The following is a 51,213-nucleotide window of genomic DNA, read 5'->3' as shown; positions in this document are numbered from 1 at the left end:
GTCATCGACACAACCATCTTCTCATGGAGTAGAGGACACACGATGGGATGTTAAAACGACGCCTGTAACACTCCTATATCCGACTTGATCGTCAAGTCAAGATATCAGAATGCCACATTTGTTGTCGAAGCAACGACAGTCAAATTCGTTTCATTTTGAATACTTATTTAATCACCTTGATCAATTTAAGCTTTTGATATGCCTTAGTATCATTTTCGAGTCTTATACGAGTTTATTGCAGCCTTTAAAATAGTCTAAAGAGGAATAGGGACTAGAGTGAAAGGCTCAAAATTTAGGGGTGACATCACGACATCAGAGGGCTCCTCGTTAAGACTTCACAAACTTATTTACGTCGTCGCGATGTAGTTCTTCCGTCATCGCGTCAAGAATTCTATTTCCCATGTTTGACCATATTTTAAGTTCTTAACATCCAAGCCTCTTTTCAAAGCTCAAAATTCAATCAATTCAACTCATTTCACATAGCAAATCATTCAGATTTAAGTATTTATGGTTTCAAATCCACATAATATAACATGTTATTCAATCAGAAATAGCAATGCTTATAAAATTGACACAATTATCAAAGTTTTACAAATAAATCCACTAGAAGATTCACACATACAAATACAATTTATTTTTTTACATACCATTACTAATGTCAATATATATATATCTATTAATTTATTAATTAGGGCTTCATCAAATCATTTTATGAGAATCACTTACTTAGTACCTCAACAAAGCATTTGAATTTATTTTATGTATTTTCAAGTCCATTATTTGCAACAATTCCTTAGTATTATCACTCTTTTATTAATTTACCTCCTTCCCCTCTCCATTCCACAACCTTAATATATTTTTATATAAATAAATATTTTCCTCTTAACATATCATGCCTATATGTGACATTAATTAATGTTTTTTTCTTCTAATTACACAATACTCTTATCAAAGTTGTCCATTTGAGTGTTAGTCACTAAATTATTTATATCTAGGCCTATAGGATTTGAAATTAGGAGCCATTTTTTTATTCTTAAAACTAGACTCGATGAAATTTTTACCATAAAAATTTCATAATTTTTACTTATTCCAATTAATACAGTTAATTCTTTAAATGTTTTCCTATTTTGCTGCTAGGCAACTCTGACCCTTCTTCATTAAAAACTAAATTTCTTTTAGTACAAATGTTGTATTATGTTATTGTTTGTTTCCCTTGAAAATAGACTCATTAAGCTTTTAAGAATGTAAAGTTAATAACCTAAATATTTTTTACAATTTATAGTGATTTTTAAAATTTAGAACAGGGGAACCCAAAATCAATCTAACATTGTCTCACAAAAATTCATATATCTCATAATATGAAATTCTTTTACCTACACCGTTTCTTCTATGTAAAACTAGACTCAATAGGATTTAATTTCATACTTTAATTAACCTCTAATTCAATTTATATGATTTTTTGGTGAATTTTCAAAGTCAGACTACTATTGTTGTCCAAAACTATTTTAGTGCAAAATGTTGATAAACAAGTTTATAATACCCTCTTTTCCTTTCTCTACAATATTTCCCATCACTTCCTTTTATTTCCCTTTACTAACATATTAAAAACATAAAACCTTATATAATAAAACTCTACCTTAACATCATTTTCATGCTTTTTCAATAATATCAAACTTAAAAATATATTGAAATCGTGATGTTCTTACCTTGTCCTATTGATTTCAAATTTTAACTTGATTTTCTCTCTCCTCCAACTTCTAGTTTCTTGAATCCAAGGTGATTTTATTGATCTCCATAGTCTTTTTATCACTTTTCTCTCTTGGTGGTTATGAGAATTCCTTAAAATTTTAAGTGAAAATGGTGAATTTTTTGTGGAAAGACCAAATTGTAAAGAAAGCAAAGTTTTCTTCTTCTCTCCCCCTCACTCACATTGGAGTGATGGATTACTTCAAATTCCATAGTCTCCTATTTTTTTTCCATCATCTTTTTCTCCTTTTATACTAGTTATTTATAATAAAATATTAGTAAAATAGCTCATTAAAATATTAATAAAGTAATATTTATCTAATTAAATAATTATAACATATCATCAAAATATCTCCAACATCATCATTGCCTTCTATAGTTCTCTCTCTTTCTAATTGACCATTTTTCCGTTTAGGATCTTTTAAAATTTCATCCTTGAATCGTCACTTAATTTGGTAAAATTGTACTTTAGTCCCTTATACTTTTCTACTTATTCAATTTGGTCCTTATTCATCCATTTTTCTTAATTTCTAGATCCTTCTACCTTAAAAATGTTTGCACTATTGGACTTTCACTTCAACTTTTCCATATTTATACTTATGCTACAAAACTTTTCGCATATTTACAATTTAGTCAATTCCTTAATTTAATACATTATGTCTTGCTTCTTGATTTAACTTTCTTTTGATATCTTGCAACTCTCATTTTCTTTAATCTTATACCTTTTTTCGCTAAAATTTTATCTCATATTATTTACTACAAAGAGGGTTTTAAAGATCTTACAGCGTCGCACTCAAGCACAATAGAAGACAGTAGAGATGAAGATGAAGCCAATGGTGGAGATAAATATGTAAACAAGGGTGGAGATGAAGATGAGTACAATAGTCGAGGTAAAGACAAAGAAGATAAGGATGATGATCATGATTAAGAGGAGGAGTAGGCACCACAACTTGTATACAAAAATCCTATGCGAAATTGTCAGCCACCACCTTATGGCACACATTCGGCTTGACGACGCCAATAATGTATTTTTCATTTATTTTTTTGTGACATAAATATAAATGATATCAATAAAAAATGATCATTTTTTTTGTTCCTCTTGCTACTTATATTTGTCTTTGTTAAATTTTAATGTAGATTATACATAGTTTTTTATATATAATATTTGATATGAAATATGTAACTTTGGATAAGTACCTTTATCAAACTAGCGATTAATTAAGGTACATAGAATAAATAGTAAAAAATGGTAAAAGTTCAATTGCTAGAGAAATTGTAATTCATACTTGAAGTAGCGCATAAAGTAGTAATTTTTCCACTATATGAATGTTAGCAAACAGTGACAAATACAAATGAAATACGAAAAAATGAACATATTTTGTACAAAATAAGAAGCATTATAAGCAATTTTATATCACAAAAAAGAAAAAAAATGTTACTGACGTTGATGCCTCAATGTATCCCTCAATATGGAACATGTTGTGTTCGTATGCCTTGACTTTCTACAGTATTTGCATAACTTCTGTTGGTTGTCCCTCTCCCGAATATTCATATTGGTGAGTATCTGAGTGAAAGTCGGATAACCTTTCGAGACGCGACGTAAGTTCATGTTCGAGGCCAACTCAAATGGGTCCACATACTCTCATCTGGGATGGGTGGGAATACAGATCTTCATACATTGTGCATGCGTTCCAATTTGTACACATCGTTAATATAATGAGTGTACTCAATTCGTACATTCATATATGTGACAATTCCATGTGCGTATGGGAATCGAAGTGCTTGAAATCTCTCACAATCGCAAATCTTTTTTGGTTGATCAACAAGGTATGATGCCCCTGACATGTCTTGTTCAGGCCTCGCGTGCTCTATGACCTAAAATATCAGGTTTGGACGCAAGTGACACACTATATACATGATGTTCACTTTCTCAACATTTCGTCTAATTTCTTTCATGACATCCTCGCACTAAATGAAATCGCCAGCTATTTGTCCAACATACGTCACAGCCCGTTTTGGAAATAAGGCAGCCAGGCAAAAGTATGTTTGCTTGACAACCAAGGTTATCAACAAATGGCACGTCCCTTTCAGTATGAAATTGATGTATTCAGCTAGGTTCGTCATCATGTGCTCATATCATAGATGTTGTCATAGATTATGTCTATGTTCGAATGGTATGTTGGCGAAGTAACCCGCAATGGCACTATTGATGGCACAAAAATTTTCTAACATTTCATGGATATGATGTTGGATGAGCTTATACCTTGTTGAGAAAATTATACCCATGAATGCAAAAAATGAATGAAATATGGTTTAGCATGATTGTGGAAATAGTGAAAGGTAAGTACCCATGTTGATGCATTGGTCTTGCTCACTTTTCAAAGGTCATTTTGTGTGGTAGTGGAGCCGACATTTTGTATACATGAACTATGGTATGTGATATCCCAAAGGCTATCACGTCGTTCAATAGTGATCAAGATTTCGCGTCCCCTTTCAAATATGACACAAATGTCAGCTTGCGAGCAAACGCGATAGCGCAATTGGAAAATGATACCGGTAGAATCCTTCAATTACCATTCTAGAAAACGACCATAAACAACATATTGTCACTTTAAAAAAATGACAGATCTTAAAAGGTGAGTAAAATATGTATATAAACTGTTTGGCACATTGTGGTAGTATAATCCGCCACCTTATTGGCTTGATGGTGAGTTAAAGTTTTGATGCATACTAGTGTTAAAGTATCCACCCATTAGCAGTGTCTAAGGACTTAGTTACATGGTATCTTTAAGTGTGGAAATAGTACACTTGAGAAAGAGTAAGCCTAGAGTTTTGACTGAGCACTAAGAGCCTATCAAGTGTACGAGAAAGTTGTAAGATATTTGATTGTCTTTAAGACCACGCCATATGTGAATCACTACCAAGGTATAGTACATTCGATTTACACAAGCATTGTTCTAGTTGGTTTTGTAATGGGATTAGTTAGGAGTCAAGTGGATTGATTAGACCCTATTTATGACTAGTTAAGTAGTAACGAATATCTTTGCTGGATTTTTTTTACCTTTCCTTGGATTTTTACGGGAAATTAGGAAGATTTGAGTTAGGTAAGTATCATCATTTGTCAAAATTCACAATAGGGGTTAGAGTGTTTATATCTAGTAAAAGAGAAGACATTTCAAATGACTTTACTTTCTATTTTACGTTTTGGTTATTCTTCTAACTTAAATGTTCTCTTCTTCTTCGTTAAGATGGGGCTAAGAACTCGTTTAATCAATGGATGATTCAACCTTTTGGTAAGTTTTATAGCTCTGTATACTATGATTGTTGGTGAGTAAGGATATTGAAAGGTGTAAGAATAGTAGAGTATGAGTGAAAAGCCTTACATAGGGGTCGTACATAGTTGAAACGTTAGTAAACTATCTATTAATGGTGATTATAATGGAAATTTTATGATCTTGTACACAGTTGTTACTGCTGGATTTAGAATGAAAATAGAAAAAAAAGCTCTAGGTCAAGCTAAAGGTAAGTCTCTGGTGAGTTTCTAAACCCAACTTCTGCAGAATATATTTTGATGATTCTTTGTACAGTTGATGTTCATATAAATGCACATATCTTCTTCAGAAGTTGTTGTATGTATATACGGTTGTGTATGTCCTTCGTGAAGCATTTGTATGTATGTATTGAAGTGTACGATGCGTTTTATTAATATGATAATGTGTGGTAAGCATGCATGGGAAATTATGTGTCAGGAAGTATGATTTTGTTAATATTATGAGTGAAATCTGTGTAGATACGTCCATTATGTTATTTGAGTGATGCAAGACCAAATATGGTTGGAGATAATGGGGTTCGGGTAGAGTGTTGGGAAAAATATGTGATATGATAATGGACTGCACGGTGGTGATTAATGGCGTCCGACAGGACAGTAAACTTGAGATAGGGCCAGCGTGGTAGATATATGTAAAGACCATGGTCATGGCACATTTTGGGAATTGCGGATAAGTCGCATTTGTCTATTAAGGTTTCTATGTGTCCCAAGGGCAATGATGGGAAAACCTTAGACGATGCTGAGTTTAAGCAAATTCATATCGTTAAACATGATAGTTTATAGGTGCCTTCGTGGCAATTTACTTGGGAATCCTTTGTGGCAATTTACCTGTAAAGCCTATGTGGCGTAATGTCTGGAAATTCTATTAGGCAAATTTTGTAACACCTAAGTGGCGAATTGTTGTGGAGAGACCTAGGTATGCCTTTGAGATATTTTTTGAAAGAATCCTCGATAGTGTACTTAATTGATGAATCTTCCATATTAACTTGTCAAAAAGAGAGCTTGGCATATATGTAATTATGGGTGGTGTAAATGTCTACCAAATTTGGAAGTTTTCCTATTTTGTATTGAAGCTATCTGCATTTCGATTGGGTGATCTAAAATATTACCTTCATCGACCGAGTTCGTTGTCTAGATCGACGTGAAGTTATGGCGTGACTAGTATTCCGACAGACGTCAGAGCCGGTATATAAATCCATCGAGAGTAGTGTTTGTACGTATATTATTCTAAGAAATGTATCCAATTTCTATCTTCAAGAAATTGTGAAATGAGATTTGCTATAAGGTGGGAAGTTTGGAATCCGCTAATCAAGTGGAACGTGCACAAGGTGGTTGAATTGGAGGTTGGCATATAATTATCTGCTAGAAATTAGAAATGTAACCTCTAAAATTTGAAAGGAAGTTTAGAATTCTTAAGTCAAGGAGTTCAACATCATCGTTTAAAGTTAAAATTGGCTTAGACTTATTAAGTTCCATTGAACTTATGAATGTTTATTTGTAATAAAAGTTCTTGAGTTGAACTAGTTCGCTAGAAGGGACTAAGCCAAGAATGCACCAAGATGGTTGATTGTAGTGCAATGTTATGCATACGGAGGGACATTTTTTGAAATATGTTTTCAAATGGTGAATAGTAATATATGCCACGAATATGTTTATTTTATCAAAGATTTAAGTTGTAATGTTTTATACTACATTTGAGAGTTTGTTATAAATGATAAATATTTCATTCAAATCGTTTGACTTAGAAAATATTTTTAAATAAATAAAAAAGTACATCTAGTATTGTTTTCGTCGGCTAAAATTTTTTGTTAAGCATGTAAGTTTTATGATATCCTACATTCGAATCTGGTAAATCGGGTTGGGTATAGGGCGTTACACGTATAGTTAGGTGCCATTAATTTGTACCAAAGGCTTGCAGTGCTAAAAAGCTTTCCTGCATTGATCGAAGGTCCAAAACAATCAATAGAATACTCTTTTCCCAAAGGTCAGATGATCGTTGAAGTACGTTGGGTGTGTTTCTAGACCAGTTATGGAACCTAGTACGTACGGATCCAGTACTTGACACCATTGTCACAAATAATTGTATGACCTATCCTAACTGTGATGCAACTCATCTATGGCATTTTGTTTTGTGACTCATGCTTTGTATTATGATGACGTGTAATTGTACTAGTTACAGATGTTAGTAATTAACATCGGGACAAGAATCTTGAGACTTGTTTTCACCATAGGTAGAATTATGTCAAATATCAAGTCAGATTCTGGCTTACATGTTCAAAGTATGAGTTAGACTTATGTTATTAGAGAAAATGAAGACCTCGATTAGGTCACATTATGTCAAAAAATCAGGTGATCACATCGTGCACCTACTGCGATACAAGTATGTGGACAAAAATACTTCTTTATCGTCCACAAGTTTGACTTATTCTGAATAGATGTCATGATTTTCCATTTGCACCTCCTGTAACGCGTTGTGCACTTTCCCTCGAATTTCTCCGGACGAGATCTTGTGTCGTGATAGTTCATGCTATAACAACCCATTTTCTGTTATGTAAAAAATAGTGGCTTTGGGACCACAATTCTGACAAGTAAATTATTATTTTATTATTATTTTAGTGTCTACAAAATTATATTTAGGTTGTATTAAAATTTCTTTAAGAAAATTTGATGTTTAAATAGTTAATTAGGTGAAAAGAACTAAATCGAAAAAAATGTAAAGTTGAGTTCTATTAGATAAATGAGTCAAATGGTTATGAAACCTTAAATTAAAGGAATTGAATGGTAAATAAGCCATTTAATGAATTAGTTGATGTGTATGGCATGGTTTTCTTGAAATTTTGTTAGTTTTTAAAGGTTAAAATGGTAATTAGATAAATTAAACTTAAACTAAATGAAACAAAAATTGCTTCATCTTTTTCATTTAACACCACCATTGAATTTTGAATAAGGAAACACCATTTTTAGGGTTTGGAGCATTTGTTTAAACTTGTTGCTTGCATGGTATGTGATCTCAACCCCACTTTTAATGATTTTTATATTTTTGAGTCCATTTTAGCTTAATTTAACTACCCTAGGAGTTAATTTGTAAATTGTTAAAGGTTGAGGGTTATGTCATGAATACTTTTGAATGAATTTTTATGTTGAATGATAGATTATGAATATTTTTTGAAAAATAAACAAGTTTTGTTAAGTGATTTTTTGATAAATTTTGGAATTAGGGACTAATTTGTTAAAGGTATAAATTCTAGGATTTTATTGTGAAATTATGGTAAAAATGAGTTGTTTCAAGGTCCCTTGAATCTTTGATTAACATGGATTTAGATTAAAATATTTAGATTTTAAGTTATAAGCTTAAGAACTAAATTGTGAAAAGTTAAAATGTTAGAGGCAAATTGGTAATTTTGTATAAATATGAAATGTGGATTAAATTGAATAATAGAAGTATTTAATTGATTGAAATTGCCTATTTAGATCAAGATAAACCACGTTCAGTCTTAAATTGAGGAAAAGCTAAAACTTCGGATTAGTTCGATCTAACTGCTACTGTAACACCCCTAACCCATATATATCGCCAGAACAGGGTTACGGAGTATTACTAGAATATACAAAACAAATACAGACATTTCATATTATTTAACATACATGTCAGAAATTATTCTTAAAGTCCCTTATTTGAGCCCTCGAGGCCCAAAACATACATTAGAAACAAGTCAGGACTAAATCGGGTACTCAAAGAATTTTTCACAAAATCTCAAAATTTTTCCAAGGTGCAGGCGACATACGCCCGTATGGACAGGTCGTGTGGGCATTCGAAATAGGGCACACGGCCGTGTTCCAGCCCGTGTCCGTACCCATGTAACTCTCTAACTTGGATCACACGGACGGCCAAGCCATGTGTTCGTGTGCCAGGCCATGTGAAAAATCCTGAGCATTCTGTTTTAAAATTTAAAGAAGCAGAGGACATATGGCCAAAACACACGCCCGTGTGGTAGGCCGTCTGTCACACACGGCTGAGACACACGCCCGTGTCTCTACCCGTGTGGACGAAATAAGGTCATTTTCAAACCATATTTTTCACCCATTTGGTCTTCCACCTATACCAACATTTTAAGATATTCAAAAGCCAATCCAAGACATTAAAATCAAGCTAAAGTCAAGTCTTATGCATGATATATCACTTCATAAATCCATATATCCAAACTTACCTATTTGACCAAAAATAGTTATAGACATACATATAATGTTTACTATCAATTAGCCATACTAAATACTCATATCAAACATGACTTTATCTCATATATATACATCAAAACACATTCATCAAAAGCTATTCCAATGGCTAATTACAACCAAAACATTTATATGCCAACATTGGCTATCTAAACCTATATATGCCATTATAACCAAAATTAATTTACTATTTATACCGAAATAAATGATGGATAGTGTGAGTGATCTCCGCCAAGCTTCTAACCCAACGAGCATCCGAATTATTATAAAATAGGAAAAATAATACAGAGTAAGAATATTATTCTTAGTAAGTTCATATAGTGGGAAATTAACTTACCACTCATTTACATTTAAGGTAAGCATACAAATACATCCAAAGCAATTTGGCAATTTGCCTAAACACATATAACCTCAAGAAAGATGTTAGTAATGTACTTCATGTGAATATCAAGAAACATGGATGAACTCATCATGTAATAAATTTCCATGTGTTTTCAGGTGTATACAGGTAGTATCTCACTCAAAATTCATCTTACCTTATATCAGAACTTTGTCCGTTGAACCATTTGAAATATCGATGGATACATGGTAAAACACATGAAGTGTACGAATCTGTTATCTGTTAATTCATATTTGTAACACCCCTTACCCGTATCCGATACTGGGACAAGGTACAAGTCATTACCGGACCTAAACATACACATACATGCAAAAATCGGGCCATAAAATTTCTTTTAATTCAAACTTTTCAAACACATGTATGTCGTCACTTAATTGGGTCTACGAAGCCTAAAACATATATCGGGATTAATTTGGGACTAAACTAAGAGCTCTGAGAAGATTCGGGAAAACTTTGGAAATTTTCCCAAGAAATAGGGTCACATGCCTGTATGGACATAGGGATACGCCCGTGTGTCTTTGACACACCCGTGTCCTCAGGACGTGTAACTTTTTGTTTATGACGTCAGCATGCAAATCGAACCACATAGCTGGGCCACACGCCCTTGTCTCTAAGCTGTGTTCCTCGCACGGTTGAGACACACGACTGTGTCTCAGTCCGTGTGGCTAACACTTAGGCTATTTTCCAAGCCATATTTCTCACCCATTTATTCATTTATTTTCACCAACATTTTAATACATTTATGAATCAATTTAAGGTATTCAACTAAGCCTTATAATTATCATCGTTTGTTCATTTCGTAGCCATACTAATTATGATAAAATCATAATAATTTGAATCTCCAACTTACTAAATACAAGCCATACCAATGGCTAGTTACAGTTATACCATTCATAAGCCAACATTGACCAATCAATTAATATATATCAGCCATATCTCTGTAATTTAAATATATTTTCATAACAACTTATCTTGATTTCATACTATTTCATATTTGAGCTTAAATAACCAAAGTATTCGAAATATCATCTTTATTCAAATAGTACATATGAGATACATAATTCCATAATTATGAATGAACACATTTATCAAACATATTCCATATTCATATATCAATGTCTCATGTCTCCATATATCAATAACTATCATTTTCATGAATTTTGAGTTCAATTTCATAATTATTTGTCTCGTGTTCAGTTTATTCCATGTTGGAACTTTATTCATTAAATCATTTAAAAAATCAATACATATGGACAGTACACTCAAGATGAACAATTATATAACTATAAATGAATTCATTCATCAACCAAGTTCTATACTCATGTCATATCAACTCGTACTTCCTTATATCATATAGTTCCATATAACACTTACCAAACTTTGTCAAATTAGTGAACGTCTTACGGAATTGGGTACTTCATTTTCTCGATGCCGTAGTTCAACTATGGTCTTACACATATTCACATAATGATGTCATAGCCCAGCTATGGTCTTACACATATTCATATATCGATACCATAGCCCAACTATAGCCTTACACGTAATCTCATATGACATATCGATGCCATAGCTCAGCTATGGTCTTACACGAATCACATATCTCACTGATGCCATATCCCAGATATGGTCTTATACAGTAGTATATATCACACTGATGCCATATCCCAGATATGGTCTTATACGGAAGCACATAATCACATCTCTCTGATGCCATAGCCCAGCTATGGTCTTATACGGAAATCACATATCACATGTTGCCATGGTCCAACCATGGTCTTTTCCATCAATTCGTTTTATCCACTGAACGAAAGTACTCAACCCTGCGTTCCACTCAATTTGAACATTTAGTTCAATTTTCAATTTGTAACAGCCAAATTTTTCAGTGGTGTCGGAAACAGTGATTCGAGATCACTAAATCCGACAAGTAAGTTTAGAAATTTTAACAAATAATAATTATAGGCCAAGCGCGAACTTAAAAGAATTATTTTTAATTAGTGAATTTTGCGATTTTAAAAGAATTAATCAGGTAAATTTGGTTGAAAACGAGGTATCGAGACCTCAGATTTATAAACCGAGCCATAAATGTTTTTATAAATATTTATGGAGTGTTATTAAGTTAGTATTAAAGTTTCGTTAGAAAATTTTAACGTTTGGTTAGTCAATTAATTAGAAAGGACTAAATTAAAAATAGTGCAAAATTTATTAAATTGTGATTAAATAGTTTAAGTGATTAAAAAGGAGGGATTTAAAAGGCAATTGGACCCAAATTGTATGGGCTAGACGGTTGGGCAAGAAAATCAGCAAAAAAGACAAGGAGAAACAAAGGCAAAATGGGAAATTTTGCAAATTAAACATATAAAACAAGACAAATTTGAAAAATCTAGAGATATCATCATTTTTCTTCAGAAAAACGCCATGGGAGGTCTGAAAGCTACTGGTTTTTCATACTTTGACATATGTGAGTTCAATTCTTACCCTTTTCTTTGAGATTTTTATGTTTTTGTGACTTTTACAATTGGGTCCAAGTGTTTAGTTCATTAGTTTTTGATTTTATGAACAAAATTAAAAGCTATCATTGATAAGTGTTAGCTGTTTATGATGAAATAAAATGAATTTGAAGCTTTGATTTTGTTGTTTGATGATTTTATCAAGTAATTTCAATAGAAATTGATTTTAGGACCTAATTGTGAAAAGTTGTGAATTAAGGTTTAGTGTTAAAATTCTGATTTTCAAAGATTGTGTAATAGTTTAGAATGATGGAATAAAATGTTAATTGAGAAAAATTAGCTTAATAGATGGGCTAATTGAGCAAGGACCGAATTGTATGACCTTTGAAATGTAGAGGAAAAATGGTAATAAACATCTTGAACTAAAACAATATTGGACAGCAGAAGTAGACTAACTTTGAAAAATCACCATAAATTTTAGAAATTGAATTAGAAGATGAATAAAATATGAAATTAAATCTTATTGAGTCTAGTTTTTCATAGAAGAAACGGTGTAAGCAATGGATTTGTAAATTATGAGATATAATGAATTTTGTGAGGCAAGGTTAGAATGAATTCGGGTTCCCCTGTTTTGATTTTGGAAAATCACCAAAAATTGGAGAAAATTAATTAGAGTCTCAAATTTATATGCTTAGAATCCTTAATGAGTCTATTTTCAATATAAATCAATGGTAACATTATCCGAGTTTTTTACTATGATATAATTAATTTTTAGTGAAGAGAGGTCAGAACTGTTGGATAGTGAAATAGGGGAAACTTAAATGAATAAACTATACTAATTGGATAAACCAAAAATTCTTAAAATTTTATAGTGGAATTATATGTGAGTTTAGTTTTATGGAAAATTTACGGATCTTAATTTTGAGCTCTGTAGCTCGAATTATAAATAATTGAGTGACTATGACTCGTGTGAACAGATTGATGTGAGCATTAATAAGTAAATTGTGAAATCGTACTTACAAGAATGTTATATACATTAAGGATGTGAAATGGAGAGGAGGAGGAGGAAAAATATATATGAATATTCAGTTAGCATGGCTAATTTGCATGTTTTAAGCTCATGGACTAAATTGAATAAAAGTAAAACTTTGGGGGCAATTTTATAAAAATGTCAAAAATGACTAAATTGAAGGGAATAAATTGTTTTATTATCTAAATTAATAAATTGAATGAAATTATCAATTTAAGATTGGGTGAAATTTGGGAAAATGGTAAATTACCAATATGCCCCTAAATCTTGGTATTTCTGCAATTTAGTCAGGTAGGTTCGGATACCCTGAATGAGCATGTAAATATGAAAATTTAAGTATTGTATCATATTTTATATGATATTTTGAATTGAATATATGAAAAGGATGTTACATGAAACATGAAAATGAATACCAAATAATATAAATTAATTGAAATTATTCTGAAAATTCCGGTAATGCCTCGTATCCTATTTCGGATCTCAGGTACGGGTATGGGGTATTACATTTAATGGTATCAGAGCTAAGGTTTAGCCAGTTCTCGGACCGAACGTGGCATATGTGAAGTCTAGAAATACATGCCATTATATAACTTGTGATAAGATAATGTAATATCTTCCAACTCTGATGAGATTTATTTTACTTAAAGATAGAGATACTTTCCCAACCAAGCTAATTACGATAATGATAAAAGCGATTCTCAAATATATGAGCAAAAGTAGATTATGATGAGTCGAAACTTATAAAGGTATGAATAAATGTTATATTTAAATTTATGTGTATAGTAAGTAAAATTTTAAAGTAAGTATTAATATTGAATTGAATTTGTATGGATATATGTGATTGATGTGGAAATAGAATTTTGGATATATGTTATATTTGAAAATTTTATTGATTGGGAATGTGATGAAATTGATATGAATATGTGATTAATTGAAATGTGTATTGATTGGAAACTGGAAAGTGAATTGAATACCCTATTAACTGTACCGGACTGAGTTAGATATAGTTGGCATGCCATAGGATTTTGAGAAGGGATTTGGAGATGAGATTTGGATATGCTGATGTTTATATCCTTCGGATTTATCCGAAGAGGCACTTTGTGCTATTCTGGTGTGTTTTGGATGGATTATATGATTCTAGTGTGTTTGGGAGGATTATATGATACTGGTGTGTTTTGGAGGATTATCTGGTGTGTTTTGGTTGGACATTTTGGTGTGTTTGGATGGAATCCGTGTATCCGCCAAAGTCTGAGTCTTGTTAATAGGGGTAAATATGAATATTAAGTGAAATTGAAATGAGAATTGAATTCCCTATTAACTTGTCGGACTAGTCGGATATAATTGGCATGCCATAGGAACTAGAAGTGTACGAGATTTTTCGGCTATACTGATCAGGCACTTTATGTGTCGTATTTCAGGCACCTTGTGTGTCGTTTCAGGCACCTCGTGTGTCGTTTCAGGCACTTATGTGTCGTATACTGATCAGGTACTACGTACCGTTTTAGGCACAATGTGCCGTACTGGTGTGTTTGGTTGGATCCGTGTATCCGTCTAAGTCCGAGTTATGTTAATAGGGTTGAGTAAATGAAATGAGAAAATCGAATGGATTTGATCGAATAAACTATTGAAAGTGTGAAAAAGTGGAATTATGAAAAGAAATGTGAATTGTGAATTGAAATAGAGATATGAGATTGAAAGCTTGAACCAAAGGTTCATGAATTGATTAAAGATAATATAGATGATATATGATGCCATTTGATGAAAGACTATTGCCGAGATATGAAATTAAAGCATAATTAACACATATGACTTATATTGTTACATTTTTTATGTCTATTATTTATTATAGTATTTATAATTTGAATTATGGTAATACCACTGAGTACAAACATGCTCAACATACGATTATATTATTATAATTCAAATTATTTATTATTATTAAGTGTTAAATCCCTATCACTCCATATGGGATTCAATTCTATTATGTTTGGAAAAAGAAGTCGATGGTGAAACTTACATGAGACTATTCTTCTGTCTCTTCTGGTTTTCTCTAAGAAATCATTTGGATATTTATTATTATTTTCGTATGAGTTATGTTCTCGGATTTCTGGTATGGTATCGTATTTTGGAGTTCTTTATCTCAGTTTTCCTATCACTCTTATTTCGTAAATTATCGATCATGATTTATCCTTAAAGTATGTTCTTTGGTTTATGATGACTATGTCTATTATGATAAGACTATCCGTGTCTGTTTCGCATGTCTACGATGTTATGTGCCCAACATGTTTGATTAAGTAAATTTTATTCAAAACTGAATAAGTGTGTGTTTATGTACACTTGGTTGAATAAGTATGATTAGTAAGTTCATATGGCTAAATTTAATGTTGTGATATGAAAATTTCATGAATGATATAGTATATTATTGCATATGAATGTCATTAAACTGTGATAGTTGTAAAATGATATTTGAATAAAAGTACAAATTAAGTGGAACAACGGATTTGAGTACTTTCGTTCAGTGGCTAAGACGAATTGACGGAAAAGACCATGGTTGGACCATGGCATCAATGTGATATGTGATCTGTGTAAGACCATAGCTGGGCTATGGCATCAGAGATATGTGATTACGTGCTTCCGTATAAGACCATATCTGGGATATGGCATCAGTGTGATATGTGATTCGTGTAAGACCATGGCTGGGCTATGGCTACAGTGTGTGATATGTGACTATGTGCAAGACCATAGTTTTACTATGGCATGATGAAAACGAAGTACTCAATTCCGAAATGGTTCCCTAAATTGATTAAGAAAAGTAAGTGATAAATGGACTTAAAAGGTTGAAATTGATTAATTGTTGATATTGAGCAAAACTAAGTGAATTCATTGTTTGAAATTGTAGATGGCAGAAAATATTGATAGACTATATAAGTGTATAAATTTTCTTGAAGTGAATTATGTGAAAACGATGATGTTATGTATGAATGTCAAGTCATATGTGTGTAGTTATGAGAGTTAACTTAGAGGCTTTACGACCTCACCCCCTTACCAGAGTTGTAATTATGAGGGAATAAGTGAGATTTTGATGATATGCTCCGACACTGTATGCTACAGTCTAAAGGTTATTGGGAAGAGATGTTTGAGATTAATTCGGTTTTGATTCTGAGAAATTTTGTGGAAGTTTTTCATTAGAGTTTAAAGCAACTTTTTCTGGTAAGATTTTCGGGGACGAAAATCCCTAAAGGGGGGAGAGTTGTAACAGCCAAATTTTTCAGTGGTGTCGGAAACAGTGATTCGAGATCATTAAATCCGACGAGTAAGTTTAGAAATTTTAACAAATAATAATTATAGGCCAAGCGCGAACTTAAAAGAATTATTTTTAATTAGTGAATTTTGCGATTTTAAAAGAATTAATCAGGTAAATTTGGTTGAAAACGAGGTATCGAGACCTCGAATTTATAAACCAAGCCATAAATGTTTTTATAAATATTTATGGAGTGTTATTAAGTTAGTATTAAAGTTTCGTTAGAAAATTTTAACGTTTGGTTAGTCAATTAATTAAAAAGGACTAAATTGAAAATAGTGCAAAATTTATTAAATTGTGATTAAATAGTTTAAGTGATTAAAAAGGAGGGATTTAAAAGGCAATTGGACCCAAATTGTATGGGCTGGACGGTTGCGCAAGAAAATCAGCAAAAAAGACAAGGAGAAACAAAGGCAAAATGGGAAATTTTGCAAATTAAACATATAAAACAAGACAAATTTGAAAAATCTAGAGATATCATCATTTTTCTTCAGAAAAAATGCCATGGGAGGTCTGAAAGTTGCTGGTTTTTCATACTTTGACATATGTGAGTTCAATTCTTACCCTTTTCTTTGAGATTTTTATGTTTTTGTGACTTTTACAATTAGGTCCAAGTGTTTAATTCATTAGTTTTTGATTTTATGAACAAAATTAAAAGCTATCATTGATAAGTGTTAGCTGTTTATGATGAAATAAAATGAATTTGAAGCTTTGATTTTGTTGTTTGATGATTTTATCAAGTAATTTCAATAGAAATTGATTTTAGGACCTAATTGTGAAAAAGTTGTGAATTAAGGTTTAGTGTTAAAATTCTGATTTTCAAAGATTGTGTAATAGTTTACAATGATGGAATAAAATGTTAATTGAGAAAAATTAGCTTAATAGATGGGCTAATTGAGCAAGGACCGAATTGTATGACCTTTGAAATTTAGAGGAAAAATGGTAATAAACATCTTGAACTAAAACAATATTGGACAGCAGAAGTAGACTAACTTTGAAAAATCACCATAAATTTTAGAAATCGAATTAGAAGATGAATAAAATATGAAATTAAATCTTATTGAGTCTAGTTTTTCATAGAAGAAACGGTGTAAGCAATGGATTTGTAAATTATGAGATATAATGAATTTCGTGAGACAAGGTTAGAATGAATTCGGGTTCCCCTGTTTTGACTTTGGAAAATCACCAAAAATTGGAGACAATTAATTAGAGTCTCAAATTTATATGCTTAGAATCCTTAATGAGTCTATTTTCAATATAAATCAATGGTAACATTATCCGAGTTTTGTACTGTGATATAATTAATTTTTAGTGAAGAGAGGTCAGAACTGTTGGATAGCGAAATAGGGGAAACTTAAATGAATAAAATATACTAATTGGATAAACCAAAAATTCTTAAAATTTTATAGTGGAATTATATGTGAGTCTAGTTTTATGGAAAATTTACGGACCTTAATTTTGAGCTCTGTAGCTCGAATTATAAATAATTGAGTGACTATGACTCGTGTGAACAGATTGATGTAAGCATTAATAAGTAAATTGTGAAATCGTACTTACAAGAATGTTATATACATTAAGGATGTGGAATGGAGAGGAGGAGGAGGAAAAATATATATGAATATTCAGTTAGCATGGCTAATTTGCATGTTTTAAGCTCATAGACTAAATTGAATAAAAGTAAAACTTTAGGGGGCAATTTTGTAAAAATGTCAAAAATTACTAAATTGATGGAAATAAATTGTTTTATTATCTAAATTAATAAATTGAATGAAATTATCAATTTAAGATTGGGTGAAATTTGGGAAAATGGTAAATTACCAATATGCCCCTAAATCTTGGTATTTCTGCAATTTATTCAGGTAGGTTCGGATACCCTGAATGAGCATGTAAATATGAAAATTTAAGTATTGTATCGTATTTTATATGATATTTTGAATTGAATATATGAAAAGGATGTTACATGAAACATGAAAATGAATACCAAATAATATAAATTAATTGAAATTATTCTGAAAAGTTCGGTAATGCCTCGTATCCTATTCCGGATCTCAGGTACAGGTATGGGGTATTACACAATTTTCATACTTTTTCAATATTTACAATTTAATAATGAACATATGAAATAAAACATTATATCATTACTAATTCAACGTTTATTGTTTATAATCGGGCATGTAATCAATTTATACACAAGTCATTCATATATTTTTCCTCCTCCTCCTCCTCTCCATCCACATCCTTGGTATAAATAACACACTTGTAAGTAACCTTATCCATAATTTTCACTAATTACTTATGTGAATATTCAAGCTATCCACCCGTGTCATAGTAACTAAATTATTCATATCTGGAGCTATAGAACTCAAAATTAAGATCTGCTAATTTTTCTTAAAACTAGGCTCATATATATTATTAACATAAAATTTTCAGAATTTTTGGTTTAGCCAATAAGTACAGTTTATTCTTTAAATTCACCCCTGTTCTGCTGTCTGACAGTTCTGACCCTTCTTCACTAAAAATTAACTATCTCTTCATACAGGATACAAATGATGTTCCTGTTTATTTCTCTTGAAAATAGACTCATTTAGAATTCTATACATATAAATTTATGCCCCTAATTATTTTTATTAATTTTTTTATGATTTTTCAAAGTCAGAACAGGGGAACCTAAATTCATTCTGACCTTGTCTCACAAAATTCATTATATCTCATGATTTACAAATCTATTGCTTACACTGTTTTTTCTATGAGAAACTAGACTCAATAAAATTTAATTTTATATTTTTTCATCTTCTAATTCGATTCATGGTAATTTTTCAAAGTTAGTCTACTGCTGCTGTCCAATATTGTTTTAGTGCAAGCTGTTTATTACCATTTTTCCCCTAAGCTTTTAATAAATAATAATTTCGTCCCTACTCAATTAGCCTCTCAATTGAGCAAATTTTTCTCAATTAACACTTTACTCTATCACTTTAAACTACTTTACAACTTTTGGAAGTCATAATTTTAGCACTAGATTTTAATTCCAAACATTTTCACAATTAGGTCCTAAAATCAATTTCCATCAATTTTCCCTGATAAAATTATCATATATCAAAATTAAAGCTTCTATTATATGTTTATTCATCATATGCTTCCAGCACTCATCCATAAAAACTTTAAAAATTAGCCATGAAATCAAGAACTAATGAAATAGTAAGTTGGACCCAATTGTAAAAGTCCAAAAACATAGAAATTTCAAGGAGAAAGCAAGAATTAAACTTACATGAAGCTAGAGTATGAAAACCAGCTTGAACCCTCTACCATGGCTGTTTTTCAGCTGATGAAAATGAAGAGAATTGAAGAGAATTCTAGATATTCCCATTTGGTCCCATTTTTATTTAGTTAATTTTGGTAATTTTTCAATTTTGCCTTAAATTCACCCATTTCCTGATTTTTCTCAACTATTGCCGCCCAAAATATCTCCTATGTGCTTATTTTCACTTTAGATCCTTCATCATTTGACAATTGAGCTATTTAATCATTTTAGCAACTTTTACACCTTTTTCAATTTAGTCCTTTTTATTTAATTAACCACCCAAACGTTAAAATTTTCTGACGAAATTTTAATACTACCTTATTGATACTTCATAAATTATAAATATTTATGGCTTGATTTATAAAATCGAGATCTCGATACATGTTTTCTTCAATTTCTTGACTTAATAAATCTTTATAAAACACAAATTACTAATTTAAAAATCTCTCAAAAATCATATTTGGCTCATAATTATTAAAGAAATAAATTTTCGAGCTTATTTTTCAAATTTAGGGGTCTCAAACCACTATTCCCGACATCATTGAAAGTCGGTTATTACAATATTCGGGAGTGTTAGTTAAAACACATAATCAAGAAGCCCTCTCTCGAGCCTAATAATGGGAAGCTCATGTAAGCCATGTAACGGGAAACTTATCCAGGTTGTATAACGAGAAGCTCATAAGAGCCAATAACGGGTAGCTCCGAAGAGCCATTAATTGGGAAGCTCCAGATAGCCATATGTCGGGAAGTTCAAGCGAGCTATATCGGGAAGCTCCGGAAAGCCATTAACGGAAAGCTCATAAAAAGCCTTTAATCGGGAAGTTTTGAAGAACCATATATCGAAAAGCTCATAAGAGCTACGGTGTGTCCATAACACATGCGTGATTACAACCGATCGGGATGCTCCAAAGAGCTATTAAAGGAAAGCTTGCAAGAACCATATAACAGAAAGCTCGAGAGGGCCAAATATCGGGATGCTCATGAGAACTCATAAAGGGACGCTCTTTCGAGCTATGGTGTGTGCGCAACGTATGTAGGACCACAACCAACTCGAGAACTCTGTATCCATCGAATCTCATTTATCCAAACGAGACTTATTATTTATCAAGTATTATCGGATATGTGACCGATTTTCATACATGTCAATTATACAATACAATTACATAACATTCAATTTAAATATATAAATATACATAATTTACTTACACAAACTTACCTCAACAATGTTCGTGAACTTGTATGCTACTAATCCGTTACTTTTTCTTTACCTCAATCTAGCTCCGTATTTGGTCTATCTAGATCTATACGAGTAAATTTAGCTCAATTTAATACAATTCATATTCAATTCAATTCAATTCACATCTTAGGCAAAATTACCATTTTACCCTTATACTTTTAATTAATGATGATTTCGTCTCTAGAGTCGGAAAAGTAAAATTCATGCAATTTAACCCTTATTCCAAGTCTAACCGATTTTTACATGTAACATTTTCAGCCTATGTAATTCATAAAATTCAAAATTTTTCCATAAATTTTATATTTTTACAATTTAGTCCCTAAATCACAATTTCATCAAAATTCACTTTACAAAAGTTGTTTATCTATTAATAGTCTTTCATTTTCTACCATAAATTTCATAATTCATGCATATTCATCCATGGAAAAACTTTAATACTTTGATAACTTTACAATTTAATCCCGAGATGCTAGATTAAACTATTACGATCTCGAAAATATAAAAATTACTAAAAATAGGATAAAATTACTTACCCAATTAAGCCAAGTAAGCTTGCTTGAATTCTTTTCTCTTAGCTAGGGTTTCCATGTAATATGATTTGGGAAAGATGATGAAAAAGATGATATTTTGTTATTTAATTATTTATCATCTTTTGTTATTTCCAGTTTCTAATTTAGTCATTTTCTTTTTCTAATTTTCCATTGATGGCTAATCATACTTATCTACTAACTCTTCTTAATGGTCTATTTTTCATATAAGGACCTCCAATGTTGAATTTCATAACTATTTGATACTTATAGCTACTAGAACTCAACTTTTGCATTTCATGCAATTTGGTCATTTTATCAACTAAATATGTAATCGGTAAAATTTTCTTAACAAAATTTTTATACGATGTTCTTATCATATGTTAGACCATAAAATAATTTTAAAATAATTTTTTTTACGAACTCGGATTTGTGGTCCCGAAACCACTGTTCTAGTTTCACTAAAAATGGGCTGTTACAGCTATAGCCTAGTTGTCAATGTAAGTTCGTATGAACGGTTATTGTGTAAATGTTATTTAATTAAATTTTTATTATGTTATTTATAATGTAAATAGATCGATATATAAACGAATTAATGCTATGATGAATTGACGGATATCGAGTCCTGGTTGAACCTTAGGAATTCTTAGGATACAAATGACATGTCATTAGAGATTTCATGTTTTGAGTGCTGCTCTTGAAAGTCCTACCGACAGTTGAGATCCTACATTTGTTGTGGATTCTCCACAGCTCGTATGATCAGCATCGTGTAGCTTACATTTCAACGTACAGCTTGTGTGAGCAGGCTCATTTCACAACTCGTGTGAGCAATAATATAAAGGAAAGGTTACGGTTATATGTAAAGACACACTTCGTGTGAGCTTTCCCGAGTATCTGATGTAATTCTAAATGGTTCAACAAGCAAGAAAAAGGAATGAAATGGCAAGTATTCAAATGGACTTAAGCATAAACTTATGGAAATAATTTATGAACTAAATGATGTATTTCATATGGAAATTTACTTATCTTATGGTTAATTCATTTGGTTTACATACAAGTGTGCTAACTTGTGAATTTAATGATGATGTATACACTTATGGCAAGCTTATGGTTTTGGTTGATATTATACTTATGCTTTATATTATGCAAAGGCAATGGTAAGTCATGTTTTGATTTATAAGAGCTTACTAAGCACTCATTGCTTACGTAGTTTCTTTCTTTTGTTTTATAGGTTATCAGAAGCTTATCGATTTGGAAGTTCATTAGAGATCTATCACACTATCCAGAAGTCAATTCGATAGTTTTTGTGCATTTTGGCCAAGGTTTATAATGACATGTATAGCGTGTTTTGTAATGGTATTTGAAGAATGTGTTAATGGTATTTTGGCATGTATTAGTTTTGAAAATTATCTTGGTTTGGTACCATTTGATGCCTTGTCAAATTGTGTCATTTTGGTTAGCTTACTATGCATATTTATAAGTCTTTTATGGTATGTTTGGAATGGTATGGAAATGGTCAATTATGATGTGTTTTAGGCACATAATAGAATAAAGTCTTTATGCATGGAATGAAATAATGTCTACATGTTTTGGTAAATATTGTGTTTTTATAATTGTGGTGCCTTTGAATGGCATACTAGTTAGTTGAATTAGGACCTTGAAATGGAATTTTGATGTGTGTTTGGGTGATGTTTCGGTCCCCTTAAAGTGTGCTTTAATGGGTTGAAAGGTTATGCATGAAATGATTTTGAAATGGCTTGATTTAGGTAAATTTTGAGTTCACACAGCTTGAGACACGGGCATGTGTCTCAACCGTGTGAAGTACACAGCCTAGCGATACTATCATATGTCATTTGGGGATTTCTTAGGGTGCAAGTCAGTGAGTTGCACGACTTAACACACGGCCTGGCACACGGGCGTATAGGGCAACTCAGAGAGTTACATGGCCTGGCACATGTGTGTGTGTGGCACGACCGCGTGACCCTATTCATAGTGTTACACGGGTGAGGACATAGGCTGGGACACGGCTGTGTGTCCCTAGTTCGAAAGTTACACGGCGCACATGGTCGTATGACCCTTATTTTGCAAATTTTGCATCTTTTTCCTAAACATTCCAAATTGTTTCAATTTGGTCCTGAATTGCTTCTAAGTTATTTTTAGGGCTTCGAGGGCTCGATTTAGGGATAGTATGCATGTGTATGGATGGTTTATGGATGGTAACACTCATAACCCTAATCCAGTGATGGATACAAGTTAGGAGTGTTACATTAGCCATTATTTGAAGCTGTACCGCTTCAATATAACAAGAAAAGCATTTTTAATGGGGTATTCTATGCCCACTTTCAATACCTAGACATTTGATGATGAGCTTGAATGGCCAAGTGTTTTGTGCGGGAGTTGTTGACACTCTAAACTACCCTCGGTAAAGAGGTCAATGTTGGTCATATGGGGCGAATGTTCATAAGCCCTAAATCACGAAATTGGATTTGTAACAATTTCTGAACTATCATCATTAGAACCTCAAGGTTCTGGCTCAGTTGGAACCTGCTTTAGTTCAGAAAAAAGTACTACTTCCAAACTATCCGGACCGGACTGTCGAATTAGATCGAGGTGCGACTTTGATCTGTCAACAACATTTGTTGTTCTTTTTTCCTCGGCTGCATCTTTATTGTCATCTTCATCCATGCCATTTAATGTACCCTCGTTGGACCCGGTCGTAAGAAGTAAGTCATTAGTTCTTCTATACCCCATGTGCTACGTAAAATCTGCACTGGATTACCAGCCGGTGTAAGTTGATGCCCCATAAGTGGTCCTACCACAAGACATCGAACTAGCGAAATTGAAATCAGACGCACTAACTGAATGTCGTGCCAGAGTGTCGAGGTTCGCTACGCTTATACCTTAATTGATAATAGCCGCCAAAGTTAAAATCAATGCCCGAAACTGAAAAATATCTATCCATTGATACTTCAGGGACATCATAATAGGAGCTTTGTAACAAACCAGTGAACTCATCGCACAATCGTATAGTAAGACTTTCTGCTTCTACTTCTGTTTCGGTTCTCGTATTAGTCGCAATAATGGTCGAAGATGGACTAGCTCCATCAGCTTCGACAAACTCGACATATAACTCTATTATAGCATTTCTGATTTAGTGGTGCAATGATATGGTCGCCTCTAGCTTGAGTTCGCCTTTCATATCGAACAGTTCATACTTAAAAGGGTCAATCGATGCTAGATATCTACATTGCAAGCTTAAAACTCTTCCCCGGATCAAACCCCCAACTGAACAAGCTTTCTTACCATTTTCACTAATGGTCTTTCAAAAAGTGACCTTATCCTAGGAATCCTGGGTAAGGTTTGAAGCATTTTTTTTAGATATTTGATGAAAACACCTCTCTTACGACATATTTTCAAACACGGGGAATTTTTCCTTTGTAATCTTACCCCTCCTCGTGCCTATAAAAGTGAGGCTCCCCCTTCATACTCCATCATCTCTCCCATCTCTATTCGTCCATTTTACAATATTTCTCTCGTTTGGTTTTCTTCCCTGCTTCAATGTTAAAAAATTTTGTAACTAATAAAATTTTTAGTTTGAGGTATTCTTAAGTCGTTGGTGATGCAATGTTGTTTTAAGATACACACATTTCATATATTCTGTCGAGATGAGACCATTACCTCAGAAACCTATCCTGTGGAAAGAGTGATTTTGCTTTATACGATTACAAGTGGAAGTCTACATGGAGGTTTCAATCAATAATTGTTATGAGGTCATGGATCGAAGTATAATGGAGGAGCCAATTGATGATTGTTATGCGGGCATAAGCTCAAACTTTTCGGATGCACGGAGATGTTACCTTATAAATAAATACAGAAGTTTGAGGGCATAATCATAGGGAAAAACTATTAGGCTTCTTGCTATAATTTGTGTAATTTTTTCTCCGTTTCCACGCAGTCAATATCTTTAATCTTCTTTTTTTATCCAAAGGTTGGCACTGTTGTGGACGTAGGAGGACTCCGAGTGAGCAGCGGTTGTTGATAATAGTTGTCATTATTAAATAACCAATTACTAACCACGACTGCTTCTGTGCCGACTCAAGTTTGACATCTACTGTGTCAAAACATCCGCTCTCCGCCTGAGAGCCCTCTTGTGTTCACCTCGGTATCAACTTTTGTATAAGAATGAAAGGTTAAAGATACCGACTGCCTGGAAATAGAGAAAAAAATTACGTTGATTACACTTATATATGGCTTCAACTTTATGACCATGGCTTCAATCTTATATATGGTATATCTAAGGCTTCATTTGCGGGTACCCAAAAAGCTTAAACTCGTAACCACATAGCGACCGTCTACTGGCCCTCAATTATAATTGTCACCCTGAAACCTGACTTCTATAGGATAAGTTTATGAGGTAATGGTCCTATCTCAACATGACATATGAAATGTATGTATTCTGAGACATGTTATCGCATCTCTAACCCCTCAAATCTACTTATAAACTTTTACGGTTTCACTCTTAAAACATTAAACACTAAATCCTAATTCATAAAAAAAAACTTAACCCTAAATCTAAAAGAAATTTAAAAAATGGCTAATAAGAGTGTGTGTGAAAGCTCGTCCAGTTGGGTGCGCTTTTGATACAATTGACAGGAAAGTATGCCCAACCAACAGGGTGCGCTTTCACACTCTCTTTCCAAAATCAGTTTATTTCCCTTAATTTAAAAAAAAAGCCCTAAAAGGCCGTTTAAAACTTAAAATCATCATATACCTCTAATTCAGCTTCATTCTCGTCCTATTTATTTTATCCCATTCTTTTTAATTATTTAAGGTTTGGGTTTTTAAAATATCATCGAAGATAAAATCAATTAAATTATTGATTTTTTACTAGACCGGTTCAATTAAATAATTTTTTTAATTAAATAAATTGTTAAAAATTATAAAATAAAAAATATATTAAAAATAAAAAAATCGATTCAATCGTCATTCAATCCAGTCAATTGTTATCTTGATCGATTTTCAACTTAATTTTGAAATTAAACTATATAATTTTTAAAATATTAAAATTTTTTATTAGTTTAATTATTAATCTAGACATTAAATATGGTTTCAAATATTATTGTGTAAATTTAAAACATTAATAAATTATTGATATGTTTTTACTTACATATGGATAATTTGGATATGTGGAATTAAAAAGAGTAATGTGTCAACAAAATATAAGATATTTTTTAACATGATTAATCCAAATTATCTATATAAAATGTACACATACCATTACAAAATTGATCCATATATTTCATGTTATATTCAAAACAAGGTTTAATCAAGGATGATAGTGGAAGTGTGAATTTGAGGTCAAACCTAGAGTTAACCAAAGTTTTAAAAAGTCAAAACCGCATTAATTACACTTTTTAAACTTGTTTAATTTCCTAATCCAATGGCTTAGAGATGCGAAATCACGTTATTTTTTCTGTAAACATCCGCTTTCTTACCACCCCCCGACAATTTTACTTAACCGCCGTTTCTTCCCTAATCAACATTTCGGACTCACACCCTCCCCATCCACGCAAGCAAGTTTCGCGCCATGCAAAACAAGAAATTTAGCCACGTCATCTGCAAATTCCAACATGGCAAGCTCATCATTGATTATTATTATTAAATACATATATATTTCAAATTTAAGAATAAAAGCTACAACTTTTGACTCTAAATTCACAAATTTAATTTCATTTATTATCTACATTAATTCTAACTATTAAATATGAATCAATCAAATTATTTGAATATACTAAATAAATAAAATCTTTATAAAGTAAAGTAGATATTTAAATCTAAAATAAAATAAATCTAATTATTTGAATTCAAATTTCAAAATAAATTAAATTCCAATAATAAATATTTGAATAGGGTTAACTATTTAGTTCATCGCTTAAATTTTAAAACACTTTTTTTTTGGTGATTAAAATAAAATTCTTGCAATTTTATCACTCAATTTTTAAGACGCTTTCATTTTAGTTACCTAATCATTAAATCTCTAAGATAGTTAACTGATAGAAACTAAAATAATGTTTTAAAATTGTTAAATTGTATTTATTCACCCCCTTGATAGCACCAATCAATTTGTTACTATAGTATTAAAATTAATTAAATTAGTCTCCTTTTAAAATTTTATTTTATATTTTCAAATTAAAACCAACTCAAATAAATTATCTTTAATAATTATACATGAAACCTATTTTTTATTATATAATATCGAGTCTTTCATACTAAGTTAAAAGCAAAGAAAAGTTCTTATAATTAATTTAATTAATTAATTTTATATTCTATTCCAAACAAAACCCAAATTTTTTCATCTTTCTTTATCCGAACGAAGAACAAATAATTAATTTAATTAATTGTAATTATTTTTCTTTACTTTTAACTTAGCTTGAAGATTCAAAATTATATAATCAAAAAAAATTTAATTTTTTCAGACAATTATTAAATATGAGTTATCAAGTTAATTTCATTCAGAATAATATGGAAACATAAAATAAATTTTTAAAATTTAAAAGGAGATTAATTTAATTAATTTCAATATTACAGTAACAAATTAATTAACATTATTAAGGGATAATTTTTTTTCAACAATTTATTTATTTTATTTTATGTTTTTAAATTAAAATTTCAATATTGAAAAAAATTAGAATTTTCAAAATTATTTTAATTCGTACCATTGTTTCACTTTAATACTTGATTTTTTTATCCTAATCAATACTTATAAAAACGACCTAAAGATTGAGTAACTAAAATGAAAGTGAGAACATGACTGGCGTGTATAGTTAACCGCCGCTAGAGATTGAACGGTTGGGTGACTAAAATGGAAGCACATTAAAAGTTGAGTGATGAAATTGTAAAAAATTCATTTTAGGTGACTAAAATGAAAATTCTCTAAAAATTAAGTGACCAACTATATAATTTATCTAAATTAATATTTTTTTATTATAAAATACCTAACATTACTTATAGCCTGTCTCAACCTTTAAATAAATGATAATCAAATCATCGCATACTCATAATAATAATTTAAATATCTATACTTTCAATCACCTAAATCAAAAAATTAATCGATCAAAATAATTAGATTTAAAAAATTTAACGTTACCATATCATAAAGATTAAAGAGGAAACACCGAAACAGAGATGGCCCAAAGGAAAAGGTCCGTGTCGGATGGTAAGACCAGAACATAACGGAAAAGACAAGTACCGTCAAACGCCGTCTCTTTTGCTTTCGCCACAAAAAGACATCATCAGTACCACAAAACCCATGACAGTACTAAGCATGTAGACGCACAGTAACACAATTTTAGCCAGAGGAGCAGAATTTATTCGCATTATTATCAAATGCGTCCTTAGGGATTTGTTTCTCTTAACCATTGAATTTTGTGATTAAAAAGATCATGGGAAGTGTATCTTCAGATGATGGCTTTGATGAGCAGAGCGAGCGGTGCGGGAGTTATAGTTTGAGTGCAGATGTGAGTGAATCGGAGAGTTGTAGTAGCTTCTCATATCGGCGGTTCGATGGAGAAGGTTGCTCCAGTTCCATGACCTCATCGTCTCCAAGGTTACCGGCTGCTGGAAGGTTCGGTTTTCAGGTGCCGTTGATGTTGCCGGTGATTGGAGGGAAGGATGTGGTGATATGGGATGATGAGAAGCCTGAGAAACGGGACACCAATTTGTCTGGTATTTCATTTTTCTTTTGTTTATTTTGGAAATTTTCTTCAACATTTTGGTTAGTTATAGGCTTACGCGAGATATAGATTTATGCTTGGTCAGTTTATGAGCGAAATGATTTTGCTTGCTTCTATTTGTAGCCTTTTTTTAGTATTTTTTTAATTATATCCTGTTCTTCTGTTAGTGTAAAATCGATCTCGGTTTCGGAATTTTTTGGAAAATTTAGCTTTCAACAGAGGAAGATTAATCTGCTTGATTTATAATTATTTATCGTTTTTTTTCCTTTTCATTTCAACTCGATTATTGATAATTTTTGAATGTTACGCAGAAATTGAGATGATGAAGGAGAGATTTGCTAAGCTTCTTTTAGGAGAAGACATGTCTGGAGGTGGGCATGGAGTGTGTAGTGCACTTGCCATTTCGAATGCCATCACCAATCTCTCTGGTTGGTGTGATTTTGCTTATAGTTTCGTTTACTTTTATTTAGGTATTGTTTAAATTAAATTTTCTTTTAAGCTAAGTGGTATTCTTGTTTGTTATGGCAGCGACCGTCTTTGGTCAGCTGTGGAGGTTAGAGCCATTAGCACCGCAGAAGAAGGCAATGTGGAGGAGAGAAATGGACTGGCTCTTGTGTGTGAGTGATTCGATTGTTGACCTTGTGCCATCTATACAACAATTCCCTGGTGGACGCACATACGAAGTCATGGTCACAAGGCCACGCTTAGATTTGTATGTAAACCTTCCCGCCCTTAAGAAGCTTGATGCAATGTTGATTACCATACTTGATGGGTTTTGTGAGACAGAGTTTTGGTATGTTGATCGGGGGATAGTCGTGGATGATGGTGGTGATTGTGAAGCTTGTGAAGAGAAGTGGTGGTTGCCTTGTCCAAAAGTGCCACCAAACGGCTTGTCAGAGGATGCAAGGAAGAAGTTGCAACAATGCAGGGATTGCACGAACCAAGTACTTAAGGCAGCCATGGCAATTAATAGCAATGTGCTTGCAGAGATGGAGATACCTACTGCTTACTTGGAGAACTTACCAAAGGTATTCGACTGTGTTTATTTCTGAATAAACCGTATTAGCTATCATGCATTGGTTCTCTACATTGGGTAATAATTCTTGAATATTAATGGCTGGTATTCAGCATTGATCTATCAGCTTTCAGATTGATAGTTTCCTATGGAGCATCTCTATCAAGAGACCTGCTAGTAAAGGAAGGTGCTCAAATTAGGATTGGAAAGTTAAAAAATAGCTTTGGAAGGGAACAAACATGCGTGCTCACATTTCTCCCATTGAACGTCAAAATAACTGTTGCATGGACGGCTCTTTGGGACAGCTATTGTGACATAACTGTTTTTTAGCATAAGTTTTCTTACACTTGATTTGAATGTTAACAAATTTTCTTTGCCATCAGAATGGAAAGGCTTGTCTAGGAGATATCATCTACCGCTACATAACAGCTGATCAATTCTCGCCAGAATGTCTACTTGATTGCCTTGATCTATCAACCGAACATCACACTCTGGAAGTAACTAACAGGATTGAGGCAGCAGTGCATGTTTGCAAGCTCAAAGATCAAAGGAAACGCATTAATGACATCAAAGTTAAGCGCTCCTCGTGGGGTGGAAAGGTTAAAGGTCTTGTTTCCATTAGTGAAAAGAATAATTTTCTGGCCCAAAGAGCTGAGACCCTCTTACATTGCTTGAGGCGTCGTTTTCCTGGTCTTCCACAGACATCATTGGATATGAGCAAAATTCAATATAATAAGGTATTCCTCATAATTCTTTATGGGGAAAGAAAGTATAAAGAATCATTCTATCATGCGTTTGTCAAACCATGTCTCCTTATAAATGTGATTTTGGAAGCTCATTGGTTAATTAGTGAGGATAGAAATATAATTTTGTGTAACTACCATCATTCATCTTGGACCACAGCTTTTTAAAGGGGTGATGGAGCTTATAATGAGTGAATTTACAATTAGCCTTAAAGTCATCTAGTAGTTGGCATATGATGTAGCAGTGGGTCTCACATTGTTTATACATTCATGGCTTGCATCCTTCTTCTTGTTATACTAAGCAACCCCCACCCCCATTATTGTGTTTTAATTGCAGGATGTTGGGCAATCAATTCTTGAAAGCTACTCAAGGGTGATGGAGAGTTTGGCCTTCAACATTATGGCAAGAATAGATGATGTCCTTTATGTTAACGATGTTATCAAGCGCTGTGCTGAGGCAGAAACAGTTTCCCTTTTCGACAGGAGAGGATTGGGTGGTCTTCCAATCCAAAAACGAATGTCCCCAAGCCCCTTCTCAATTCAGCACACTCCTTATGCCTCTCCTTTTGCAACGCCAACCTTCTGTTCTTCAACCCCGCTCACTGGAAGCCCTGGAAGGGCACCTTCCTCTTTGAAGAGAAACATTCTTAAGGAGGAATCCAATTGGAAATTCGGAAAACCATGTGCAGTTGAATTTGAGAGGGTGTGTTCATATACACGGAGCCTCAGTGCGAGAAGAGTTTCTGAAAATGCTCATGAGAGAGATTGAAGCCGAAGATTCATGACCCTGCGTGAGGTAAGTTCTATGAATAGTAGAAAAAATTGCATAGTTTCATTGGTTGCTGACAGATTAAAGAGGATTCGCTGGATGTAATCATGTACATTTCTTACCATTAGGAGTACGAGTCTCAAAGTTTTGATTTCCTTTTGGTCTATTTTAACTTCAAATCGTGTTAGCCAAGGAAAAAAAAAGATTATGCTTAAATCGAATTGTTAATTTTTTTGGTGGTCCATTTTGGGTCGCACTTTCATCTCCACATAGCCAGTTTTATGGATTAACAAAGTGCGGAAACATTCTACATGTGTTAGGAAACTAACGTTTAAGCATGGGTCAATCACTATAGTTCTTCCTTCTGGGTCAATCACTATAGTTCTTCCCATTAGATGAGATAATATCCTCAGGTCACCCACATTTTCAAGCACGATCTTTTTGTTTTCTCCGAACATCATAAAAGTCGAACCCTCTACAAAGTACCCAAATAAGGCGAGCATTATATTCTCATTACAATCGGTACTTGAGTGCAAGAAGACTACTTTCATCCTGTAGTCTCGGTATTGAGGATCCAAAAGATGAACAATATATAATTCATATTAAACCATATATTGATGACACAATTCAATGACTTGAAAGTTGGCTAAATCCAATACCTTTGGGAAGTTTTCCGGAAGAGGTTCCTGCTGATAATCTGAAAAAGGATTCAACAGTTGTGTTTTGACACCGCGAGCTCTATCTCGGATTTTGACCAACCAGCAGGCAGGGGGTTGTGTTTAGTTAGGGTGAGACAATTTAACAAGGTAAAAGGTGGTTCTGGCAATATGGCTCAGATACTCTTCAAATCTACCATGTTTTCGTGAAGGGAGGTATATGGGAGAAGGGTAACGTTTGGCTATGAGAACTAGAAGCTCCGGTGGGAGTTAGGGCTCACAGGTTTTGCGTTGCACTCGCATCTACTATAATAAGGGGCAACAGCTGCCTGACTCCCTGCCATATTTTGTTTTTATATAAACATATGATCAAATTAAATAACAGACAATAAAAACTTGCTTTTTTGTTTTGTTTTTTTTTTATTCTGGCTTTGATGATGAAGTTGATGACCTTAGCGTAAAGTAGATACAAAAAGAAAGACATTCCTAGGAAAAAAAATTTGAACATCTTCAATGCACATAGAGGCCGAAGAATTCTTTTGACTTTGGTCAAATGCTATGCATTTTCACAATGAAGGGCTTACAATTGTCAACCAAGACAACGATTCTTCAATTTCTTGAGAACCAAAAAAAGAAGATCGTTGCACAGAATATGTATACAATAAAAAGTTGCCCCGAAAGAAAATGACAGTATATCCAGGCTTCTGCTCAAAGGAACTTGAACAGTGCCCACATGTTGGGCTTCCAGGGGTCTCTCGTAACAAAAAATTGTGCAGGAACTTGGTGATGGAGACGAAGTTTCTAGAGCTGGAATGTTTTGTTGTATATAATACTTAACATAAAATAACATAATATATGTCTCTCTATTTCTATCAGAGATATTAAATAATTTGTTTATTTATTTACTGCTCCTTTTAATTTACTTAAATTCAACACAATTTGAGCATTTATACATTACATATAACTCGAAAGGGGAGCCTTTTAACTTAATTCTTGGGGAAGTTAAGTTGTCTTGGTAATTCCCTGTTATTGAAAAACCATAAGATTGAAGCCTAAAAAACATGAGTTTGGAATGTGGTTATCAATTAATACTAGCACTTCCTTTGGTTTTATTTGTTCAAAGCAGAAGTTGTTTGAACCAATATTTGGTTTAACTGGCTACAGATTTTGCTGGTATAGTCGTTTAGTAAAAAAAAAAATGCAAAAATGAGATATTATTGATGTAAAGCTTGAATTGTGTTTCACAATGTGGTTTAAGGATTTGATACATCTCATTTTAGTCTTATAGATAATTCACAGTTTTGGCATTGAGACTTATTGTAATATTTTTATATAGAAAAATTATGATATTTTATTTGCCGTATGAAGAAGATACTTATTTTTATGTAAGACTCCATTTGTTTCACTGAAAATAATTTCCGGAAAATTATTTTTGGAAAATGATTTACTTTTCTAGAAAAGTTAATATTTTCTGGTGTTTGGATGAATCTGTATAAAATATTTTCTGTTGTTTGGTAGATTTCTTAAAAATATTTCATAAAAGTTATTTTCAATTAAACAAACATACATTTGAGATTTTCTTATTTTTTCATTGCTTAATTGAATTTTTTTATCTATAATTTTATATTTTACATTGTTTTTGCATATATTAAAAATATTATGTTAAATTCAGATTCATTACAACGTCATTTTCTAATTACAGGACTACTAAATGAGTATTTTTATTTAAAAATGTGACATCAACAAAACTGACAAAAAAATTAACGATGTCAACAATTGGACTTGATTTTCAAATTTGAAAAGTAAAGAGACTAAATTCTTGAAAATAAAAGTACAAAGACTAAATTACAAATCTGTGAAGTGTACATAGACTTATGACATATTTTAACCTTTATACTACTAATCATTTATTATTAATATATTTATAATTGTAATAAATATTTATTATTAAAGTATTAATATTGAATATTTTCAATAATATGTGAATAATATTATTTAATTTTAAAATTTATTATTAAAATAAAATTGAAATATTAAATAATTTTATTAAAAAAATAAATTATATTTATTATATTAATAATTTATTATATGACTAAATATAAATAATTAAATATGTATGTTTAATAATATTAAAAAATATAATATTTTAAATATTTAAAAAATAAAAATAATATCAATGTAATAATATTAAACTTGATTTAAGTTAATTTTTATACAAAAATAAAATTATCTATAGATGAGCTCTTTTCCGGAAAATGACTTACGCTTTTCAAAAGGTAAGTCATTTTATAGGAAAAAGGGTTTATTTTACCTTAGCCTGTAAGTCATTTTTCATTGACCAAATTATTTTCTATGAAACAAAAACAGGAAAATGCAGAAAACATTTTCCGTAAAATCTTTTAGATGTAAACAAACAAACCCTAAGTATAAATTAACCAAAAAAGAAAGACTCAATCGATTAAGATAGTCGATTTCGTGAAGAAAAGTCCTAATCTTCGATGACTTCTTTGGTTAATAAGAAAATAATTTTTCACTTTATCCTGCATGGGGAGTACGTTCACAAGAATGAAACTTAAAGGAATTGACGGGGGTCGTACAAGTGGTGGAGCATGTGGTTTAATTTGATGCAAAGTGAAGAACCTTATCAGGACTTGACATGCCATGAATCCTCTTGAAAAAGAGGGGTGCCTTCGGGAATGTGGACACAGGGGGTGCAAAGCTGTCATCAGCTTGTGTCGTAAGGTGTTGGATTAAGTCCCGCAACAAGCACAACCCTTGTGTTTAGTTGCCACCGTTGAGTTTGGAACCCTGAGTAGATTGCCGGTGATAAGTCGGAGGAGGGTGAGGATGACATCAAGTCATCATTGTTAGAATTTGTAAAATAAATCTGAAATAAAACTTAATAAACCAGGATCTATCATGTCAAATCATCAAGAATAAATCAAGAACAAAACTAGATGCGGAAGCGTACCTGAATCTATGAATTCCTTGAAGTTTTACTAGCACACAAGAAATTTAGAGAATATCTGCTCTCTTTCCTAATGATGGGATATATTAGAAAAGATATATTGTGTACATTTTGGGGACCATAACTCTAATATTTATAACCTTGACATATTAGTTAATCAAATTCTAATTAGCCCATCATTAATTAGAATTTGAGTAGAACTCAATTACTAGAGTATCTACACATATTTGACACATACTTTATTTAATAATTAAAATCCAATAAAATTTTAACCAAATTAGATCACTTTTGATTTGGGCTAACTTATCATGATAGTAAAAAATAACATGTAATTACCCTTATTATATATATGATGTCTGTATTTTCCAAAAATCATGCCCCTTATGCCATGGGCGACACACGTGTTACAATGAACGAGACAAAGGGTCGCGATCCCGCGAGGGTGAACTAACTCCAAAAACCCATCCTCAATTTCTGCAATGATTTATTTACTTTTGATAATGGTAAAATATAAAAGATCAGCCACTTGGTTATAAAAAGATTATATCCCACTTATCTCTTTATCATAATCTTGATCTATTAACCAAGCTTGTTATCCTATTCATAGCTAGTTGGTGGGATTATGATTTATTAAAGGAGTGTGCATATATGTTTGAAATGAATTGAAGGTGAGTTTATATTAAATGTATTTAGGTAAGTTCTCGCAAATACAGATTAAATTTAAACTACATTAACACTATTTTTGTATTTTTTCTCTTGTTTTATCTTTATGTGTGCTAAATCATATGCTGACTCATGTACTACACCACATACTACATCTTACCACTAGACTTTGTATTTTTTCTTGGCATCATTTCATTATCAACTTTATAGTGATTGAATTAACTATTTTTGTTTATCTTTTAAAATATAAAGTTTTTTTTACCTATATAATTTTTAAAAAAAATTAATAAATATCCGAAATAGTATTCCACCAACATTAATTACTGAAGTGGTATGCTGAAGGTGGTGGAGAGGTGACACCACCACCTTTTTTCAACACACGCTAGTATTCCATTAAAAAAAAAGAAAAATTGATTTTTTTATTGAAGAAGTTTAACTGGTAGGCAACATCAAACACAATCCACTAACCTGAATACAACCCGAAACTTGAATACAGAAATGGAACCCAAGAAAGCTAGTGAAGCCTTCTTGACAGGTGGCACCATCACTGGTTAAGGCTACCTGACAAGCGACATCGATGTTAACCCTTGGAAGGCTGTTACTGCTGCTGGGTGATGGGACGAGACCCTTAACGGTCTCGTGAAATTGGGTTGTCGGGGACCTTATAACAATGGTCCCCTAATGTGAAAAAAGAAAAAAAAAAGAAAATAGGGGAAGAGTTTGAGAAGAGAACGAGAAGGTAAAAAAGAAAGAAAAAGAGACTAGTAGAATAGAAAAGAGAAGGAGAAGGGAAAAAAAAAGAGAATAGTAGAGAAGATAGAAGAGAAAGGAAGGAGAAAAGGAAAAAAAATTTTGGGGTCTGTTTAGTTTTGGGTTTAGTTTAGAGTTTGAACAAAAAAATAGATTTATGGGTTTTATTTAGGGTTTGAAAAAAAGAGGGATTAAAGGGTTTTCTTTAGGATTATAATGAAAAAAGGGTTTAAAAAAATTAAAAGAGGATTTTATTTGGGGTTTAAACAGAAAAGATCAAAAGAGGTATTTTGTTTAGTGTTTTTTTTTATTTATAGGTTATAAATGTTATTTTTTGTTGTTTTTATTTATTCAGATTCATATTATTTTTGTAAGAAAGGAAGGTTGTTTGAAAGAAAATATGTAGGTATGTTTCTGTTTTATTTTTTTTATTCGTATTTTTTATGGCTTTTATTATATTCAAATAACAATATTAGTCCCATTAGGTTTATTATGTTGAGATAGTTTTATTGTTCTAACATAAATTTTTTTGTTTTTTCTATGTAGGTAAAAAATGGGACCATTGAGTTGGAATTTATGAGATATTTTTTTTTTGGTATTTATTTACTTAAGTAGTATAAATAAGTTTATTATATACTAAAATAGTATGGCAAAAAATGTGATGTGCACCAAACTGTTTAGTATTTTTGTTAATATATTATTAGTGTATTATATTTATTGTATTATTAATGTGTTTTGATAATTATTGAAAATGGACCTCCGTAGAAATTAATTATTGAAATGTATTATTTTTAAAAAATTACTAGGGTGTCCCGTTTCTGTATTTTAATATTGCTTCTACAATTATTAGGATAAAAAGACCCAAATAAAAATTATTTACCTACCAAAATGTGTTTTTTTGTAACAAGCTAATTGAACTTAATTTTTTTTAAATTACAGATATCTAAATTGGTTCTTTGATTAACATGATAATCACATATAAAAAACGGTTAATGTGATGGTAATAAAATTGTTATTTGTCACTCACGGGTACCTTATAAAAAGTTTCATGTCATTTACGAAATTAAATTAGGTTATACTAACTATTTCGGTAATTTAATATTTTTAGGGCTCGTACCACTCATTGAGGGGTCATGTGAACGATGTAAGTTATCTGTTGGATGAACGTCTCATGCCATACTTGGAATCAGTCAGATTTGGATCAGCAGCATTAATCTGGACGTTTGATTTATTGTACGACTTAATATCCACTTTGGTTAAACGGTGGCGCCCGGAGACCTACACATTTCATTTGTCATGTGGGAAGTGCACCATCACACTAGAGGATGTTGCACTGCAACTCGAGCTCCCTATCAACGGGAGTGCAATTACGGGTGTAACTATGATCTTTAAGTCAACCACCCTTTATTATAACTTACTGGGAGTCTCGCACGGTGATATTGAGTCAAAACTTACGGGTTTGAGGCTTTCATGTTTGAAGGCCAATTTCGAGCATTTATCGAGTACTGCCACTGAGCGAAAGGTGATGTGTGCTGCTCGAGCGTACATTATGCACATTATAGGGGGTGTACTTAGGCTGGATATGAACAACAACAAGGTCCACTTGATGTATTTGCCCTTGTTAACTGATTTGCATAATATCTATTCGTAAAGTTGGGGTTCAGCAGTACTAGCTATGTTGTATTATGAGCTTTGCTGGACGACAAAACCTTGTACTGTGAACATAGGAAATTGCCTCATATTGCTGTAATCTTGGGCGCTTTACCAGATGTCTTTCTTGACATCAGTTAGTCATCAAGCATATGTATTTCTACTTGTAAATAAGTGATAAAATTTAAGTATTATAACAATTATTTGATATTTTTTGTGCAAATTTATTCTAACAAGTTTTTTTCTTTTGTAAATAGAGTACCAATTTGGGTATTGAGAGGTTATACACGATTCTAATAAACCATCAGATGATGGAGACATACGTCGAGGAGGGGGTAAGTTATTCGGAACATACAATTATTTTATTTATCTTATTTGACACGTGTTAAGATAACCATGTTATTAATTGTGTAGTTCATTTGGATGCCCTATTCCTTCCCAGACATTGCGACTGTTATTCCGGCGTCTGATCACATCCACTCACACCTGTAGTGCATTAACTCACCCATTATCAATTTCCAAATAGTGGAGTGATATCACGGGGATCGAGTAATGCGATAGTTTGGGTGCATGTAACACCCCGAAAATTTCTACAGTGATATATTATCCTTAATACAGTAAAATAAGGAAATAAAGTGACAAGAAGAGGAAAATTGAGTTATGTCACTAGGAAGTATATTATGACATATTGATTCTGGAAAGGACTAAATTGTAAAAGTGAGAAAAGTTTTGTGGCCCAAGAATAAATACTTAAAATTTGAGGGATTAAAGTGTAAATATGAAAAAGTCGAAAGACTAATAGTGCAAATATTTTAAGGGTGGAATGATTTAGAAACCAAGGAAAATTGATGAATAAGGACCAAATTGAATAGGTAAAGAATTATGAGGGACTAAATTGCAATTTTACCAAATTAAGTGATGAATCAAGAATGGAATTTTAAAAGATCACAAAGGGCAAAAATGGTCAATTGGAAGAGAGAGAAATCTAGAAAGTAATGATGATGTTGGTGATATTTTATAGTTATTTATTTAATATTTTAATAAGATATTTATTATTATTTTATTATTTTATTTAGTATATATATGTGTGTATGGAAAGGAAAAAAAAGGAGGGAACAACACCATCATTTTCATGCATCCCACGTTAGAAAGAAAAGAGAAGAGTAAACTTTCATTTCTTTACAATTTAGTCATTCCACCAAAAATTCACCCATCAAAAGAATTTTCATAGCTACCAAGAGAGAAAAATGTTAAGGAGACTCAGGGGAGTTGGAATATCAAGTTGGATTTAAGAAATAGAAGCTGAAGGAGAGAGAAAAATCAAGTTAAAGATTAAAATCAATGGGGCAAGGTAAGAATTTTAATATTTCAATATATTTTAAGTAGAGTTTCTCATGTAAGGTAATATCAAAAGCATGAAAATGATGTTAAGGTAGAGTTTTCTTATATAAGGATCCATGTTCTTGATATATTAGTGAAGGGAAATGAGAGAAAATAATGGGAAATATGGTAGAGAATGGAAATAAGAGTGTTATAAACTTGGTAATCAATATGTTGCACTAAAGTAGTTTTGGACAGTAGCAATAGGCTAACTTTTAAAAATCACCAAAAATGGTAGAAATTGAATTAGAAGCTGAGTGAGATATGAAATTAAAGCTTATTGAGTCTATTTTCATATAAAAGAAATATATAAAATAAAGGAATTATATATTTTGAAATATTTATATTTTTGTGAGACTGGTTCAGAATGATTTTGAGATCCCCTGTTCTGACTTGGAAAAATCATTAAAAATTATACAAAAATAATTTTGGGACATACTTTATATGGTTAGATTCCTTAATGATTATATTTTTATAAGAAACAAATTTTAACATCATTTGAATTCTGTTTAAAGAGAATTAAACTTTAGTGAAGAGTGGTCAGAACTGTCAAATAGTAAAACAGGGGAGATTTTAATGAATAAACTATACTAATTGGCTAAACCAAAAATTCTGAAAATTTTATGGTAATAATACATGTGAGTATAGTTTCAGGTAAAATTAATGGATCTTAATTTGGAGTTCTGTAGCTCAAGATATAAATAATTTAGTGACTATGACTCAAATGGACAGCTTTGAATATACATATAAGTAAATAGTGAAATTATAGATAATGCTACTTATAAGCATATTATATAAATTAAGGATGTGGAATGGAGAGGAGGAGGAGGGAAATATGTATGAATATTCAGCTAGCATAGCTAATTTTATGAATATTCAGCTAGTATAGCTAATTTTCATGTTTTAGGCTCAGGGACTAAATTGAATAAAAGTAAAACTTTACGGGCAAATTTGTAAAAAGTTAGAAATAACCAATTTGCATGAAGTGGATTATTTTATTATTTAAAATTTAAAAATTGAATAAAATTATTAATTTAGTTCTAGATCGAGGAAAAAAACATGTTTTAATGATTAAATTGAAAAGTGTTGAAATTATGAAAAATTCTGATATTTTATAGAATACATGGGTTGTTATCAATTTGTATGAGAATAACGGCAGGAAATAAGGATTAAATTGCAAGAATTTTATTTTTAACTGCATAAAATATCGATATAATGAATTACCTGATTTATGTTTATGAAGAAATGGCAAGAGAATGATATTTATCATGATATGTCAAAATGTTATTATCTTTGATACGTTGATACAAGGAAATTAAGTATATTGAGACGAGTAATAAATTCAAGTAAAACATGTTGAGAAAAATAAACAATATGATTGATTTTCATTGGTTCCAAATATAAACGTTAGATGAAATAAAATATCTAATAAATAAATTAGTAACTCCGGTAATGCTCCGTAACTCTATTTCGGTGACGGATTCAGGTTAGGGGCGTTATAGTGCATACAATACATCTTGGAATTGCCAGTAGAATGAGGGAAGATCTACAGAATTAACAAGATGGGGAATCAAGGATTGAACTAGATGGTAGCGTATCAACAATATGTTGCAGTGTCGAACTACTAGATGGGGCAGAGACCTCATATGGATCTTTTTTCCAGTTTGGAGCTCTTATTAGAGTATATACAGTGGTACTTCAAAATAGAGAAATTGTATTTATTTGGTGGAATCAATGGTAGTCACCCCTCACATGCAACAGCTTGGGCAACCCTCTCATTCCCTTCTATATTCCCCTCCTACACCTAAACACTAGTCAGAGCCCTCGTCCGAACCCGAGTCGAAGTCTAAGTTAAGGGGTAGTTCTTATCATCTAAAATTGGGGGTTGATAACTATTTCAAGGGTTAATTAGGCTACAGATATCATTTGGAGTTTCTCAGACCTAGTTCTGATTATTCGGATTCGAGATCATCAATGATGTTTGATATCTTCAGCCCATTACCATCATAATACTCCACTCTTCCCAAGCAAATGTTAAAGGCATACGATTTTTCTACTATGTTCATTTTACTATGGATTTTGGTTACTTGCAGACGACCTTTCAGATTCTTATGCAACCCTTTGTCCGGGACAAGCGCAAAAGTCGTCGGAGGCACCTCTCGTGTAGACAAATTACGCAGGATAGGGAACTCGTTTTCCCAAACATGTAACGTGCGTTCGAGAGTGTACACCTCATTAATAAACTATTCAGTATTCATCGAGGCACGAGCACAGGGATAATAAAGTGTTTGGAATTTCCTGTATTCATATCGTCTTTTTCGAAGATCAACTCCGTAAGACCTAGGTGGGATACCATGTTGACGATCGATGAACTCTATAACTCGAAACGTTTTAAACTATCGTAAATATATTTTTAAATTCATCAACCTTGCCTTCCGACGGTTCACATCCATTTCATTCCTGACATCTTTAACAAACACGTGTCTCGCCTTCATTTGGTTGACTTGTTTTAGCCCTATTATTGGCATCAAGGTAGGTAGCCTGTAGAATGTAACTGATAATGAAATCGGAAGATGTCGTGTTTTCCTCAACACGGAGTTAACCGCCTTTGCCAGGTTGGCGGTCATATAATTATATCAAAACTCACCATCGAAACTTTGAGCTCATTACCATAGCTCCATAGTACCCAACCACTATCAGAAAGGAGTGTTCATTTCACCTTTCATGTCACCCTAAAGTCTAGTCATCCTTTTCCAGAGAAGGTGTGGCTCTAACTTATACACTGTGTATGTATTAAGAAAAGATAAGTTACAGTCTCGAATTAATTTGTCCTAGTATTAATAACATTAAAACATATATTGAAACCATATTTTACCCATTTTCACAACTTTCAGCCAGACTGCATTCTTGTACTCTCAGTGGAAGTTAGCAACGATATGCCAAATGCAGTAAATGGATTTCCATGTAACATCAGAATGCCTAATGACAACAATTATTCTCTTCCCTCTATCAAATATGATGCAAATATTATCATCTCTAAAAACATACATCCGCAGGTTCGTGAGAAAGAATTCTCATGATTCTATGTTCTCCTTGTCCACAATGGCAAACACTATCGAGAGCATGTTCTTGTTCTTATATTTAGCAACCACAATAAGTAGGATATATATATTTTTCGTATAGCCGGGCCTCATGTACTTTCACAAGCAGCTTGTAGTAGGGAAATGCCCGCCGCATGGATCAAACGTCTATAACATCCGGTGAAAAATTCTTCTTCCCGGTTGTAATTGGTCATCCAAACCACAGTAAGGTTGTATCTCTAACTCAATGACAATCACCAACACATACTCTCATATAATGGTTATCCACCCTTGTAGATCATTGTAAAATGCATCTCAATCTTCATACAACTGCTTTATTTTCATTTGTTTAACTACTCATACTTTCTAGTATGATACTCGATATTGGAATTGTGTTTGCATTTTGACAATCAGTATCAAAATAGAAATTACCGACATGTCCTTCACCATTGGCATGATATAGGTGCGGATAGTTTTGGAATCAAGTTTTTGGTGATCTTGTGTCATACTTGTTGAAATACATGTATGAGGCCCAATAAATTTTTATATTTTCCACATTTGTGACTTCTAGATAAATACAGCTCGTACCCACCAATTGCAGCCTTTTTCAATCTTCAACATTCCCCAATATACAATGTCAGTTTAAGCACGACGACTTTGTAGTCCACCAACACATTCATGCTATACCGCTTAATGAAAAATACGCACTCTTCCTTGATTTCAAAATTTTGACCCACGAATAACTCCTTAAATTTAGAATCTATGGCCAGTTGGTGAGCAGGTAATATATCAAGGTACTCCAAGAACTCTGCTGCATGCACCGTATTGGGGTCTATGAACAAAATGTGTGCCCCAAGATCATTGTGTATCACAATGTGTCGAATTGGGTTCCCGACTGAAGACGCATTAACATTTCCATCGTCATTCATGTCTTTCTCGTCGATATCATCTGGGACCTCGTCCAAATCGGGGCCACTATGATTTGCAACCTCATGATCAAAAGGATCACTATTATTATATCCATAATCACCATTCGCTTCAGTTTAAAAAACCACCAAATGTATTTGTAAACGAGGCCCGGGTTCTAGTTCTCAGACGCAGGTGTAGCATCAAGATCAATCTCGATCATGCATACAATTAATTGATTATCAACGTACACAATCGGAACCACCATACACGAATCTTGAACTCCATGTTCTTCACCTAATGGAATGGGATATTCAACTGGCTCCACATCAGCTAGCTCAGCAAATAACTGAATCGGTACATTTTGGTACCTCCAATTTGCACAATAAAGAGTGACCACTGTCTCCATGTCTTCATCGTCTACAAGTTCTATCTCGGTGAATTTGATGGGATCTATTGAAATTGGAAATTTGTAGAAAAGTTTAAAAATTCTTCTCCTACAACCTCTAATAATTTTTGCACTAATCTTTTCCTTCATATCATCAATCAAGACATTTCTATTAAATCTCATTGCTATTTGTTAACAACATTCAAATATACATCCAACTATTGTTGTCAAAATTACTTCATCAAAATAAGCGCATACAAAAAAATAATAATTATTCATCTTCAATAAAAAAGAAATAAAAGTTCTCAATACAATTTCAAGCAAAAAACTTACTGTAAAAAAAAAAGTGAATTTCATATATACTAACCTTGTGAAATATTCTCTGTTTGTTTACTCTTCTTTTACATAATTTTTTTTTGATATTCTTGAATCTTCAATTTTTTTTTGCACAAAACACCAGTTAAATATTGGTATGGCTTGACTGGTGCCGTATCTAAGAAGGGTTTCAGGCTACTGGCATCTGACATAGGCACTACTGGTTCCGCCTATGACATGGGCACCATAAAACCGTATATGACCTACACTCATATTTAACCCGTATAAAAGACCCATTTTGGTGCCGCCAATCAACAAGCCCTCACCTAATATAATTTTTTTTATTTAACGGTGATTGACATGTGTCAGAAAATGTAACAACCATAACCCGTATCCGTCGTCAAAATAGGGTTTCAGAACAAAATCGAGTAACCGTAATCTAAATAATTCATTCTCAAACATTTCAAAAATCATAATATAATTAATCACTAATAAGCATAGATCATTTATTAAAGTTTTGGAGGGCTTAAAAATACTTTAAATTTTAACTATTATAATATATATAAAATAAATTTACATATAAGTTATATATAACTCACTAATGTCGTCCCACTTAAAGAAACAAAATTGTAATTGCTTCTTTAGTCCTTTTAATTATTTTTAAATCATAAATTAACTTCTACCTTAAACGCGATTTAGTCCTTATACCTAATTACTTTTAATTCAAGTAAATTTGCTTAACTAAAATCTAATTAACTACACAACTAGCTTCGTAAATATTTATAATAAAAATTAAATATTTACGAGTCTGATTTACGGGAACGAAGTCCCGGAATGCACTTTCTGACACCCCAGACTATCGAGTGGTTACAAATCTCCCCCTTAAAAAAATTTTGTCCCCAAAATTTACCTGAAAAGAGGTGGGGGTACTGAGATCTCATCGTCTCTTCTGGTTCCCAAGTCACTTCCTCGACACTATGACTACGCCATAGTACTTTCACTAACGAAACTCGCTTATTATGCAACTCTTTCACCTCATGCGCCAAAATCTCAACTGGTTCTTCTTCGTATGACAAATCGAGTTGAATCTCAATGTCTTTCATCGAAATAATGTGAGACAGATCCGTTCGATATCTTCTAAACATTGAAATGTGAAAAATGTAATACATTTTTTGTAATTCCAAAGGCAAAGATAAACGATACGTAACTGGTCCCACTTTTTCTGTGATCTCATACAGTCCGATAAAACGAGGACTCAGCTTCTCTTTTCGACTAAATCTCAAAATTTTTTTCCAATGTGAAACTTTAAGAAATACTTTATCGCCAACAGAATATTCAATATCTCGACATTTCAAATCTGCATATGATTTCTATCTATCAGAAGCTATCTTCAATCTATTTCAAATTTTCTTAGAATGTCATCCGTTTCTTGAATTAATTCTGACCCGAACATTCTTCTTTCACCTAATTCTATCCAGCAAATAGGTGTTTGACACCTTCGACCATATAAAGCTTCATACGGAGCCATTTGAATACTCGATTGAAAGCTATTATTGTATAAGAATTCAGTCAAAGGTAAGTAACGCTCCCATCCCGATTCAAAATCAATAACACAAGTACGAAACATGTCTTCTAAAATCTGAATAATAAGCTTATATTGTCCGTCAATTTTCAAGTGACAAGCTGTGCTAAAATTAAGTCGCATACCAAGACATTCGTACAACTGTTTCCAAAATCTCGAAGTGAACTGTGGATCTCGATCAGAGATTATTAACATAGGGACACCATGTAACCTTACAATTTCTTGAATATAAACTTAAGCAAGCGTTTAAAGTGACCAATCAGTCCTGACCGCAATGAAATGAGCCGATTTCACATGTCGATCAACAATTATCCACACAACATTTTTCTTACTTACTGATAGGGGTAACCCCATTACAAAATCCATTGTGATACGGTCCCATTTACATTCAAGAATAGAAATAGGCTGAAGTAATCCTGTGGGAACCTGATGTTCTGCTTTAACTCGCTGACAAGTTAAAAATTTAGCCACATACTTGACCACGTTTCTTTTCATTCTTGGCCACCAATAAGATTCTCGTAGATCGCGATATATTTTCATTCCTCTAGGATGCAAAGCAAAAGGACTATTATGAGCTTCATGAAGTATCAAATTTTTTAATTATGAAACATCCGGAACACATATTCGATTATGAAATCTTAAACAACCACAATCATCAATGATGAAATTTTCTAATATGTCATTCTGAACCATTTCTCTTTTCTTCGCTAACTTGTCATTATTTAACTGCAGTAACTTGATCTAATCAAACATCAACGATTTGATCTTTAGTTCAGCTAACAAACTTCCATCGTCATTGATACTAAGCTGAGAAAACATTACTTGCAAATCAATCGCTGTTTTTCTACTCAACGCATCAATTACAACATTAGCTTTACCAAGATAGTAATCAATAACGTAATCAAAATCTTTTAGAAGCTTGACCCAACGATGTTGTCTTAGATTCAACTCCTTTTGTGATAGGAGATATTTGAGACTCTTATGATCAGTATAGATATGGCACTCTTTGCCATACAGGTAGTGTCTCCAGATTTTAGCAAACACCACAACAGCTAGCTCTAAATCATGCGTCGGATAATTATGTTCATGCATCTTAAGCTAACAAGAAGAATAAGCGATCGCTTTTTGGTCTTGCATCAAAACACAACCAAGACTACTCAAATAAACATCACTATAGACTATAAAATCCTTTTTCGATTCTAGTAGAGTTAAAACTGGTGCTTCAGTTAACATCTGCTTGAATTTCTCAAAACTTTCTTGACACTGGTCGTCCCAAACGAATTGAACATTTTTATGCAACAACTTTGTCATCAGCAAATCTATCTTCGAAAATTCATTTTCAAATCGTCAATAATAACTAGCTAGTCCAAGAAAACTATGAACCTTTGACACATTCCTTAGTGTTTTCTACTGAACAATTGCCTATCGATCTTTTTCCAATCAACTCTAATTCCATTTACCGAGATAACATGACCCAAAAGTACAGCCTGTGATAATCAAAATTCACATTTACTAAGCTTTCCATATAACTGTTTCTCTCGTAACACTTGTAAAACAATTCTGAGGTATTACTCATGCTCGAATATTTCGAATAGATCAAAATGTCGTCAATAAAAACTACTACAAATTGATCCAAATACAGTTGAAAAATACAGTTTATGAGATCCATGAATGCTGCTAGAGCGTTGGTCAACCCAAAAGGCATTACTAAGAATTTATAATGGCCATAACGCGTATGGAATGTTGTCTTCGGTATGTCACTATCTTTTACTTTCAACTGATAGTAACCTGATCTCAAATCGATCTTTAAAAAGACAGATACTCTTTTTAGTTGATCAAATAAGTCATCAATACAAGGTAGAGGGTATCGATTCTTAATCATCAACTTATTCAATTGCAGCTGCATTGAGCCATCTTTCTTTTTTTACGAAAAGCACTGTAGCTCCCCAAGGCGATATACTAAGGCGTATAAAGTCGCGATCTAGCAAATCTTGCAATTGCATTTTTAATTCCTTCAACTCTATGGGTGTCATATGATAGGGGGACATTGACACCGGAGCTGTACCAAGAAACACTTCAATTGTGAACTCAACCTTCAGATCTGGTGGTAATCTCGGTAATTCCTCAGTAAACACATCAAGAAATTCACAAACAATTCAAATTTTACTGCACTAACTATCATTAAAATTTGAATTGATAACATAGGCTAGAAAAGTTTCACAGCCTTGATTGAGAAGTTTATTAGCTCGAATTATTGAAATTATACGAGTTAAACTACTCGTTTTAACACCATTTACCTCAATTAACTCACCGCCTTCACTCTAAACAACAAATTTCTTTTTACGGTAATCCAGAATCACCCCGTACTTCGTAAGCCAATCCATGCCCAAAATCATATCAAAATCGCCAAAAACATTATCAACAAATCAACAGGGTGGGTTATATTCTGTATCACTAATGGGCATCTCCTATACACCAGATCCATTAACACAGATTGTCTCAACGGACTAGACACCATTATTGATACACTAGACGTCTCAAATTTTAAACTTCCCGACTTAACTAATTCAGTATTAACATACAAATACGAAGATCCCGAATCTATCAAAGCATAAACAGTTCTGAATGTAATAAAAAGATACCTGTCACAACATTATTAGCATCGCCATCCTCACGTGTTTGCACAACACAAGCTTGGGTTGGCGCTATGGCTTCTAACTAATGTGTAACCGCATCATTCCCCTTTCTAGTACCACCTCTCAGAAAATAAACCACCTTGACTCGACCTGCGACCTCTAGGAACAGGAACAGATCTTTGAAAAGTAACAGGTGTAGCATTCTCATTATTCAGACACTCTCTAGAAAAATGTTCTGTGAATCCACTGCAAAAACAACCTCGATTTAACTTCCCGCATTCACCATGATGCTTTTTTCTCACAATGCACACAAACTGGAATATCAATATCTCTTATTGGACCTCGCATACTACTCGTAGACACAATTAATTGTCGATCACAATTTCTATCAGCTCTATCTGACTTAAAATTTGACCTCTAACTACCACGAAATTCTTTTGATCTCTTCCGTTATGGATTTGAACTCGCAGTTCCAGGATGCTTTCCAATAGTACGAGTAGTCTCAATCTTTTTATCAAATCCCAGAACTTGTTTTACCATTCTCGTATGTTCAATTAAATCCACAAACTCAATAATTATGTGTGATACTTACTGTGCTCATAACTCATCGCGTAAACCACGTAGAAATTACTTGCAACTATCAATTTCAGTTGGCACAAACTCAACGATGTACCTACTAAGTCGCGAAAATTCTCGTTCATAATCAATCACAGGCATTTCACCTTGTTTCAGCATAAAAAACTCTTGTTTTCTACCTTCGATATACAATTCGCCCACATATTTCTTTTGGAATTCCTTTTGGAAGAATTTCCAATTAGCCTGATCTGCAAATACATGGTGTGTTACTAATTGCCATTAGGTATAAGCATCTCTTTGCAGTTGAAAAACTACACTTATTACACTTTTACGCGGGTTGCATTCAAGTTGTTGCAAGATGCACTTAATGGACTCAATCCAAACTTTAGTTGCAAAATGATCAACTCATTTCAATCCTAAAAATTCAGTCGTACCGTATCTACGTAACTCTTTAATCAGAGCTCAACGAACAGGAGGTGCAGATGGCATAGTGGATGTAGTTCCCGCAACACGCTGAAGAGCATCAGCAATAGCTTAAAGTAATTGTGAGTCACTTCCTCCATCAGTATTACTTCATTCAACGTTAGGTTGTTGAGTACTAGCTAGATTAACACTCGGTGTTACCGATTCGATTCCATCGAACTCATTGGAGACATCATCTCTGATATACATCTCTTGATCACATCGTTTATTAAAATTATCTGACATTTTCAACTATAAAACAAAACAAATATATCAGCATCCAAATTCTAACTCAATTTGACTCAATTATGGCATGTACCTCTAGACTCAATTCTGAGTTTCATTTAGTCCGAGAATTGACTAAACTTACAAACACTGATACCACTAAATGTAACACCCCTAACCTGTATCCTTCACTAGAATTGGGTTTCAGAGCATTATCGAGTAACCATAATCTAAATCATTCATTCTCAAACATTTCAAAAATCATAATATAATTAATCATTAACAACCATAGAGTCCCTTATTAAAGCCTTGAAGGGCTTAAAAACAAAATAAATTTACATATAAGTTATATATTTAACTCAATAATGTCGTCCCACTTAAAGAAACAAAAGTGTAATTACTTTTTTAGTCCATTTAATTATTTTTAAATCATAAATTAACTTCTACCTTAAACGCGATTTAGTCCTTATACCTAATTACTTTTAATTCGAGTAAATTCGCTTGACCAGAGCCTAATTAACTACACAACTTGCTTCGTAAATATTTATAATAAATATTTACGAGTCTGATTTACGGGAACGAAGTCCTGGAATGCACTTTTCGACACCCCTAACTATCGGGTCATTACAGAAAATTGGGCTGGCGTCACTTCTTTGACACCCTCCACCATCCTTACCATACCATTCTCATAATTAATTCAGGTGATATAACATTTTAGATATTTATTATTTATTTTATTTTATATATGTAAAAAATTTGAAATACAATTACAAGGTATAATACTACAATTCATTGTATATACGAAGCCATTGATTATACTAACGCAAGGGGAGAGTTTAGAAAAACCTTACGAGGGAATCCCTTTCTTTTGGCACAAGTTGAGAACTTCAATCTTTTGAAAAAAAAGTTTTTCTTGGGAGTTGTGACCTACAACATTTGTGTATAAGAACAAAAACATGGTTAAAAAATATGTATGTGTATATATGAATTTCAGGTGGTGAAATTTTTCTGATTATCACCATGACACTTCTTTTAGATAGTTAATGCTCTATAATCTTGGAGTTAGGAATACTAAGCATAAGCCCAAAGCCACCCGCATCCTCTGTCTAACAAGCCAATTTTTTTTTCTATTTTTGAATATTTCAAGTCTACATAAACAAAATCGTAAAATA

General features: G+C 32.5%; 1 protein-coding gene across 1 annotated transcript; it reads left to right on the top strand.

Annotated features, from left to right (window-relative positions):
• Positions 1–28,697: 28,697 nt before the first annotated feature.
• LOC107920259 (rop guanine nucleotide exchange factor 1) lies at positions 28,698–32,048 on the top strand. Its single transcript, XM_016849873.2, has 5 exons — positions 28,698–29,269; positions 29,589–29,705; positions 29,806–30,305; positions 30,676–31,029; positions 31,373–32,048. Exons 1-5 carry the CDS (start codon positions 28,987–28,989, stop codon positions 31,802–31,804), a joined length of 1,686 nt encoding a protein of 561 aa, XP_016705362.1. The 5' UTR covers positions 28,698–28,986; the 3' UTR covers positions 31,805–32,048.
• The last annotated feature ends 19,165 nt before the right edge of the window (positions 32,049–51,213 follow it).

The sequence above is a fragment of the Gossypium hirsutum genome, chromosome A01 (assembly GCF_007990345.1).
Source record: "Gossypium hirsutum isolate 1008001.06 chromosome A01, Gossypium_hirsutum_v2.1, whole genome shotgun sequence".
Classification (NCBI taxonomy): Eukaryota; Viridiplantae; Streptophyta; class Magnoliopsida; order Malvales; family Malvaceae; genus Gossypium; species Gossypium hirsutum.
This window is presented reverse-complemented; position numbering and strand designations above follow the sequence as displayed.

Coding starts and splice junctions, on each gene's coding strand:
- LOC107920259 (XM_016849873.2), top strand. CDS start 28,987: ATGGGAAGTGTATCTTCAGATGATGGCTTTGATGAGCAGAGCGAGCGG. Junction 29,706..29,805: donor TGCCATCACCAATCTCTCTG/GTTGGTGTGATT, acceptor TTGTTATGGCAG/CGACCGTCTTTGGTCAGCTG. Junction 30,306..30,675: donor ACTTGGAGAACTTACCAAAG/GTATTCGACTGT, acceptor CTTTGCCATCAG/AATGGAAAGGCTTGTCTAGG.